Raw genomic sequence first — 72,089 nt, 5'->3', positions numbered from 1 at the left:
CTCAGGAGAGGTCCCGGCAGATTGGAAAACTGCTAATGTAACACCGTTATTTAAAAAGGGTAGTAGGCAGAAGGCTGGAAATTATAGGCCAGTTAGCTTAACATCTGTGGTGGGTAAAATTTTGGAGTCTATTATTAAGGAGACAGTAACGGAACATTTAGATAAGCATAATTTAATAGGACAAAGTCAGCATGGCTTTATGAAGGGGAAGTCATGTCTGACAAATTTGCTTGAGTTCTTCGAGGATATAACGTATAGGGTGGATAAAGGGGAACCAGTGGACGTAGTGTATTTAGACTTCCAGAAGGCATTCGACAAGGTGCCACATAAAAGATTATTACTTAAGATAAAAAATCACGGGATTGGGGGTAATATTCTGGCATGGGTGGAGGATTGGTTATCGAACAGGAAGCAGAGAGTTGGGATAAATGGTTCATTTTCGGACTGGCAACCAGTAACCAGTGGTGTTCCACAGGGGTCGGTGCTGGGTCCCCAACTCTTTACAATCTATATTAACGATTTGGAGGAGGGGACCGAGTGCAACATATCAAAATTTGCAGATGATACAAAGATGGGAGGGAAAGTAGAGAGTGAGGAGGACATAAAAAACCTGCAAGGGGATATAGACAGGCTGGGTGAGTGGGCGGAGATTTGGCAGATGCAATATAATATTGGAAAATGTGAGGTTATGCACTTTGGCAGGAAAAATCAGAGAGCAAGTTATTTTCTTAATGGCGAGAGACTGGAAAGTACTGCAGTACAAAGGGATCTGGGGGTCCTAGTGCAAGAAAATCAAAAAGTTGGTATGCAGGTGCAGCAGGTGATCAAGAAAGCCAACGGAATGTTGGCTTTTATTGCTAGGGGGATAGAATATAAAAACAAGGAGGTATTGCTGCAGTTATATAAGGTATTGGTGAGACCGCACCTGGAATACTGCATACAGTTTTGGTCTCCATACTTAAGAAAAGACATACTTGCTCTCGAGGCAGTACAAAGAAGGTTCACTCGGTTAATCCCGGGGATGAGGGGGCGGACATATGAGGAGAGGTTGAGTAGATTGGGACTCTACTCATTGGAGTTCAGAAGAATGAGAGGCGATCTTATTGAAACATATAAGATTGTGAAGGGTCTTGATCGGGTGGATGCGGTAAGGATGTTCCCAAAGATGGGTGAAACTAGAACTAGGGGGCATAATCTTAGAATAAGGGGCTGCTCTTTCAAAACTGAGATGAGGAGAAACTTCTTCACTCAGAGGGTGGTAGGTCTGTGGAATTTGCTGCCCCAGGAAGCTGTGGAAGCTACATCATTAGATAAATTTAAAACAGAAATAGACAGTTTCCTAGAAGTAAAGGGAATTAGGGGTTATGGGGAGCGGGCAGGAAATTGGACATGAAGCTGAGTTCGGATCGGTCAATGCCCTGTGGGTGGCGGAGAGGGCCCAGGGGCTATGTGGCCGGGTCCTGCTCCGACTTCTTGTGTTCTTTAGATTTGTGGTTGGGATCAGATCAGCCATGATCTTATTGAATGGCGGAGCAGGCTCGAGGGGCCGATTGGCCTACTCCTGCTCCAATTTCTTATGTTCTTATGTTCTTAGTACAGACAGCACTGCTGCATCTCCTCCAGGCACTCTCCCCAGCAGCGGTATCCTTGTGGTGGGCAGAAGTCCTACTCCGCCACATTTTCACCAGCGTTGCAGCCAAGCAGAAGATCAGTACAACAGGCCTCTGCCTAATGAGTGATCTGAATGATGGCCCTTTCCACAATGCAGCACTCCTCCAGTCCCAGACTGAAGTGTCAGGCTAGATTATGTGCTTAAGTCCTGTGCTGGGGCTTGAACCCACAATATTCTGACTCTAATCTACCATCTGAACCAAGCCGACTCATTGAGAACTAACAAAGCATTTAAAAATTCTTTTTGATCACAGTTTTGAAAAACAATTATTTTTTATGAGTCAATTATCTAATCTAAAGTAGGAAAGCATTATGATTTAAAATGCAGCATTAAAGTATCTGATCATGAATATTTGTTTGTACTTTGAACAGTAAACAAATCTTGGCAACCAGAATTTACAGTAGCGCAAAATGTTTTCCATAACAGCATTAAATAGAACCGCACTCTGCAATAAGTAAATAAATCTGTCAACACTAATGCATTGTTTATACAGAATCCGGGTGTTGTAATCTGAGCTCACTGTGTGAATTCATTACACATTGAAAGGTCACATTCATAATCGATGCATTCATATCATCAGAAGTTAATCTGAAACCTTGCCAATGGCTAAACATTGGACAAAATACCCATCCCCGTGTTGGGGGAGGGGGAAGAAAGAGGGGTCGGATGGCAGATCAAACATCCAAAGGATTACACAGCTTGAAAGAACATAAAAACATAAGAAATAGGAGCAGCAGTTGGCCATGGGGCCCCTCGAGCCTGCTCAGCCATTCAGTCAGATCAAGGCAGATCTTCAACCTCATCTCCACTTTCCTGCCAGATCCCTTGATTCCCCTAGAGTCCAAAAATCTACCTATCTCAGCCTTGAATATAATCAACCACTCAGCATCCACAGCCCTCTGGGGTAGAGAATTCCAAAAATTCACAAAGCTTTGAGTGAAGAAATTCCTCCTCGCCTCAGTCTTAAATGGCCGACTCCTTATCCTGCGACAATTGTAAGCATCAGTGCAGGCCTCAGGGATTTACAAACAGACATTTTGTGGACGTTTGTGTTTTAAGACTTTTCTGCTGAAAAAAACAGCAGCCCGTTTGAAAAGTGAGTGTGGCCCAGGTGTGTGTAATGGACAAGGGATTCTGACCAGACCCCTAAGCCAATTAAAGGAACTGTCTGAGCGGACAGAGTTTCTCTGGGAACACAATGAGCCAAGGGCAATGCATACGGTAATTGGCAGGAGATGGAGACACCATTGTGAATCAATGTTAAACCAAATGTAAGGAATCTTACAACACCAGGTTTTTAAAATCACAAGCTTTCGGAGATTATCCCCTTTCTCAGGTGAGTTTCAGGTGATTATCCCCTTCGTCACTCACCTGACGAAGGGGATAATCTCCGAAAGCTTGTGATTTTAAAATAAAATTGTTGGACTATAACCTGGTGTTGTAAGATTCCTTACATTTGTCCACCCCAGTCCATCACCGGCATCTCCACATCAATAAGAAGGGAGAGATCACGTTGATAGGATTGTACTACAGACCCCCAAATAGTCAACGGGAAATTGAGGAGCAAATATGTAAGGAGATTACAGACAGCTGCAAGAAAAATAGGGTGGTAATAGTAGGGGACTTTAACTTTCCCAACATTGACTGGTACAGCCATAGCATTAGGGGCTTGGATGGAGAGAAATTTGTTGAGTGTATTCAGGAGGAATTTCTCATTCAGTATGTGGATGGCCCGACTAGAGAGGGGGCAAAACTTGACCTCCTCTTGGGAAATAAGGAAGGGCAGGTGGCAGAAGTGTTAGTGAGGGATCACTTTGGGACCAGTGATCATAATTCCATTAGTTTTAAGATAGCTATGGAGAAGGATAGGTCTGGCCCAAAAGTTAAAATTCTAAATTGGGGAAAGGCCAATTTTGATGGTATTAGACAGGAACTTTCAGAAGTTGATTGGGAGAGTCTGTTGGCAGGCAAAGGGACGTCTGGTAAGTGGGAGGCTTTCAAAAGTGTGTTAACCAGGGTTCAGGGTAAGCACATTCCTCATAAAGTGAAGGGCAAGGCTGGTAGAAGTAGGGAACCTTGGATGACTCGGGAGATTGAGGCCCTAGTCAGAAAGAAGAAGGAGGCATATGACATGCATAGGCAGCTGGGATCAAGTGGATCCCTTAAAGAGTATAGTGTTTGCCGGAGTAGAGTTAAGAGAGAAATCAGGAGGGCAAAAAGGGGACATGAGATTGCTTTGGCAGATAAGGCAAAGGAGAATCCAAAGAGTTTCTACAAATACATAAAGGGCAAAAGAGTAACTAGGGAGAGAGTAGGGCCTCTTAAGGATCAACAAGGTCATCTATGTGCGGAACCACAAGAGATGGGTGAGATCCTAAATGAATATTTTGCATCGGTATTTACGGTTGAGAAAGGCATGGATGTTAGGGAACTTGGGGAAATAAATAGTGATGTCTTGAGGAGTGTACATATTACAGAGAGGGAGGTGCTGGAAGTCTTAACGCACATCAAGGTAGATAAATCTCCGGGACCTGATGAAATATATCCCAGGACGTTATGGGAGGTTAGGGAGGAAATTGCGGGTCCCCTAGCAGAGATATTTGAATCATCGACAGCTACAGGTGAGGTGCCTGAAGATTGGAGGGTAGCAAGTGTTGTGCCTTTGTTTAAGAAGGGTGGCAGGGAAAAGCCCGGGAAGAACAGACCGGTGAGCCTGACATCTGTAGTGGGTAAGTTGTTAGAGGGTATTCTGAGAGACAGGATCTACAGGCATTTGGAGAGGCAGGGACTGATTAGGAACAGTCAGCATGGTTTTGTGAGTGGAAAATCATGTCTCACGAATTTGATTGAGTTTTTTGAAGGGGTAACCAAGAAGATAGATGAGGGCTGTGCAGTAGACGTGGTTTACATGGACTTTAGCAAAGCCTTTGACAAGGTATCGCATGGTAGGTTGTTACATAAGGTTAAATCTCACAGGATCCAAGGTGAGGTAGCCAATTGGATACAAAATTGGATTGACGGCAGAAGACAGAGGGTGGTTGTAGAGGGTTGTTTTTCAAACTGGAGGCCTGTGACCAGCGGTGTGCCTCATGGATCGGTGCTGGGTCCGCTGTTATTTGTTATTTATATTAATGATTTGGATGAGAATTTAGGAGGCATGGTTAGTAAGTTTGCAGATGACACCAAGATTGGTGGCATTGTGGACAGTGAAGAAGGTTATCTAGGATTGCAACGGGATCTTGATAAATTGGGCCAGTGGGCCGATGAATGGCAGATGGAGTTTAATTTAGATAAATGTGAGGTGATGCATTTTGGTAGATCGAATCGGGCCAGGACCTACTCCGTTAATGGTCGGGTGTTGGGGAGAGTTATAGAACAAAGAGATCTAGGAGTACAGGTTCATAGCTCCTTGAAAGTGGAGTCACAGGTGGATAGGGTGGTGAAGAAGGCATTCAGCATGCTTGGTTTCATTGGTCAGAACATTGAATACAGGAGTTGGGATGTCTTGTTGAAGTTGTACAAGACATTAGTAAGGCCACACTTGGAATACTGTGTACAGTTCTGGTCACCCTATTATAGAAAGGATATTATTAAACTAGAAAGAGTGCAGAAAAGATTTACTAGGATGCTACCGGGACTTGATGGTTTGACTTATAGGGAGAGGTTGGATAGACTGAGACTTTTTTCCCTGGAGAGTAGGAGGTTGAGGGGTGATCTTATAGAAGTCTATAAAATAATGAGGGGCATAGATAAGGTAGATAGTCAAAATCTTTTCCCAAAGGTAGGGGAGTCTATAACGAGGGGGCATAGATTTAAGGTGAGAGGGGAGAGATACAAAAGGGTCCAGGGGGGGAATTTTTTCACTCAAAGGGTGGTGAGTGTCTGGAACGAGCTGCCAGAGGCAGTAGTAGAGGCGGGTACAATATTGTCTTTTAAAAAGCATTTGGACAGTTACATGGGTAAGATGGGTATAGAGGGATATGGGCCAAGTGCAGGCAATTGGGACTAGCTTAGTGGTATAAACTGGGCGACATGGACATGTTGGGCCGAAGGGCCTGTTTCCATGTTGTAAACTTCTATGATTCTAATGTTAAACCACTTAACCCAGGACTGGGTGCGAAGTGAAACCCAGTATCAGCCATTACCACCATTGCCTAGATGAGGTTACCTCAAAGGGCGGGAAACTAAACAAAGGAGGCCCATCAAAATCCCAGACTGGTTGGAAGCAAAAGGACATCACTATAAGATTACTGACTACACAAAAACAGCAGGCTGCGAAAACAGCACCGCAGGAAAAGGAACGTTTCATTTTTTTGGCGCGAAGAAGTTTGGAACTTTTGGGGGGTATAAGAGGAGGCAGGTTTGGGACTTTTCTCTCTCTCGCTTCCTCGCCTGCTCTTGTCTTCATTTGTCCTCACCTTTACAACATGAACCGAGCACTCCGCCTGGGGCGGAGAGAAGAAACCACCACGAGAAGCAGAGCCTCGCTCTTCAACTGTATGGACAAACCTCAAACTGAGACTTGAATACTGTGCGGCAGTACAGAATCAGGAGACACGCTTTCTACAAAGGGGAAGCAGCGAGAAAGTCAAGGGACAATCGGGGTGAGCATTGTCCAAGTCCACATCCTAAAGACCACCAGTATTGTGTGAAGGGGTGTTGTGCGTTCCCAACCAAGCCATAGGGGTTTAATGGGTGGGGTATAGCGTATATTCTACTCTGGGTAGTGACGTAGTGCACTGTATTGTCTTACGCCACCATTTTATTTTATTGAAGACGACGGTGTGTGTTAACCTTAATAAACACTGTACGACTGAGTCCGAAAAACTTGTCCGTGAGTCAATTCTGTTCACCGTAATTCCCGTCGTCTAGAACTGTGTCGGGTGGGGGGGGGTGATTCGAACCACCAAAGCAAACCACTTACAGGTCTGGTGACTGCGGCAGGACGACGGTTGTGTGAACAGAATCATGGAAAGTTTAGAGGACAAGAGATCTGCAATGGGGGACAGAATTTCCTCCTCCGTGTTTAACAAGGTTAATGTATCTCAGCAGTGGGTGCTGGAGATGTTGCGTTCTGACAGTCCTCAGTTTAGGGCTGCGGAGTGGACAGGGAGCAAGGAGCACAAAAGGTCTAAGGAAAAGGCGATTTGGCTCCTGTGCCTGCAAAAACAGGTCCAGCTGCTCAGGGAGCAGGTTGGAAAGCTGCAGGCCGAGCTCAAGGAATCAGAAGAGAAGTCAGACGAAAGGGGGATAGTTGGTAACAGGTTGGGAGAGGAATTACGTGAGGAAAGGCAGGAAAGACGAGCGCAAGAAGAAACCTCCTGTAACACCAGGGAGCATCTTCAGTGCCAGGTCACCAAGGCCGAGCACAATGAGCAGGCTGTAAGGGAAGAAAACTCACGTTTAACGGGTGAAGTTGAAAGGTTAGAGGGTCGGCTGAAAGATATGAAAATAGCCTACGGGTGGCCAAAAGCAGGGGGTACGAGGATTTAGACCATGGACCCTGCGAGGAAAAGATCCACAGTTTAAAACAGACCCTGTCCAAAGCCAGAGGGATGGTTTGCTTAGTTACCCCGGGGGAAGCTCAGGTGGACTGGGAAGACGAGGGACTGGAGACTGAGGATTGGGTCCGGGATAGGGAGGCCTGACTGGCGTCAGAAGCGCCACCGGGACCGATGTGTCCTCTGCGGCAGCAAAAGTACGGTCCGCCCGTACCAGACGGTGTGCAGGGCCCTCTGCAGAGCGATTGCGTGGTCCCATTCACCATCCCACAACTGCAGGCTATGATAGCGAGCACACCGAAGCCCAAGAAGGAAGGGGACCCCTCCGTTCACTTCATCGAAATAGAGCAAGTCGGGGGGATCAATGGGTGTAGTGAGGGAGAGGTTCACAAGCAGTTACTGTTTTCCCTGGACGGAAAGTTGTGCCAGGCCCTGTCCGCACCACTAGGCTGGGACAGGGAACCACGGAAGGTTTAAAGGAAGAAATCCTGGGAGCCGTGGGGCATACCCAGGGTAGTCCGTTCTCTCGAGTGGAAAGAACGCTGCAGCTGGCGGGCGAAACACCACAGGCATTCACAGACAGGCTATGGCCTGTATAGGAGAAGGCCACGGGTAGGGTGCTGGACAGACTACAGTTGCAATGGGAGCCCAGGAATCACTGGCTCAGAACCCTCGTGGCAAAGAGTTTGCCAAAAATAAGGACTAAGGCAGAAGCCTGGTTTGACTCCGATGATCTCGCACATACGGAGGCCAGCGTGCTCCGTAAGATGAAGCTGGCCTTTAAAACCAGTGCAGAGGAGGAGGTCAAACCGAATAAGGCCAAAGTGCATGAGACGAAGGCCAGTGGGAGTAGCAACAAGGAATGGCGTCAGGAAGAAGCTAGTGCAGAAAAGGCAGGGACATGTTTCGGGTGTGGGAAGGCAGGACACTGGAGGCGAGAGTGCCCGGCCCAGAAGAAAGGGCCAGGCCGAGGGGAACCTCCAGTGCAAAAGCCACAAGCCATCGAAGCGAAGGGGGTGACCGGGGAACCGTTTGACGTTCTGGTGGCCGCCCTCGCACGGTTTTTGTGCAGGAGAACGGGAGGGTAGACGCTGCCGTGAGCAGTGTGATCCCGACTGCTCCCGTACGCCCATCACCCTGACTAGAGCGGGTCCAGCCTGAGGACCTGTGTCCGCTCACGTCCGATGAGTGGGGCAGACCTTGTGTGACGATGGGGGTGGAAACGGTACAAGGGAAGTACTTGATGGACACCGGAGCTTCGAGCATGGTGATCCATGCAAACGACCCGATCAGTTCACCCCTGGTCTAACAGGGCCCCATTCAGTCTCGTGGGGTTCACAGGGAATGAGCAGGCGGGAGCGATGTCCAGACCCTTGGCCATAGAGTTAGGATCCCTCCACACCAGGTAGAAATGCATCCTAATGAAATGGGAACAGCCAGGGTCAGGAGTCCTCGGGGCTGACTTCATGTTAGCCCACCGGTTAATAATGAATTTGAGGAATGCCTTTGGGGAGCAGTGGGTTCCGATAAGGAAAGGGAAGTCATAGTAATCCCAAAGGAAGGGGAAGGAAGGGGTAGCGTGTGCATGGTGAAGCCTGAGGGGAGTTACGACCTGGAACTTTTGGTCAGTAATACCCCAGCCCAGTATCAGGTGAACGTACGGGACAACCTCGCCTCATTCGTCACCCACAAACTCGACTGTGGCAGGGTGACAGGGGTAGAAGTCAGGGTACAAGGGGACCCCATGTCACGGCCACAGAAACAGTACAGTTTCCCCAGAGAGGCAGAAGCCGACTTAGAGACAGCACTGGGATCCCTCGTAGAACAGGGGGTGCTGAGGCCGAAGGCCACCCATGTAAACTCACCACTTCGGCCTGTTAAGAAGCCCAACCAGTCGTGGAGAGCCACCGTGGACTATCGTGTGCTCAATAAAAACATCCCGGCCTGCGCGCCCACAGCCGCGGCTGTTGCTGACCTCATAGGGAGCATTCCAGCGACCGCAACCACTTTCACAGTGCTGGATATCTCCACTGGGTTCTGGTCGATTCCCTTAAACGGGAAGACCAGTACAAATTTGCATTTCCATTTAAAGGGCAACAGTACATCTGGACATGCCTTCCCCAGGATTTCATAACAGCCCTTCTATATTCCACCAGTGTCTGGCAGACACTTTAAAAGCTTTCAGCAGACCCCAGCAGCTAGTCCAATATGTGGACGACTTGCTTTTGTTCTCCGCCGAGGGGGAGGAGCATGGACCATTGCTGGCCAAACTGCTCGAGCTGCTGCATGAGACAGGGTTTAAAGTGAACCCAAAGACAGCTCAGGTCGGCCGGGAGGAAGTCAAATTCCTCGGGCTGAGTGTAAGGGCTGGGGAGCGGGCCATAGATGAAGCAAAAAGAAAGGCAGTGCAGGAGTTACCGGCCCCCAAAAGTGTGACGGGGTAAGGTCTTTTCTGGGACTCACGGCATACTGCAGAGACTTTATTGAGGGTTACGCAGCCACAGCAGCCCCTCTGCTTCGCCTCCTCCGCAAGGGAGTGGGACCAGAGCTGCGAGGAAGCGTTTATTCACCTTAAAGAGGATCTGCAGACGGCACCAGCACAGGGAGCCATAAATGGAGGGGAGGAATTCTTTTTGGAGGTAGCAGCCAGCGGGGAAAGTCTGAGTGCAGTGCTGCTCAAGGGGATACTCCAACTGAGAACGGCATCTCCTGGCCACGCACTGGGCCGTAAAACGCTCCCAGCTCTTTTCGGGATCATCCCTGATAATTTTACTAACTCACCACACCCCCACTCAGATGTTGTTAGACGGGAGGATGAAGGACGGAACAGTGAGCAGTGCCCGCATTGCTCGCTGGACTTTATTGCTCTCGCAGATAAATCTGAGAGTACAGGTTTGACTGAGCCCACGTTGACCACAATCATGAACCACCCAGGGACGGCCCACAGGTGTACGGTGGAAGGGGTGTGGGACGTAGACGTGGGATTCCAGGCCAGGATACTCCCGACGGGCCAGGAGATTTACGTAGACGGGTCCAGTTCGGTAGTAGACGTGGAGCGTCTCACCGGATGTGGGATTTATGACCCTATGGCTAGTATAGCGAAGGCCATTAAACTCCCCGGCACCCTGAGCGTTCAGCACGCCGAACTGTCGGTGGTGGCGTACCTGGTTACCCACCCCGACGAGTTCCCCACCCCGTATACCATCTGCTTGGATTCCATGTTTACATATTATTCGTGCACCGAGTACCTGGCCATCTGGGCCTGGCGCGGTTTTAAATCCGCAGATGGGAAGCCCTTAGCAACAGCACTGTTGCTAGGGAGAATCCTAGAGATCACGGGCACGAAGGGGGATCATTACATCCACAAGGTCAAGGCCCATTCTAAGACAGAGCCCAGGGGGGAATGTAACCAAAGGGCAGACGAGTTGGCCAAGCAGGGGACCAGGGAAGGAGAGTTCTGGGATCCTTACGTAGCAGGCCCAGTAGCAGCAATCTGGGACAAGGGAGGAACACAGGGGGTAGCTTTGGCCCCGGACTTAAAACAAGTTCAAAAACAGGACCCAGTCCTTAGGGCCATCATACGGAAGAAAGGCAAGGGCGAGCAGGTGGAGGGTCCGTTCGGGGCAAGGGACATTACCGTTAAAGAAGGGATGCCGGTTAAAGGGGATCGGTGGATCATTCCCGAGCTGTACCGGAGGGAATTCCTCCAGTTGGCCCACAGGGCCCCAGAAGCGGGAAACCCAGGGCCGGAAACTACCTGGCAGAGGGTAGAGCAGGCAGGGTGGTGGCCGCAAGTCAGGGAGGATGTCCGCGACATCCTCCCTGACTTGCGGACTGCCTGGTATGCGCAGCCAACCACCCCGATCCCCAGCATAGGAAAGTCCCCATGGGACACACCAGGAGGGTAGAGGGACCATGGCAGTCCCTGCAGGACGATTACATCGGACCACTACCTACGACTAAGGGAGGCAACAAATCCTGCCTGGTCCTGGTGGACGTGGTCTCAAAGTGGGTGGAAGCCTTCCCTTGCCGAGCAGCCACAGTATTGGCAACGGCAAGAATTTTGGTAAAGGAAGTGTTATCCCGGTGGGGACTGCCCCAGTTCGTGGAGTCCGACCAAGGGAGTCATGTTACGAGGCAGGTGATGCAGGCCACCTTAAAACTGTTGGGAATACACGGGAAGTGGCATGTGGCCCACAACCCCCAGTCATCGGGAATTGTGGAGCGTATGAACCGGACAATGAAGGAATGACTGAGGAAGGAGATAAGCCCGTTCCCGCAGAGATAGGACGAGGTCTTGCCTCTAGTCTTAATGGGCGTCTAGGCCGGCCTCTCCAGAAGCACAGGATATTCCCCGCATGGACACACGACCGGGAGGGTCATGCGCACCCCCACCCATGTTTTGGCTCCGGTCCTCACTGAAGCCCAAGTCAGGGAAGTGAACCGGGACAAGTTTGTGCAGAATCTATACGAGCGGTTTAAACAAATTCATTGGCAGGCAGCCAGTAACATGGGGAGTCAGCACAGGAAAAAACGATTGCTGCTCGAGCCCCAGAGAACCTACGAGTGGAAGGTGGGAGACCAAGTAATGGTATGGAATTGTGCCCAGGTAGGGGATTACGAGCCACTATACATGGGGCCGTATAGTATAGTGGACAAGGTAAGCCCCGTGGTGTACGCGGTTAAACTCCCAAAACGCACAAAGTGGTTCCATATCAACCAGTGCCAGCTGTTTAACCCCGGGGAGAGAGTAACGAAAGTAACAAGACGCCAAGGCACAGTCATGAGCACGGTGGACACGGGTCTTCCTCCCATGATTTGGGACGACGATGACCCAATGGCCGGGGTAGTAAGGAGGAGCAGTAGGGTCCCATGGCCAAGGGCACCGTGGACGCCTCCTTACACGCCAGCCGTGAACCAAAGAGGGCCCCGGCGAGAGGAACCTTAGCGGAGGCACCCGGCAGCACGGATGGTACTGTACGTAGTTTTACTGTTGTATATAATGAAGCCGGACCTGTGGAGATAAGACCCTCTCACAGCAAAGGATTGTCGCTTTTGTTTCATAGGAGGCCGAGGATGGAATGGAGACGGCCCTGAGACTGAGCGTGATCTTGATGTTGGCCGGGACAGGGCACAGTAGGAGAGGGGACACCGAGTTGTCCCTCCTCTACAGCTGTACGGGAGGGGGAGCAGACCCACTGTGACTAAGGGGGGTAGAAGGGGGGACACGGGCGGGAGGACAGCCTATTTCCACAAGGGAAGGTGGCCAGGGTGGCTGGGGTCGAATTCAATGAGATACTCCAGTCACGGCGGGTTCACGTACGGGGAGGCTTCCATCCCCTGTCCCCAGATGGAGATTACGGCCACACGGATTGGGGTGACCGGGGGCGAGCGCGTGTGCTTGAGATGTAAGGGACACATTCCCTTGGGACGGTGGTGGTGGTTGAGGAAGTTGGACCAGGCCAAGGGTAACACATCCACGGACTGGGAGAGACTGGGCGACGATACGTACCGACAGATTACGGGGATAAAGGGGGCGTGGAAGTGTGCTGGGACAAGTGGTGGAAGGAGGAGCAGGGCATTTACGTGTGGGTGTGGGGGTCGGAACGGATCTGCCCCACGGGTGTGTCGATTGCCTTTTAGCGACGATGGCAGGATTCCGGGGCCGGGATCGAATGGGATCGGAGCATGGCCTCCTGCGTGATCCCAGACCCTCCCAACACAATAAACGCCACAGAACTTGTAGCACAGGAGAGGAAGCCCCTGCCCACAGCCCCATGGGTACAGGGAACAGAGGCTAGGTGTCCTGCCACCAGGGAATGGTTTAGTTTTAGTCCCCACCGGGAAGGTTGTATTCCAGGATGTGCATTACGTGGTCATGTCGGTCATTTTAAATTTAACCCGGGTGCAGCTGCCCAAGTGGTGTCCGAAGGGGAATGAGCAGTTTTACGAAGCCCTTATTAGAGAGATGTTCCATCAATTTTTCGAGCTCAGCCACGGGGATGTGAATCGGGAAGAACTGTATAATGGATGCGTACGATAGGATTAATCCGAGTAGACAGAGGCGAGGGACGTTTAATGACATGACCACAGCTTTTAACATCCCTCGTCAACAGCATGGATAACTCACAGCTACAGACCCAGGTTAATATTTTAAGGGACCAGCTGCGAAAGATACTGGGGGAAGGGAACGAGGTGGAAGGTTCGGAGTTAAAGGAAGACCAGGCAATGACCATTCACTTAAAAGAGATCATTGCTGAGCTGGAAACACACGCCCAAATGATTAACAGTTTAATACGGGAGGATAGGAATGCCTCGGCGCAGGCAGCTAGAAATGGTGCGTGTGTGTTGTATGGTGCGTGGTTGCTGATGAGGGACGCAGTAATTTGGAGGACAAGGTCGTGTCCCGTCGTGGGTTCACAACCGGCACCTCACAGCGCTCAGCCCGTGTGATAATTCGATGAGCCCGGGGTCAGCTCCGATTAGCTTCCGAAGCCTACCCAGTCCCAGTTGATTGGGGCCGGTCCAACCACACGGTCATGGGGATTGTACTGCGTATGCCGGTAATGGGCAGGTCACCGCGGCCAGCGCCGGTGTGCTGGGTAGAGAACATTGGCGTTTTAAGGGACGGGGTGCATGTGCGGCATCATGGGACGCCACCGTTTGTTGTAAAGGGGGTGTATTACGCCGTGGCCAGCACTGACCTAAAGGGGTCCCAGAGCAGGGGCGCACACGTGATATTGTGAACCCAGCACCTGAACGCATTCGATCGGCCGGAGTGCGGGTTTGAATCTGAGAGTGCAGAGCCCATTAATTGCACCATGGAGGTGATGGCCCAGAGCCATGTTCCACCTCAGGTAGCATACGTGGGACGTACTGCGTCATGACAAGCGTGGACCAGTACCGGGTACACAATGACATTTGGTGCCCAGTCACCGACACGAATTTCTGCTTCAAACCCCACATAGAGGTTCAGGTGGGGCGGGAGCGCATCATTCCCATTCCGGAGCCATCTACAGTGCACCTCACAGTAAACAACACGGTACAGAACCTGCAGCAGAATGTTACATGGTTCAGGTACGAGATACCTCCTCTGCCTGTACACCTGTAAGGAATCTTACAACACCAGGTTATAGTCCAACAAATTTATTTTAAAATCACAGGCTTTCGGAGATTATCCCCTTCGTCAGGTGAATGAGTGAAAAGGTTCTCAAATCGCATATCTTATACTAGGCTGGGACAGCATCACACCAATCAAAAGGTGTCGTTGTTATTCAAACAGGCCAGTCATGGAGAACAGCACGTCCCAGTACACTGGATATACATTGTGTCAATTACACAGACAGGCAGAAAGAAACCCAAAATGGCAGAGAGAGAGAGAGAGAGAGAATATTAAAAAACATAATTTTTTTCCCTTTTTTGCTGGTGGGGTTACGTGTAGCGTGACATGAACCCAAGATCCCGGTTGAGGCCGTCCTCATGGGTGCGGAACTTGGCTATCAACTTCTGCTCGACGATTTTGCGTTGTCGTGTGTCTCGAAGGCCGCCTTGGAGAACGCTTACCCGAAGATCGGTGGCTGAATGTCCTTGACTGCTAAAGTGTTCCCCGACTGGGAGGGAACCCTCCTGTCTGGCGATTGTTGCGCGGTGTCCGTTCATCCGTTGTCGCCAATGTACCATGCTCCGGGGCATCCTGCAACGTATGAGGTAGACAACGTTGGCCGAGTCACAGGAGTAGGAACCATGTACCTGGTGGGTGGTGTCCTCTTGTGTGATGGTGGTATCTATGTCGATGATCTGGCATGTCTTGCAGAGGTTGCCGTGGCAGGGTTGTGTGGTGTCGTGGACGCTGTTCTCCTGAAAACTGGGTAACTTGCTGCGAACGATGGTCTGTTTGAGGTTGGGTGGCTGTTTAAAGGCGAGTAGTGGAGGCGTGGGGATGGCCTTAGCGAGGTGTTCGTCGTCATCGATGACATGTTGAAGGCTGCAGAGAACATGGCGTAGTTTCTCCGCTCCAGGGAAGTACTGGACGACGAAGGGTACTCTGTTGGTTGTGTCCCGTGTTTGTCTTCTGAGGAGGTCTATGCGATTCTTCGCTGTGGCCCGTCGGAACTGTCGATCGACAAGTCGAGCGTCATATCCCGTTCTTACGAGGGCGTCTTTCAGCGTCTGTAGGTGTCCATCGCGTTCCTCCTCGTCTGAGCAGATCCTGTGTATTCGTAGGGCCTGTCCATAGGGGATGTACACCTAACAGAGTTACTAAAAACCATCGAGCTCTCGCAAAATCATTTTTACACACTCAAACAGTGAAACCGGGAGGCGGGGAGGGAGATAAGGGAATTGGTTTCCCCGCCCTGGTGGGACATCGGATTAAGTGTTGAGGTCCCTCCGTGGATCCCTATACTTTGGCACGCTCTGCTAATTATACAGGGTTTGATTGTATTGTATTTGTTATGGCTGTCCTGTAAAAAGCGAAACAAAACACTCCGAAGTCGTCGGGAGGCCCTGATTAAAGGGGAACCAGCAGTTTTGTTCTTTGTAAATATGTTGGAAGTGTGATCCCATTTTCCCTCATACCCTTTCAGAGTTTAAAATCTGAATCTCTTGAGGTTTGGACATTGCAAGCATACTGACTGCGGGGGCAGGGAGATCAGTTCTTACTTCTACCTATGCATTTTGTACCATAACCATAAATCAGCGTTCGGGGGCAACTTCTCCTTGGGTTTTAAAATCAAATCATAATTGGTGCCTCTTACAGATGTTTCATTTTTCCAGAATTATGGTGACTATAGATTTCTTATCCTTCTCCCTGGGAATTTCCAAGCCTTGTGAATCACATTATTAAGTAGGGATTGTGGAGTGTGCATTTATGGTAATAAATTGCTTCCAGTTCATCCTGAAGTACAGGTGAGAAGCCTTCAACTGCTCTGGCCTAAAGCTTCCTACAGGCATCAATTCATCATTAAGATTTGGTTCAATCAGCATCATTTGACCTTTGATACTTCGTCTAAGTGGGCATTTTTCACGCCTGACCTTTGACCGTAAGTGTAGGCAGACTACTTGACCATAGATGGCATGACAGCCAAACCTAATCCTGTACTCACCCAACATCCACTTCCAGCAAGGGTTTGTGGATAGTGGTCAGGAGCAGGGACGCTGGCTCACTTCTCCCTCTCCTTAAAATGGGACATTGATACTAAATTTTCTCATGTCAACTGAGATCAGCCAACTCAGCACAGACCAGAAATTGAACCTGATTCTTATCTAGTCTGTATGGCTCAGCTGCTGACTAGTTATTTCATGCTCAGAGGACCTACCAGAAACTGTTGAGTCAAAGGAGTTTGATATCTGTACACGCTAATTTGAATGAGAACACTGGGTTGTCTGATACATAAATTGTCTAGACAAACCTCCCATTCAAAAGAAAGGAATCTTACAACACCAGGTTATAGTCCAACAGTTTTATTTGAAAATCACAAGCTTTCAGAGGCTTTCTCCTTCGTCGGGTGAGTGTGGGATTCCTTGAAGGTTACCGCATATATAGTCAGAGAACAATGCCTGGTGATTACAGATAATCTTTCCAACTGCCCGTTGTCAAGGCAATCAGACAGAGAGACAGTACATACAGGACTACTGAATATACAAATGGTTGTATTAAAAACAGATAACTCTTTTTTCGCTGGTGGGGTTACGCTACAAGTTTCAGGAGGGTATTCATGGAGCTGAAAGCTTTTCCAATAATGGCGGGGTGAAGGAAGGGGGACTCCATAAAATGTCAGGAAGAACAGGGTGCTCGGGGTGGGGGGGATGTAGAGCTGGAGGAGATTTAAGAGATTGGGTGGGGAATAGCAATGGAGGGATTTAAAGAAGAAGATTTTTAAATGTAATATATTGGGGGAGGTAGGCAATATAGATCAGTAAGGACGGGAGTGATGAACAAGCGAGGCTGTGCACAGGGCAGGATACATGCAATAGAGTTTTGGACAAAGTGGAGTTTATGGGGATGGGTGGAAGATTGAAGGCCAATAAAGAGAGCTGAAACAAAAAAACAGAAAATGCTGTAAACACTCAGCAGGTCAGGCAGCATATGTGGAGAGAACAGAAAAGTTAATGACCCAGAATTTACTGTTAAAATAACGGTGAAGCTAACAACCTTATTTATGCACAAATCGGACAGCAACTTCTGGCGAGCGCACATGTGCAGTTAAACACAAAAATCCAGAAGTTGCTGTCCGAGATGCTCTGCCCCTCCATCAGCTTCGTGAAAACGGCATCTCGCCATCTGACTCACCATTCAAATACTTTGAACGGCGTGAAGTTCCCGTACTTACGTGGTGGATACGGACTAAACTCACCACAAAAAGTTAGGGCTTATCCATTCACATACCCTTTTAACGACATGATAAGTCTTAATTACTGCCAAACAATCTCTCTGGCACTGAAAATTAACTTACACACGTGTGGAGTCTCATTCCTTCAGCTTTTAATTATTGTTGGAGATTTTTTTAAAAAGTAAATAAATGCTTTTTAAAATTTTTCTTTTCTGACTCTTCCATCTCTCTCTCTTAATCCAATCTTTCCCTCTCTTTATTTTTCTTTCTGTACCTGATTTTATGTTGAATTCACTACTCTAACTTAAACTTCCTGGTTCAGACTGCGCTGCTCATTAACAATTCTTCCATCTGATTGGTTAAGGAGATACACAGTTGCTTGCCCTGTTCACACAGGTCCCAGATGCCCTGTAGAGGGCACTGAGCTATTTGGCCCTCAAACTTATGTTAACTTTCAGCGCAAAAGCTCATGGAACGCCAATGGGCACAAGTCCGACGAACGGCGGGCACCGTTTGTTCGCCAATCAGTAAATTCTGGCCCAATGTTTCAGGTACGGTCCCTTTGTCGGAATAATAAGAGGAGCAGCCGAGCTTGGAAGTGACAAAGCCATGAAGGAGGGTTTAAGATAGGGGCGGAGATGGTAATAAGAGAATTTCATTCACCAGTCACTCCAGATTGTTCACACGGGGTGGGGGAGGGGATAATTGGATAATGGCCGTTTTCGGGTGGGGGTAGCGAGATGTGCTAGTATCCTGCACCTGATGGACCCTATACAGGCAGCACGTGAACTTCGTGCTGCCTGCTACTTACCATGATATCTCCGTGCAGCCAGCGTTACCTGCACTGCTGAGAGGCTGCACAGAGAATGAGGAAGTTGGAAATGGGGCGTGCACAGCGCATGTCATCAGCAGCCTGCACATTTCAAATGGCAGGTGCACAGTTCACCAGGAGGAGGGCAAGATGGCCATGAGGATAGCAGGACCGGTGCGAGAGAGGGCTCCACGCTTCTCTGATGATGAACTGGAGGCCCTGGTGGAAGGGGTGGATGAAAGGAGGGTCAACATGCACCCGCAAGGTAGCAGGAGACCCTCCAGACTGCAGTTCCGCAGGCATTGGCAGGCTGTGGCGCAGGAAGTCAACGCCAGGAACATTGCACCACACACGTGGATGCAGTGCCGAAAGAAGTTCAATGATTTGACACGAGTGGTCAAGGTGAGTGAATGCAAGTGTCAAGTGGCACATCCAACCAATCGCACCACTGCTCCACACATCACACCTCCCATCACCCACCCACCAACAAACATTGCCCATCCATCCGCAATGCTGCTCTCGGCATGCTGCATCTCACCCGCACATAGTACCACACTTGCAGGCCTCACAACCACCACTCACAGGTCACACAAACTGGCAGATAATCGACCACGACAGGCACATCACCCACACACCTTGCAGGACACTCACTGACACACTGTCCTCTGTCTTGCAGGAGAAGGTGTCGTATAACACCTGCCAGCAGGAGGGACTTGAGGGTGGACGGGCACGTTTACACGTCCTCATCCCCCTAGAGGAGACGGTGCTGCGGATCATTGGGCAGTCCTTTGTTGCAGCCGTGACAACATGCCGCGCTGGAGGTCCCAGTGAAGGGGTCTCTGCATATCTAATGCTCCTTCTCCTTTTTCACATCTCCCTCCTCCCATAATCTTTTCTGATTCACGTGCTGCACATGCTGTCAGCTCACACGTCTTACTTGCTCCTCTCCCCACTCCACAACTCAACCTGTTTCCCTTTGTCATTGCAGATACCCACGAACACGTGGCGGCACCGTCCAAGGAGGAGGAGGAGGAGGACACTGAAACCACACCTCACTCGATCTGACACTTGCTTCCACCAGCTCAGAGACTGACACTGCGCGTCCTTTAGAGGTCAGGTTAGGGGAGGGATCTGCACGTGGTGAGACACCGAGCACAAGTACGCAGGAGCCGGGGCGGAGGGAACGGATACAACAGGTGCCAGCTCGCCGGAGGGTGAGGTCACTCACTAGTTCTGCTGCAGAGGAGTCAGATGAGGACTTCGATGGGCCAGGCTACAGAAGACACCTGATGGGCGTACACCAACAAATGCTTGGGGCACTGGACAACCTGCCAGAAAGCCTGTGCACAATGAGAAGGGGCATGGAGGAGTCCAGCTCCAACTTGGCACAGGACTTTGCGCAGAGCTTGGAGCCCGTCCTTTCCAATATGGAACGGGTGGTCACCTCCATCAGCACACCTGTGGAACCCACCATGACGCAGTGTCTGATAACTGATGTCACAGCTTCCATTGCAACACAAACATCTGCCATCCAAGGGCTGACTGCTGCATTTGGTGCTCAGACTGCTGCTATCGTGGGTCTGGTGACCACTGTGGAACGGGGCTTCCAGGGCATCACAGCACTCCAGCAATCCGTTCTCCAGCTGATCACCAGGACTGCTGAGGCGCCTCCCCGGGAGGGTGGCATTGGCGCCAAGGCAGTCGGACCTTCTGTCCTCTCTTAGTTTGACAGCCTTCCTGCTCCCACCCCTGCCACTCTGCCAGTGCCCCTGTTGCTGCTTATCGGCCAGCCAGGCCAGACTGCTTCAGCACATGCTGCGATGGTGTAGTCTGAAGCTCTCCCAGCCCAGAGCTGGTCGTGGTCATCCTCAAGGCCATCTACACGCTCCTCCATTGAAGGCCAGCAGTCTCCAACCACCCATGTTCCAGCCACAAGGGAAGCACCTCGTAGGAGCACTAGGATAGGTAAAAGCACATGAACAACAGGCACTAAGGGAATGCACAAGGGTGAATAGTTCTGTTCTGTTTGCACAATTTCATTTATTCATTGATAAATGAGACTTTGAATTTGCATTTGGTGGTGGTTTTTATTTGTGCGATGAAATGTGCAATCAGATGGAGGGCGATTTGATTGTCTTGTGGGAGCGGAAAGGTGAGGAGTGTAGGACTGTTGATGAGTTTGGAGGATGTGGTTCAAATTATTGATAGCGGGCACGGATCAGGCGAGCCGCAGAGCCCTTGCAGACAAGGTGTGTGGTTCCTGTTATACCCTTGCGTCTTCCTCCTGCTCCTCAGCCTCTTCCTCCTCCTCCTCAGCCTCTTCCTCCTCAGCCTCCTCTCCTCCACCTCTGGCTCAGGATCTTCTCCAATCATTGGTGGCAAAGGCTGGTCCCTCATGATGGCGAGGTTGAGCAGCATGCAGCAGACCACCACGAATCTGCCCACCCACTCAGGGGAGTACTGCAGGGTTATTCCAGACCGGTCCACCTAATGGAAACATTGTTTGAGGAAACCTATGTTGTGCTCCATGGTGTTGCATGTGGCACCATGGCTCTCATTATAGGCCTGCTGTGCACGTGTGCGTGGGTTCCTCACCGGTGTCATGAGCCACGGCGTGAGGGGATAGCCCTTGTCACCAAATAGCCAGCTTTTGACCTGTCGAGTCAGGTGAAATATAGCTGGCACGTGGGACTGTCGCATGACGAAGGTGTTGTGACTGCTCCCAGGGTAGCGGGCATCGACCTCCATGATTCAATGCGTGTGGTCGCGCACCAGCTGCACGTTGAGGGAGTGGAAGCCCTTTCGGTTGACGAAGACGGCCGAGTTGATGTGCAGGGCACACAGGGCAATATGCATGCAGTCAATGGCACCCTGCACCATGGGGAAGCCAGCAATGCGAGACAGCCCCAGTGCTCCCTCTTTCTGCTTGTCTCTGTGGAGAGGGAACGTAATGAACCTGTTCCTCATCTGATACGGTGCGTCTGTGACCTCCCTTATGCAGCAGTGCACTGCATACTGCGAGATGTTGCGCATGTCACCAACAGAGGCCTGAAATGATCTTGAGCCGTAGAAATTCAGCGCCATGGTGACCTTCACAGCCACAGGCAATGCTGTCCTCGCCCTGCTCTGAAGCTGCAGTTGTGGCCACACCAGTTGACAGATGTCGGTCATGGCTTCCTTGGTGAACCTCAGGCGTCGGATGCAATCCTCCTCGGTCATGTTGAGGTAAAACAATTGGTCCCGGAAGGCCCTCATTGGGCAGGGCCTCCTGCTCAGTGCCCTGTGCCTCCTCGTCCTCCGTCTCCTCGCAGCTTGACCTGCTATGCGCGGCCTCTCTGCATGCTCCCAGTCGTGCAGAGCCCTAGCAGACCACCCATGGTTGCCAGGAATGTTGTTCAACCACGATCGTAACTTTCCAAACCATAGGGCAGTACCTGCCAAACCTGTAGCAACTCTCAGTAAGAATAGGGAGCTTCAAAAAACACTTCCTACTCTACCAGCAGCCAGAAGCTATAATCCAGCAACTAAGCTTCAACACCTTGGCCCCTGTAAATAGTGCTGGTGGGGGGTCCTCCAGGCACTGTAAGACACGTTCAGATGGTCAGGTTTAAGACTGTCCGTTGAGTTGAACATTAAGATCCAAAATGGTGTCTATCACTTTAAATCAGTGCTGCACACTGATTGCACTCATTTCCTCCCTACTTTATATGCGTCCAGTGTTCGGTATTTGCGAATGTGCTAACTCCTATACCAAGATGGCATCCGGCGCACGTCACGCTGGAAACGTGTTGCGCAGCTAAGACGCCACCTTGGATGTCGGAGAGGCCGTGTCGCGCCGAAACAACAGGCGCTACACGGCCCAATTTAGCGCCCACGATGTATAACTGTGCTGCAATCACAAAACATTTCACTTAAGCTTCCAGAGCACAGAAGCAGACAGAAACATATAAAGTTAAATGTAACAAGAGAAACAAAAAGCTACTTTCATTTACAGCAAAATAGGAATTAGGATAGTACAGTGAATTTGAAGTATGTTTTCCCTGCTAACAATTTTGCACAGTTTTCCTCATTTGCACACTGGCCTCTCTTGATTACATACTGTGAGGTGAGGAAAAGATTTCCTCTGTTTATATTTGCAGCAAAATCATAAAAATGTTTTTTGTACTCATTTGTATGGTTTCACCACAAATAACTGAGAGGGATGTGTCTTAATTGCTGGCTTTACAATATTTCCTCTCCAAACTCAACGCTAAAACCTGCAACCTTCAAAGTGACTGAACAGGATTACAAATGTTCAGCAAACCTCTCCGAGCAGTACAATATCTTGGTCACTTTTCTTTTTATAAAATATAAAGGAAATTTTCATTTCAGTTCCCATGCAGGTTTTGTCATGTTCTAAGCCAGCAGCCTGGTGCTAACTTGACGATACTCTTCTACATTCATGATGTGGAGATGCCGGTGATGGACTGGGGTTGACAATTGTAAACAATTTTACAACACCAAGTTATAGTCCAGCAATTTTATTTTAAATTCACAAGCTTTCGGAGACTTCCTCCTTCCTCAGGTAAATGAATTTAAAATAAAATTGCTGGACTATAACTTGGTGTTTTAAAATTGTTTACAACTTCTACATTCAGTTCACATAGTCAAGTGAAAAGAGAAAGAATGCCAGTTAGTTTCACTGGTGTAAAAAAAAACAGGGAGGCCAGGATTGGCAGCGAATGGGGGAAGTCAGCCAGCATTCCATGTTTTGCAAGAGGAAATGATGGTAACCATAATACGGGCTGATGACATCAGTACTGGCTCAGAGCATATAAAAATGAATACATTAGAAAATCCTTCACAGACGCTGAAAACTCACTGTTATGAAACAATGGATCACCTTAACAACCTGTGTGAAACATGTTCTCAGAAACAGAAATTGTAAGTGTTTATTGCTTTCTCTTTCCATCAGTATTGTGTTAGCTCTGATTTTTCAGTTTGTCTCGACTCCTTTTAAGTCCAAAATTTGTTTTGCAACAGCTTTCCAATTATCACAGACTTAGTTAGCAATAGTTTTAAATTGAAATAACATTGTATTATATTTTAATCACAGAAAATTCAACGTCATTTTGCCAACAGCCCAAAGTGGGTAATATCCATCATCAGCTCACTGAAGTTCTTAAAGTGAAGACTGATCTCTAATGAACTGGAGTTTGCTGTCAGCTCGTGAAGTAGTCTCAATGATACAGAAAGTGAATTACACGACATATGCTTTTGTTATGGTGAAGTTTGCAAGGTTTCTCACCAATCATTCAGGAGTATATCTGTGCGAAAGAGTGAGTGTGTGTTTGTTTATGTGCGTGTGTGAGTGAGAGTGTGTGAATGAGTGAGACTGTGTCAGTTAGTGTGTGTGAGTGTGTGAGACTGAGAGTGTGTGTCTGACAGTGTGTGTCTGAGAATGTATGTGTGACAGTGTGTGCGAGAGTGTGAAAGATTGTGCGTGTGAGTGTGTGTGAAAGAGAGATTGTGTGAGAGAGTGTGCATGAGAGAGAGTGTGTGAGAGAGTGTGCGTGAGAAAGTGTGTGAGAGAGTATATGTGAGAGAGAGTGTGTGAGAGAGTATGTGTGAGAGAGAGAGACTATGTGAGTGCATGTGAGAGAGTTTTGAGAGAGAGAGTATGTGTGTGAGAGAGTGTGTGAGTGAAGACATGTGTGTGAGTGTGTGTGAGATAGAGAGTGTGTGAGAGAGTATGTGTGAAAGAGTGTGTGTGAGAGTGTGTGTGAGATAGAGTGTGTGAGAGAGTATGTGTGAAAGAGTGTGTGTGAGAGTGTGTGTGAGATAGAGTGTGTGAGAAAGGTGTGAGAGAGAGAGTATGTGTGAGAGATTGTGTGTGTGACAGAGTGTGTGTGTGAGTGAGAGTGTGTCAGAGTGAGTGTATGTGTCAGAGTGAGTGAGTCTATGTGTGTGGCAGTATGCGTGTGAGAATGAGTGAGGGTATGTGAGTGTGTGCACGTGAGTGTGAGGCATGGGAGCAGTAGGTTGGTCTAGAACTGAGATGAATGTACAGCTTGTACTAACGGGCAGTAACATACCACATTCTCAAAGCAGAGTGGCATTCCTGCAGCAAGCGCAGGAACCAACACCTCATTCATTTTACTGACACAAGACACAAATATTGGGGAATGCATTTAAAACTAGTAATATTCAAAGAAACCGTTGCAGTGTAAAATTGTACCATTGGTTTGCTTCAATGCCATTAGTGTTTGAAAAGCTTTACAGCTGATTTCTTTGGCACCCGTCCAAATAAATAGGAAACTGCACACTAATATTATCCCGTTTCTGTCTTCTCACCAACTTAACTGCTCCTTAAGTTACTCTGTAAATATCACTGTACCAACTTGTGCAATTATTACATTGGCTTATCCACAAACAGTGCCAGAGTCACACACACACACACACACACACACACGACTAAAGAGGAGAATAATGGTGTCAGTGTTTCGTTGGGAGTTGGTGCAGTTGAAGCTGACAGTCTGGAATTGTTAGCATCACACCCATGATGAGACACCGCACTTTGACAAAGGCATCCATCACACTTAGCCAGAAACGTGGTGATATGGGAGCACCAGTCAGAAGTTACACCCAAGAAAACCAGGCAGTTTAACCATTACATTACCAGGCAGATTATAAACCACTCCATGCTGTAACTTCATCCGAATTTAAGCACAAACCCAGTCTACGCACGCAAACAGAGTTTCCTCCAATGTTACAGAGGCAGACGGGGAGCAGCCCCAATCTTATAACTATTCAAACATGCTTATTTTGATTATTAAGTGAAACACTTTTTGTACTGTTCATATTCACTCCCTACCTTACTAAATTAAATACATGACTGTGTTCCAATTGGCTATAACTATAAGGTAATAATTTTAATTAAATTACTAAAAAGTTGATTAATTCAAATGATTGGATAATTCAAATCTCTTATCTTTTAGTAGACTGTATTCTTTTTCTTCACTTTGATTTGCAGCAGAAAGTGGAGTGAATAACTTTCCTCATTACAGTTCCAAATAACATGCTTGAGCCTGATTATTAAAGAAAGTTATTTCTGATCAAACTCCAATGAAAACAGAGTTGATCAGTTATGGTATTCTGACTCCTGCACAGCTAGTGAAAAAAAAAGCAGAAGACTGTCAAAGTGTTAATTTCCAACACTGGGATTACAATCCACCATTGTACCACCAGATTATCTCTACAGCATTGGGAGCTCTATTTCCTTCTTGCACTGTTAGCATTATTAGAAGCTCAAAAAAGGGTACTCACATGAACCCTATCAACTTATTGAAACTTTGCTCTTGCTAACTTTACAGAACTTAGATCTATTAATAACTAACAGGGATATTAGTGTGATGGGCCATGTTTGTAAAGAGAAGGTGATACTGAATTTTATTTTCCTTCATTCTGCTCTGGTCTTTACTTTCTGCAGATGGGAACTGTGTTACCCAACCACACCTCCCTTCTTAACACACCCTCCCAAAATGGAGCTGTAACTTTTGCAAGAGTTGTGAAACGTGGGTTGAGTTTGTATTACCCGAGGACTCTCGGCCTCCATTGGGCTCGAACTGATCAGCTCACATCTGGAAAGTGAAAATCATTTTCAACCACTTGAATATAATAGTTACACATTTAACTCCATGTTTTTTCAGTACGAGAGAGCATTTCTTACACTTTTACTGGAATGGCTTGAGTTTGTAATATTGAAATATTTATAAATAAATTTCAATGCTTACATATTATTTCAAGACTGAAAAGAGGCACAAGTGGATTGGAACCCCTCCCCCCCCCTCCACCCCAGATACATTGTACAAAGTCCCATGGACCCTTAGAATCAGCTCTATCTAAAAACAGACTTGAACTTTGCAAGTTATGCCCAGCAGGAACCCTACAGAGTATAGAGGTGTGCCTCAAGAACACTCTCTTGGATTCATCCTTTACTGCTGGACAATGAATGCCCCTTACTATCAAGTGAGAGAGACATTTTAAACTTGAGAGGTTTATCATCTGAACCCTAGGGTTGGAATGGATGTTTCCTGGTGCTGGCTGAGAAAGAAAAGAAAGAAAGATTTGCATTTATATAGCGACACTCACAAGCTCAGGACATCCCAAAGCGCTATACAACCAATGAAGTACTTTTGAAGTGTAGTTACTGTTGTGACGTAGGAAACGTGGCAGCCAATTTGCGCACAGCAAGGTCTCACAAACAGAAATGTGATAACGACCAGATTATCTGTTTTAGTGATGTTGGTTGAGGAATAAATATTGGCTAGAACACTGAGGAGAACTCCCCAGCTCCTCTTAGAAATAGTGACATGGAATCTTTTACATCCAACTGAGAGGTCACACTGGGCCTTGGTTTAACGTCTCATCTGAAAGACGGCACCTCCGACACTGAAGCACTTCCTCAGTACTGCACTGGAGTGTCAGCCTAGATTTTGTGCTCAGGTTTCTGGAGTGGGACTTGAACCCACAACTTTCAAATTCGAAGGAAGTGACTAGTGGTGTCCCACAAGGATCAGTGCTGGGGCCTCAACTATTAACTATATTTATTAATGACTTAGATAACACAGTAGACAGCCAAATAACTAAGTTTTCTGATGACACAAAGGTTGGTGACATAGTAAGTAGTGTAGACAGAAGCATAAAATTACAAAGAGACATTGAGAGATTAGGTGAGTGGGGAAAACTGTGGCAGATGGATTTCATCCCAGGGAAGTGTGAGGTCATCCATTTTGGACCAAAAAAGGACAGATCCGAGTATTTTTTAAATGTTGAAAAGCTAGGAACGGTGGAAGTCCAAAGAGATTGAGGGGTCCATGTACACAGATCACTAAAATGTAGTAGTCAGGTACAAAAAATAATCAAAAAGGCTAATGGAATGTTAGCCTTTATAACTAAAGGGTAGAATACAAAGGGGACAAAGTTTTGCTACAGCCATACAAAGCCCTGGTTAGACCACATCTGGAGTACTGTGTACAGTTCAGGGCACCACACCAAGGATGCATTGGCCTTGGAAGGAGTGCAGCACAGGTTCATCAGAATGTTACCAGGGCTCCAAGGGTTAGATTATGAGGAGAGATTACATAAACTAGGCTTGTATTCCCTTTAATATACCATCTTAAGGGGTGATTTGATTGAGGTTTTTAGGATTTTGAAAGGAATTGATAGGGTAGATAGAGAGAAGCTTTTTCCACTGATAGGGGATTCTAGGATAAGGGGACATAACTTTAAAATCAGAGCCAGGCCATTAGGAAACACTTCTTCATGCAAAAGAAGTGTGGAACTCTCTCCCACAAAAAGCATTAGATGCTAGCTCAATTAATCATTTTAAATCTGAGATCGATAGATTTTTTTCTAGCCAAGGGTATTGAGGGATATGGTGCCAAGACTAAATGGAGTTAGTGTACAGATAAGCCATGACCTCATTGAATGGCGGAGCATGCTTGAGGGCCTTGTCCTGCTCATATGTTCCTGTGTTCTGACTCAGAGGCGAGTGCTACCACTGAGCCACAGCTGACACCAGGAACACAACACTGCAGGGTCTAAGACAGAAGGGATTAAATGGTTTGATGACATAGGACTTGATGGCTTCATGGATGATGTAACAAAACCTGCAGGTCTAATTTCTTTGTCAAAATACAGGCAATTTCACTGACTTGAGTACATTACATAAATCTCCTGGTCTCTTCATAAACTTGGAGAAATCTTTTGGCGCAATAGCCCTGAAAAGCTGTTGCGAATTCTATAATGTGAGGTGATGTCATGATTGATCTCTTCGTAGCCTCTTCTGCCTAGGGCTGCAGAACAACAGGGGATGTGATGTTCTTGGGAAAAATTGCTATCGAGTTTAGAGCTGATAAACATTGTCATCTTAAATCTAAAATCGCTTTGAGAAGAAATTAACTTCTTTTCTCTCTCACAGAACCTCAATACGGCCAAAGGGTCCCCAGGACACGGATTACCTGCCTGTCCTGAAGAGGTACCTGATTCTGAAATACTTTCAGTACTTGATCCTGCCTTCTACAAATGTTGTGGTATTGGCTGCGGGAGCCTATGGAACATTCTACGTCTCAGTCTTGCTCTTGTCTCAGGCTGTGTCCAGGAAGTGCACTTCAGTCTTCATTTCTCACCTGGCAGCAGCAGATGCGATGCTTGTGCCTGCCATCTTGGTCAAGGTTTGTCATCAAGTGACTGATGTCAAACTCACATCCGACGATTTCGTCAGTGGCCTTATTCACAATTTCCTGGCAGCAAATGCCCATGTCAGTTCTCTAATGTTAAGCTGCATCAGCCTGGAAGCTTTTCTCATAACTCAATTCCCTGTGCAGTCACGTTACATGAGGACCGTAAGACATGCTAGAATGACTTGCACGCTTGTCTGGATTGCCGTGCTCACAGAATGTATTATTTTACAAACTGAATACGTCACTAGTTATGACATTGTTGCTTTAGGCTTTGAGAAAACTCCTCTCTCAGGGTTCTTCCGTTATTTTCTGCTGATAGCTCCTGTTGTTAGAATACTGTTTGACACTCTAGTCATCTGCTTCAGGTTTATTAATGTATTCTTTTACTACAAAGTTTACATCACCAAGTCCTATTCTAGGCATTTCTCAAATAGACTAGGCCCCTGTACTTAACATGCAAGACTACCTTGCTGTATTAATTTAAAAGATTGTAATTTATTCAGTATTTTATTTTGAAATACAGCTAATGAAATATTTATAATTATATATTTATTACTTGACGACGTACATCTGAAAATTGAACGGATGAAACCCATGACTGCAGATACTTTGTCAATGTCTAATGTTTCCGTGATGCATTCCCCAATGACTTCACTGCTGAATCAGCCTGGAAGGAATGTGAGCAAGATCTCGCCAACAGTGATTCAGAGCAGGACCAACCTTTAGAAGTCAGTTGGAATGAATTAGTGCTTCCAAGCATAAAAAACGTCACTGTATTCTTAGTCTAGACTGGCAGGTCAAAAGGAGTATTGCAGGTTTTGGACAAATTCCAGACAGTCATCAGTCACATAATATTTTTTTAACTGAAGTGGAAGACTGGAGGTTTTGCATACTGCTATGGATTGTGGAATCAGTTAAAGCTGCATCAATATCTGACGCAGTCGATTTAGGAGTTTCAAAGCCTCTTCAGAAGTTAAAAACTTTTTTTTAGTCCCTTTATTGTGATGATAAACAGATCACATTTATTGATGCATCAAAATGTTATTGTATATATTCATATTAAACATGGCATAAAATCTCATGGATCAGTTTCACCCTCACATGGACTTTTAATCCTCTGCCAGCATTAGGTGTGCAGGAAATCCACGCGATTTATTGATTTTACCAGCTAGGTGATACCGAAATCACAGGCATAACTTTTACATTAGTACAATAAATACACTAGATTCTATTATGATAGCTGAAAGAAATTAATTCCTGTGGCACAGAGTTCTGGCTTGTGCTCACTATTACATGTGCCGTACATTCTCAATCGCAGCCAAGCCTTCGAGCAGCCTGCTGCCACTTGTTAATGAGCTTTCACTGTTCCCTTGGGAGAATTAATTAGACAGCAGAGCAGCTAAAATCTTTGGTAGAGTATGTGTTCCAGTACATGTTCCAGTGTTGATTTTGCTGCAATTATTTCATAACTGGTTCTCCACAGATAGGGATGGAAAGCTAGAAAACAAGTCAATTCCAGTCACTCCTGTGTACCTTCGCAGATCGCTAACAAAGAGGCACCTGGGAGGGGGGTCATTTGTCTCCCCGTTCTCTCAACTAGAAAATGATATCATGTAAAAGGAACAAAATAAAACAGAAGAACTAAAACAAAATCCATTTAGGCCTTGTGAGTAAAATGTGAAACAAAATCATTCAATAAAATTAAAGTAACAATTGAATGTACTGCACAAGTAATTCAGAGGCCTGGACTAATTATCCAGGGATGGTGAGATCAAATCCCACCATAGCACCTTGAGAATTTGAACTAAGTTTGAAAGAAATCTGGAAATAAAATGCTGGTATCGGTATAATTGACCAAGAAACTGTCCGGTTGTTGTAAAAACCCAACTGGTTCATTAGGGAAGGAAGCCTGCTGTCCTTAGCCGGTCCGGCCTATATGTGACTCCAACCCACACCAACATGGTTGACTCTTAACTGTCATCTGAAGTGGCCTAACAAGCCAATTGGTTGTATCAACTTGGAATGGGCAATAAATGCTGGGCTTACCGGCGATGCCCACATCCTGCGAATGAATTAAAAAATTGTCATGCTTAGAAAAATAAATGTATTAAATGTATTGGTTTTAAGTCATTGGGCGACAATCACTCTTGGTTGGATAGTGACCTAAAGCTGAGAGCACAAAGGTTTACAAATGACATTAAATAGCTGAATAAATGTGATTTGCCCCTTTATAATTAGCTAGATTCATATTTTTATTTGTGTTTACAGTAGTATTTTGTTATCGTGAACAATCCCTGCACCTCTTCCTATCCAGCCACCTCTCTCACCATAGCCCTTGACTAAAGGTAGTTGGGGGATTCCCAATGTGTGATGCCTTCCAAATCAATACAATTTAATGGATTCTATGTATTCTATCCCTGCAAAGTACTGTGAAAACTGTGCAGGCCCAACCAGTTCTGACCTAAAATGGCAATAAGGAGCCATTTACATCATAGGATCCAGGTTTCCGTATTAGAAGGGGTCTATCGCCTGAAACAGGCCGAGCGCTTTGGACAACCGGCAGTAGGCTCTTTTCAAAATGGAGCCAACCGCACCGCCGGTGTTAAGGGGGTTGTAAGGCTATCGACCCCATTTTGAGGTCATTAACAACCTGTTAACACCAGGTGAAGGCAGTCAAAATCGAAAGTAACCTGGGACGTGTGTCCTGAGCAAACGATGGACCTGCTTATCGCCTCTGGACAACACATATGATTTGGGCTACATATTCAGCCCATGCCACAAGGTGAAAATTAGTCACACCAGATATTTTCGTAATAGGCTAAGCTCCAAACAGATTTATTCACAGATGGAACCACTAAAAGAAGGAAACAGTTACAGGCCATTTGTTGAAGTCGGTTCAACTAACACAGCAGCTTTAAAGCAATGTATAAAAAGGCTTAACAGACACAGATAACTGAGCTTACTTTGATTAGTTTTTGTTGCAGATCTGTACTGCCTAATCTTTCTCAGAATCCTGTAAGCTTTTCTAGTAATAGGCCTGTGCCTTGTCTCAGGGCGTTGCAGCGAAATCAAAACTATAACTAATTGGTACATCAAAAGTGTCCTGATTCTTAAATCCACAACACCCTTTGAAATACAGCCCATCCTGTGAAAAGTCAATCCATGCGAGAAAGGTAGCTTGCTTTGACAATGAGCAGCAAACCCTATAATACAAAAGCATGTCAATGGCCATTTATGTTGTCTATACTAGAGCTACCCTGAGTACTTTGCCGGGTGATGGAGTGACACATTCGGGTGTGCCGTAGATACCTTCTCAGGTTTAGTGGTGTCAGTCGCTCCCATAAGTGTTCTGAGCATCTTATTTTCAAGGGAGTTGACTTACACTGTCTTATATCTATTTCTGTGACACAGTCCGTAGCAAGTAGATCCCTTGTGAGTGAGACTGGATATTAATGTCTTTCGCACATATACTTTAATCTCTCAAACATTTACTGGGGTGAGGCTTGAAATGAATCATTAAGCTGTTTTATTTCACAATTAATGAAAATACAGAAAATCAGTTATAAACAGATTCACTTAGGTTAAACAGTACTTCTTATCTTCACAAAATAAAGAACATGCAACACTTCCCCGCATCAGAGGGTCATCTTGCTTGATTTAATGGATCCTTTTACATTTCTGATTTCCTAAGCCTGCCTAAATCCTTCTAAATGTTTAAAGGCCTAAATGCCCTTTGCAGCCCATTTCAAACAGTTTATCTGCCTCTTTATAGCCAATCATCTCAGTCTGGGGCTGAGATGATTGGCCTCCAACAACCACTGCCATCATTCTTTGTGCTAGGTATGATTCCAGTCACTGGAGAGTTTTCCCCCTGATTCCCATTGACTTCATTTCTACTAGGGCTCCTTGGTGCTACACTCGGTCAAATGCTGCCTTGATGTCAAGGGCAGTCACCCTCACCTTACCTCTGGAATTCAGCTCTTTTGTCCATGTTTGGACCAAGGCTGTAATGAGGTCTGGAGCCGAGTGGTTCTGGCGGAACCCAAACTGAGCATCGGTGAGCAGGTTATTGGTGAGTAAGTGCTGCTTGACAGTGCTGTCGATGACACCTTCCATCACTTTGCTGATGATTGGATTTGTCCTGCTTTTTGTGGACAGGACATACCTGGGCAATTTTCCACATTGTCGGGTAGATGCCAGTGTTGTAGCTGTACTAGAACAGTTTGGCTAGAGGTGTGGCTAATTCTGGAGCACAAGACTTCAGCACTACAGCTGGGATGTTGTCGGGGACCATAGCCTTTGCTGTATCCAGTGCACTCAGCCATTTCTTGATATCACATGGAGTGAATCGAATTGGCTGAAGACTGGCTCCTGTGATGGTGGGGATATCGGGAGGAGGCCGAGATGGATCATCCACTCGGCACTTCTGGCTGACGATGGTTGCAAATGCTTCAGCCCTGTCTTTTGCACTCACGCGCTGGAGTCTGCCATCATTGAGGATGGGGATGTTCAAAGAGCCTCCTCCTCCCGTTAGTTGTTTAATTGTCCACCACCATTCACAACTGGATATGGCAGGACTGCAGAGCTTTGATCTGATCCGTTGGTGTGGAATCGCTTAGCTCTGTCTATAGCATGCTGCTTCTGCTGTTTAGCATGCTTGTAGTCCTGTGTTGTAGCTTCACCTCATTTTTAGGTACGCCTGGTGCTGCTCCTGGCATGCTCTTCTACAGTCCTCATTGAGCCAGGGTTGATCCCCTGGCTTGTTGGTAATGGTAGAGTGGGGAATATTCCGGGCCATGAGGTTACAGATTGTGCTGGAATACAGTTCTGCTGCTGCTGATGGCCCACAGCGCCTCATGGATGCCCAGTTTTGAGCTGCTAGATCTGTTCTGAATCTATCCCATTTAGCACGGTGATAGTGCCACACAACAGTTTGGATGGTATCCTCAGTGTGAAGACGGGACTTCGTCTCCACAAGGACTGTGCGGTGGTCACTCCTACCAATACTGTCATGGACAGATGCATCTGTGACTGGTAGAATGGTGAGGACGAGGTCAAGTACGTATCTCCCTTGTGTTGGTTCACTCACCACCTGTTGCAGGCCCAGTCTGGCAGCTATGTCCTTCAGGACTCGGCCAGCTCGGTCAGTAGTGGTGCTACCGAGCCACTCTTGGCGATGGACATTGAAGTCCCCACCCAGAGTACATTCTGTGCCCTTCCTACTCTCAGTACTTCCTCCAAGTGGTGCTCAACATGGAGGAGGACTGATTCATCAGCTGAAGGAGGGCAGTAGGTGGTAAGCAGCAGGAGATTTCCTTGCCCATGTTTGACCTGATGTCATGAGATTTCATGGAATCCGGAGTCAATGTTGAGGACTCCCAGAGCCACTCCCTCATGACTGTATATCATTGCATTGCCACCTCTGGTGGGTCTGTCCTGCTGGTGGGACAGGACATACCCAGGGATGGTGATGGAAGAGTCTGGGACATTGGCTGAAAGGTATGATTCTATGAGTATGGCTATGTCAGGCTGTTGCTTGACTAGTCTGTGGGACAGCTCTCCCAATTTTGGCACAAGTCCCAAGATGTTAGTGAGGAGGACTTTTCAGGGTCGACTGGGCTTGGTTTGCCTTTGTTGTGTCTGGTGCCTAGTGGTCCGATGCTAGGTGGCCCATCCAGTTTTATTCTTATTATGACTTTCTGTAGCGAGATTGTACAACTGAGTGGCTTGCTCGGCTATTTCAGAGGGCGATTAAGAATCAACCACATTCTTGTGTGTCGGGAGTCACATATAGGCCAGACCGGGTAAGGACGGCAGGTTTCCTTCCCTAAAAGGGCATTAGCGAACCAGATGGGTTTATACGACAATCCGGTAGTTTCATTTTATTTAATTAATTGAATTTAAATTCCCCAGCTGCCGTGGCGGGATTTTAACTCATGACTCTTGGATTATTAGTCCAGCATCTAGGATTACTAGTCCAGTAACAGAACCACAATCCTACCGTACCCTAAGGCACAGGTAGTAAGTTTCCTGCCCTGCATAGATTATCCAGCTCTGCTCACACATGCAATGAGCTATTACGACCTGTACAAGAACATTTAGGAACAGGAAAAGGTCATTAGGACCAGCAAGTTTGTTCCTTTTAAATCAAACTAAGTGCCACTTCTCATCATACCCCCCCCCCAATCTTTTCATACATTTAGTTCCCTCTTGAACCCAGCAACCAGCCAAAAAAATTGGTTACTACCAGGCGTGTTGTTCCAGCTCCAACTGATAGCTGAGGCTACACAGACGAAAATCCATTTCAGGAAGAAACAGAAAATATGACAGAAGCCTCTCATTTCAGAGCCATGTCTTCAATAACACACCAAGTACAGATAATTAATTGATAGATAGATTAAAACTAAGCTGCATTCATGGATCCGATTCCATTTCGAGACCCATTTTCTCCTAGATTTCCGTATTACAAGCAGAGATGTGAAAGGCCTTGTAAAGGTAACTATTTAACAAGAAACACAAAACAATCTTTGTACAGCACATTTTTTTAATATATGCATGCTGGATTTATTAGCACCTCTGTCTCTTAGCTACCATTTACCAAGGTAAATGTTCCTCCTTTCACTGAAGTAGAGTATGGAACTTAACTTTAAAGCACCTCATATAGAAAGACCCTTTCCAGACCAAATCCCCTCAACTCAAGTTAATTTTCAGGCTAATGATAGAGGCAAAAGGTCCCGAGAGCTGAGCCATCAGCTAGCATTACTCTCGCAGCTCAGCAGACGGCTCACAGCTATGTCTAGTCTCTGTAATCAAACAAGATTCAGACAGAAGTTGGGTATGGAGGCATCATGCATGCTTTGACAAGGTGGGGAATGATTTTTACATCTGTCCTGCTTTAGTAAATAAAGGGCTTTACAAATATTTTCCAAATGCGTTACCTGGAGTCATTTCTCTTTATTGGAAAATATGAATTACTATACTCCAATTTATTCTGGCATCTGACTCATAAGGTCTTCAAGGAAGCTATACAAGGGGGACAGTAGGAGACTTTTGTCATCACAATACCAATACATCACAATGCTCCCTGTATGTGATTACTCACAGTCAGAGGATGAGCTGTCATAGTGTTTTGGATCATTCCTGTAAGCAAATTTAACCACTAAATATTTAGTTGAATGATGGTGTGACTCGAGGATCATACCTAGAACCCTTGTTGCCTATACTGTTTACTGTATTCTTGCAAGTGCTGCCTTTGCAGAAGGCAGACTAAAAAGCACTCTAGCGAGATGAGGCACCATTGTAAACCAACAAAGTGGTTTATTTTACATAAAATACATGAATGAGCATAATACCATTTTCACAACGAGATCCATCAATTTCCTATCTCTTCTTATTCCATGAAAATAAAGAAGCACACTCTATAAATGCTCTAGGTAAAACCCATTTTAAAGCTAGCTATGCTCAAGCTAACTGATGCTGTATTTTTGTTACAAGTTGCTGGGTTCACTCTACCATTCTGGTGTTTCTTTGAGGGAGAGATAGACACACAGAGAGAAGTCATCCCCTAAAGAGTGTGAAATCAGGTGGAAGGGGTCGGCCCAATGAACTATCGAAGTTGCTATTGTGATTGAAATGCCACTTCTTTGATTTGGGAGCCCAGGACACTGGAGTCATTGAGTGGACCAACATCTGGACAATTAAGTTTTCTTAAGAAACCATTTCATATTAAACTTGAGACAGCATCCAACGATCCCCTTTGTTTACTAATCAATATTAAGTTAGTAGGGCAGTCTGGATTCTGGTAGGATATAATGTGGCATGGTCTTGGGAGTTAGCCTTTTATAAGCTGAATTTAATTGTAACAGTAATATCAGACATTAAAGGATCCAATGCAGAAATACAGATAAAACCTAAAATACTTTAACTGTTTTATAACAAGAGCGGCATTAGAAGCAAAGCGTGGTGGGTAAAGTGTGGCATGAATTAAGTGTAACACCTAGAGGAAGTGCACACTGTAAGTAAGGACATACACACACACATTTTACACTATGAATGATGAAATGTGTTTAGCCAATAGTTCCAGAATGATGAAGTCCACCAATGATTTACTTCTCTTTGAGCATTGCTTACTGTTAGCATATGGGTAAGAAAGGCACTAGCTGCTTATCTTCCTTCCTCTAATCAGAGGCAACTGTATTTAACTGTGTTTGCTGCTACGGCTCTTTGTACAATATAGTAATATGTATCAACTATAGATATTACAGCCAAGAATATAAAAATAAATGTGATTCGCATAGCTGGATTTTTAGCCACAGACTGTGGTGCAATTATCAAATGACACTCCCAATAAAGCACAGAAGGAGGCCATTCGACCCATCATGCTTATGCCGGCTCTTTGGTAGAGCTATCCAATTAGTCCCACTCCCCTGCTCTTTCCCCATAGCCCTGTAAATTTTTACCCTTCAAGTATTTATCCAATTCCCACTTGAAAGTTACTATTGATTCAGCTTCCACCACCCTTTCAGGCAGTGTATTCTAGATCATAACAACTCACTGTGTAAAAAAAGTTTCCTTATGTCGTCCCTGGTTCTTTTGTCATTCACTTTAAATCTGTGTCCTCTGGCTACCGGCCCTTCTGCCACTGGAAACAGTTTCTCCTTATTTACTCTATCAAAACCGTTCATGATTTTGAACACCTCTATTAAATCTCCTCTTAACTTTCTCTGTTCTAAGAAGAACAACCCCAGCTTCTCCAGTTTCTCCATATAACTGAAGTCCCCCATCTCTGGTACCATTCTGGTAAATCTCTTCTGCACTCTCTCTAAGGCCTTGACATCTTTCCTAATGTGTGGTGCCCAGAATTGAACACAATACTCCAGCTGAGGCCTAACCAGTGTTTTATAAACTTCCTTGCTTTTGAACTATATCTCTATTAATACGTCTAATTATATGTTTTTTTAACAGCCTTCTCAACTTGTCCTGCCACCTTCAAAGATTTGTGTACATACATCCCCAGGTCTCTCTGTTCCTGTACCTCCTTTAAAATTGTACCATTTAGTTTATATTGCCTCTCCTCATTCTTCCTACCAAAATGTATCACTTCACATTGCATTAAATTTCATCTGTCATGTGCCTGCCCACTTCACCAGTCTGTCTATGTCCTCCTGAAGTCTGTTACTATCTTCCACATAGATTACTACATTTCTGAGTTTCGTATCATCTGCAAACTTTGAAATTATACCCTGGATACCCAAGTCCAGGTCATTAATATATACCAAACACTTAATCATAGTATCTCTTTCCAGCTCAAATTGGGAGGCAAAGGGAGACTTAGATTTCTTATGCACATAAATGTAAAAGTGATATCCAAATCTCATATATATTGCCTACAAAGGCACACATGAAACCTCCTTTATAAGGCTGTGTTCAGAGCTACACTAAAAATGGATATAGAAAGAACCTTGTAAAGAATATTTGGGTAGGCTCTTGATTAATAAGGGAGACAAACAATGTTTGCTAAGTCAGAGATCACAGAACATTAATGATCTCTCTTTTGGCATATGTTTATCGTAAACATGATTTCATTATATAGGCACTGAATGCCAGGAAAGTTAGCAATGTTCTCAAAAGGACCAAGTCTCAAAAGAGATGTAGCTAAGAACCGAATCATAAAATACCTGTGTCAAAATTGCCTACATAATGATACAAATGACAAATTTCTTGGTGTTACGAGCATCAGTTTCCAACACTTGTTCTTTAGTTCTCTAATGCTGACTTTTTCTTTATTCGTTCATGGGATGTGGGCATCGCTGGCAAGGCCAGCATTTATTGCCCATCCTAATTGCCCTTGAGAAGGTGGTGGTGAGCCGCCTTCTTGAACCGCTGCAGTCCGTGTGGTGAAGGTTCTCCCACAGTGCTGTTAGGAAGGGAGTTCCAGGATTTTGATCCAGCGACGATGAAGAAATGGCGATATATTTCCAAGTCGGGATGGTGTGTGATTTTGAGAGGAACGTGCAGGTGGTGGTGTTCCCATGTTCCTGCTACTCTTGTCCTTCTAGATGGTAGAGGTCGTGGGTTTGGGAGGTGCTGTCGAAGAAGCCTTGGCGAATTGCTGCAGTGCATCCTGTAGTTGGTACACACTGAAGCCATGGTGCACCGGTGGTGGAGGGAGTGAATGTTTAAGGTAGTGGATGGGGTGCTAATTAAGCAGGCTGCTTTGTCCTGGATGGTGTCGAGCTTCTTGAGTGTTGTTGGAGCAACACTCATCCAGGCAGGAGGAGAGTATTCCATCACACTTCTGACTTGTGCCTTGTAGATGGTGGAAAGGCTTTGGGGAGTCAGCAGGTGAGTCACTCACCACAGAATACCCAGCCTCTGACCTGCTCTTGTAGCCACAGTATTTATATGGCTGGTCCAGTTAAGTTTCTCATCAATGGTGACCCCCAGGATGTTAATGGTGGGGGATTCGGTGATGTTAATGCTACTGAATGTCAACGGAAGTTGGTTAGACTCCCTCTTGTTGGAGATGGTCATTGCCTGGCACTTGTCTAGCGCAAATGTTACTTGCCCCTTATCAGTCCAAGCCTGGATGTTGTCCAGGTCTTGCTGCATGCGGGCTCAGACTGCTTCATTATCTGAGGGGTTGCGAATGGAACTGAACACTGTTCAATCATCAGCGAACATCCCCACTTTTGACTTTATGATGGAGGGAAGGTCATTGATGAAGCAGCTGAAGATGGTTGGGCCTAGGACACCGCCCTGAGGAACTCCTGCAGCAATGTCCTGGGGCTGAGATCATTGGCCTCCAACAACCACTACCATCTTCCTTTGTGCTAGGTATGATTCGAGCCACTGGAGGGTTTTCCCCCATTTTCCCATTGACTTCAATTTTACGAGGGCTCCTTGGTGCCACACTCGGTCAAATGCTGCCGTGATGTCAAGAGCAGTCACTCTCACCTCACGTCTGGAATTCAGCTCTTTTATCCATGTTTGGATCAGGGCTGTAATAAGGTCTGGAGCGGAGTGGTCCTGGCGGAAGCAAAACTGACAATCGGTGAGCAGGTTATTGGTGAGTAAGTGCCGCTTGATAGCACTGTCGACGACACCTTCCGTCACTTTGCTGATGATTGAGAGTAGGCTGATGGGGCGGTAGTTGGCCAGATTGGATTTGTCCTGCTTTTTGTGGACAGGACATACCTGGGCAATTTTCCACTTTGTCGGGTAGATGCCAGTGTTGTAGCTGTACTGGAACAGCTTGGCTAGAGGCGCGGTTAGTTCTGGAGCACAAGTCTTCAGCACTACAGCCGGGCTGTTGTTGAGGCCCTTCGTCTTTGCTGTATTCAGTGCACTCTGCCGTTTCTGTGGCTTCGGTGATGGTGGGGATCTCAGGAGGAGGCCGAGGTGGATCATCCACTCGGCACTTCTGGCTTCCTGTGCGTCCTCCTGCTCCACCCCACTCCCCCCTCAAGGTTCTCCCTCTACGTGACCATCAATAGCAGAGCATTTAGTTGCCTCAGAACTCTGTTCTTAAGTCTTTCTGCCTTGGCACTTCAGATTTTGGCCATTCTCCTGCCCAAGCTTCTACGTTTATATGTGCGGAACCTCCATCGACAGGGGAGTTAAAGCAATGGACACAAAAATGATGAGACAAAATAAGTATTCCATTTTTCAAAAAATGTAGACTGTGTGCACACCAATTTGTGTAGGGCCGTGGAGGAGTTAATGTACCAACAATGGTAAGTAAAACTGCTACATTACCCATTGAGAGAGAGTAAAATGGAAGGACTTGGGGAGCTCAAGTTGCTAGTGGTCTCACTTCGTTAGTTGCTGTTGGCTTTGCCTTGCCTGCTTTCCCAGCATGAACCATGTGGTGACACAGTCTTGTGTGGCTTTGGACTTTTAGACACTCCCCATAAAAGGTAGTTTTCCAAAAAGTTGGCCTTTTAGAACTTGTAATATTCATAGCAGGAATCGAGAGCCAAACAATGCTTTCATTATGGGTCTCATTTGTTACTATAAATAACGTTGAACCTGAATTGCTAATTTGTCTTTCTGGAACCAGAGCCCTTTTAACACCAGGGCACCACCTAGTGGTTGGCTGAACTTATCACTCAAACAATTCAGCTCGGCTGCAGAACTATTTCTTAAAAGAAACAACTGAACGGATAGATTACTGCTCAGGCACGGCATTTTGTTTAAATCTGGGAAGTGGCACGATTCATTGCAGTCGGTGCCCGCATGCAGCAAGACCTGGACAACATCCAGGCTTGGGCTGATAAGTGGCAAGTAACATTCGTACCAGACAAGTGCCAGGCAATGACCATCTCCAACAAGAGAGAGTTTAACCACCTCTCCTTGGTAAAAAAAGGGTACGGTAGCATTGTGGTTATGTTACTGGGCTAGTAATCCAGAGACCAGGACTAATAATCCAGAGTCATGAGTTCAAATCCCGTCAAGGCAGCTGGGGAATTTAAATTCAATTAATTAAATAAAATCTGGAATTAACAATACTAGTATCAGTAATGGTGACCATGAAACTACCGGATTGTTGTAAAAACCCATCTGGTTCACTAATGCCCATTGGGGAAGGAAACCTGCCGTCCTTACCCGGTCTGGCCTTTATGTAACTCCTGACCCACAGCAATGTGGTAGATTCTGAAATGGCCTAGCAAGCCACTCACTTAAAAAAAGTCACAATAAGAATAAATACTGGACAGACGACTAGGCACCGGACACGACAAAGGCAAACCAAGCCCAGTCAACCCTGCAAAGTCCTCCTCACTAACATCTGGGGACTTGTGCCAAAATTGGGAGAGCTGTCCCACAGACTAGTCAAGCAACAGCCTGAGGTAGCCATACACACAGAATCATAGGTTTTAGCCAACGTCCCAGACTCTTCCATCACCATCCCTGGGTATGTCCTGTCCCACCAGCAGGACAGACCAACCAGAGGTGGCGGTACAGTGATATACAGTCAGGAGGTAGTGGCCCAGGGAGTCCTCAACATTGACTCTGGACCCCATGAAATCTCATGGCATCAGGTCAAACATGGGCAAGGAAACCTCCTGCTGATTACCACCATACCGCCCTCCCTCAGTTGATGAATCAGCCCTCCTCCATGTTGAACACCATTGGAGGAAGCACTGAGGGTAGCAAGGGCACAGAATGTACTCTGGATGGGGGACTTCAATGTCCATCACCAAGAGTGGCTCAGTAGCACCACTACTGACTGAGCTGGCCGAGTCCTGAAGGACATACCTGTCAGACTGGGCCTGCGGCAGGTGCTGAGGGAAAAACCTACTTGAACTCGTCCTCACCAATCTATCTGTCTGTGACAGTATTGGTAGGAGTGACCACCGCACAGTCCTCGTGGAGACCAAGTCCTGTCTTCACACTGAGGACATCATCCAACTTTTTGGGTGGCACTACCACCGTGCTAAATGGGATAGATTCAGAACGGATCTAGCAGCTCAAAACTGGGCATCCATGAGGTGCTGTGGGCCATCAGCAGCAGCAGAATTGTATTCCAGCACAATCTGTAACCCCCGGCATATTCCTCACTCTACCATTACCAACAAGCCAGGAGATCAACCCTGATTCAATGAAGAGTGTCCACATCCATCAAGATAATCACAGCAATGGGGTCTACTCTTCAATCTGCAGTGTGTTGAAAAGGTGGAATTTAGGTTGGTGGTTTTCGATTTAACCACTGAATCAGTTGATTTACCAGTATGTTACCACTATCACTTGCACTAACCCTCTCCTCCAAGAATTCCAATGAGAATCAATGCAAGTGATGGAGATAACATTGTACACACCTTCTCAATATGTACACAACTTTCACACTCCTCTCTTGAAGTCACAGTTTATTAAAACAGCCTCACTGTGCTGTCAAGCCAACAAACCTGTACCTTACGTACAACCTTCCTTCATTTTCTCTTCACTATTGCTGCCCTCACAGTGTGGGTGCTGCTGTCTGTGCTAAAGCAGTGTGGCAACATTTAACAGTTATGGTGATGGCTTCCTGTACTTATGCAAGCCTTTTAATGCTATTGCGTAATACTCTTTTCACACACAAGAGACTTTCCTGGGAGCTATCCCAATGCCTCAATCAGCCTTAGTGAGTAAATGCACCAGCCATGTAGACAAGGGACGTCCCAGGTCTATGCTGTGTTAACTGCCCTCAGGTAGAGCAGCAGTTGGTCTGCTACAATTGAGCTCAAGATGCCTAGGATGAATTCCAATTATCTATTTGTCCTGTTGATTCAACAGTATGCCTTTAAAAAGGTATTCCCTTTGTTGTTGAAAAATCTTTCCTGTTAGTTTACTTAACTCTTCCCTCTTTACAATTACCTACCTGGCTTTTGGTCCTCAGTATTACTGAATCCCAGATCACGTTGAACTTGATCATTCTGTGATTGCCAACGCACAAAGATGCCACGACTTTTATTCCCTGTTTGTTTTCTGCATTATTGACAATTACAAGTCAAGATGTGCACTGCCTCTTGTGGCCAACAAGACACTGTGGGGGTAATTTTAACCTAACTGGCTGGGTGGGAATCCCATGGGATCGGGTGGGACACTGGTTTTATATTCCATTTGGAGAGTAAAATTGGGTGGGGTGTAAAACTAGCGTTGCACCCAAACCTGTCAGTTTCCTGTCCGGCAGGTTAGGTTAAAATTGCCCCCCTTAAGTCATGAAGCGATCAAGGATTTCATTTACTAACCTGGGGGTTGAATTTCTGTGGGAGCTCTCTTAAATCGTCTGCTATAATTTCGAAGAAAGATCCGCACAAACCCTGGCGAAACGGCATTTCCGCGGATCTTCTGAAGTTACAGTGCAACGGAAAGTGATATTGTCAGTCTCTAAATCACTTGGGGGGGCATCCCCAATTCATTTCCCATTAATTAACCTTTCTGTTTTGCATGCCCTTCTTATTTCTTCATAGACCAACTATTTTGCTTCTTATTCTGCCTTGGCAACCTGTAACATAATTCTCATGACCCCTTTTGATGTTAAACATGTCCAACCAAAGTAATTTGTTCTGTAGATTTTTGCTTACACAGGATCAACTTCTTTAACTTCTCAGATATCAGTGAACGTAGGGCTACACCCCCTCGGGTCTGGTCTACTTTATTTTCTGTAAACTCGATGTCCCTACTACAACAACAGCCTCAAGCTCGGGCATCTTAATTCTAATGTTTCTGATATACACCGTATGGTAAATTTGCCTTATCTTTTAGCCCTTGCTGTTAGCTGGATCCAAGATTACTCCAGGTTACTGCATTCATGCATGATGGCTGTTGTCTAACATCCACTTGACTAACATCTACTCTTTCATCATTCTTGGTTGGGGCCCAATTTACTCCCTGCCGTCTCTCCATCCTGTCCAGTTTAAATAATTCTCAATAGACACAGACACAGTAGGTAAATGCCAGATGAGAAGTGAGAGTCACTGCCCTAGATATCAAGGCAGCATTTGATTGAGTATCGCACCAAGAACCCGAGTGAAAACTGAAGTCAGTGTTGGGGAAAGGGAAATCCCTCCAGTGGTGGATGTAACAGATTCGGACGTGACAACAATTGGCAATCAATGCCTCATTTATTAATAATCAAATCAAACATGTAAAGGTATCAAATATTTAGGCAACAAAAATCCAAACAATATTACCCCATCTGATCTAAGGGCCGAGGAGGTAATTAAGTTGTAGACGTGGTCATTTCAAGTTTTCCGACAGTGAGGTAGTCTTCTGATAGTTAGGTGTTCTTCTGATAGCGGTCTCGTCTTTAGACAACTAAGTGTTCTCTGGACAGTTGGGTGGTCTTCGCTGATTCCTCTGTCCTGAGCTCAAAAGACGTTGGGTTTTTATGTCCCCCCTGGCAGGAAACTCACACCATATATGAATATCACACATAAAACCCTTATAGATTAATGAAGTTGTTTTTCAAAGAATTCAAGATGGTCAGCTTGTTTTAACATTACTCTTTTAACCACAAGGCCCTTTGCAAGGTTGTTTTGCAAGGTGGCCAGTTAGTTTGACCTCACCCGTCAAGCTAGTTCATCATGGTCATGGTCTTATCGCTATCTTTGGATTATTGTTCCGTTTTTTGGGTCATTGTTCCTCTTTTATCACGTAGCTCCTTTGCCTCACAATGAGGATGACGAGGGTTAGTCATTAGTCAAAGGATAACAGTTTACAATTACGCAAATTAAGCCGCACATTCAGCAAAATATGCAGCACAGCCTGCAGAGCATGATGGTTAGTAGAGTTAAGAAAACAATGCCAATTTTGCCCTATTTCCAATATTCTTATAGATTCACCAGCTTGAAAGTGAGAGAACACTAAGTCTTTCGATCTCTCATCTATCCTTCAATAAGCCTGTCAGTTCTAAATGGCCCTTCCTCCATCTAGTGTTCCTGATAGCACGTTTAAGTACGCTTAATGCTTTTGTGGCTAAAATATAGAACCGCTCGTAAGCTTTCTATCTGGAGGGTGATGTTCACTTGCATTTTTGTATCGCTGTGGTCCATAACAGGCACCAATATCTTAGAATCATAGAGTCATAGAAAGGTTACAGCACAGAAGGAGGCCATTCGGCCCATTGAGTCCACGCTGGCTCTATGCACGAGCAATCCAGCTAGTCCCACTACCCCCCCTATCCCCATAGCCCTGCACAGCTTTTCGTTTCAAGTACTTATCCAGTTCCCTTTTGAAGGCCACGATTGAATCTGCCTCCACCACCCCCTTGGGCACTGCATTCCAGATCCTAACCACTCGCTGCATAAAAAAGTCTTTCCTCTTGTCACCTTTGGTTCTTTTGCCAATCATTTTAAATCTTGACCTTTCTGCCAATGGAACAGTTTCTCTCTATCTACTCTGTCTGGACCCTTCATGATTTTGAATACCTCCATCAAATTTCCTCTCAACCTTCTCTGTTCCAAGGAGAACAATCCCAGCTTCTCCAGTCTATCCACGTAATTTAAGTCCCTCATCCCTGGGATCATTCTAGTAAATCTCCTTTGCACCCTCTCTAAGGCCTTCACATCCTTCCTAAAGTGCGGTGCCCAGAAGTGGACAGAATACTCCAGTTGTGGCCGAATCAGTGTTTTATAAAGGTTCATCATGACTTCCTTGCTTTTGTACTCTTATTCCTCTATTTATAAAGCCCAGAACCCCGTATGCATTTTTAACCGTTATTGTCAACCTGCCCTGCCACCTTCAATGATTTGTGCACATATACCCCCAGATCTCTCTGTTCCTCTGTCCCTTTTAGAATTGTGCCCTCTAGTTTATATTGCCTCTCCTCATTTTTCCTACCGAAATGCATCACCTCGCATTTTTCCGCGTTAAACTTCATCTGCCACGTGTCCGCCCATGCCACCAGTATGTCGATATCCTCTTGAAGTTTATCCCTATCCTCCTCACTGTTTACCACCCTTCCAAGTTTTGTGTCATCTGCAAATTTTGAAATTGTGCCCTGTACACCCAAGTCCAAATCATTAATATATATCAAGAAAAGCAGTGGTCCCAGCACCGACCCCTGGGGAACACCACTGCACACCTCCCTCCAGTCCGAAAAACAACCACTCACCACTACTCTCTGTTTCCTGTCATTTAGGCAATTCTGTATCCACGTTGCAATTTCCCCCTTTATTCCATGGGCCGCAATCTTAATAGCAAGCCTACTATGTGGCACTTTATCAAACGCTTTTTGAAAATCCATATACATCACATCAACAGCATTGCCCTCATCTACCTTCTCTTTACATTATCAAAAAACTCTATCAAGTTGGTTAAACACGATTTGCCTTTAACAAATCCATGCTGGCTTTCCCTAATCAATCCACACTTGTCCAAGTGACTGTTAATTCTGTCCCGGATTATCGTTTCTAAAAGTTTCCCCACCAACGAGGTTAAACTGACTGGCCTGGGTTTCTGGGTTTATCCTTACACCTTTTTTGAACAAAGGTTTAACATTTGCAATTCTCCAGTCCTCTGACACCACTCCCGTATCTAAGCAAGATTGGAAGATTATGGCCAGTACCTCCGCAATTTCCCCCCTTACTTCCCTCAGCAACCTAGGATGTATCCCATCCGGACCAGGTGACTTACCTATTTTAAGTACAGCTAGCCTTTCTAGTACCTCTTCTTTCTCAACTTTTAGCCCATCCAGTATCTTAACTATATTTTCCTTTACTGAGACTCTGGCAGCATCTTCTTCCTTGGTAAAGACAGATGCAAAGTATTCATTTAATACCTCAGCCATGCCCACTGCCTCCATGAGTAGATCTCCTTTATGGTCCCTAATCGGCCCCAGCCCTCCTCTTACTACCCGTTTACTGTTAACATGTCTGTAGAAGACTTTTGGATTCCCTTTTATGTTGTCCGCTAGTCTATTCTCATACTCTCCCTTTGCCCCTCTTATTTCCTTTTGCACTTCCCCTCTGAACTTTCGATATTCTCTCTGATTGGCACTTGTGTTATCAACCTGACACCTGTCATTTGCCGCTTTTTTCTGCTTCATCTTACTCTCTATCTCCTTTGTTATCTTTGTTGGCTTTAGTTGCCCTACCTTTCTCCCTCGTTGGAATGTACCTCCTCTGTACCCGAATCATCTCCTCTTTAAAGGCCGCCCACTGTTCAATTATAGTTTTGCCTGCCAATCTATGATTCCAATTTACCCAGACCAGATCTGTTCTCATCCCACTGAAATTGGCCCTCCTCCAATTAAGTATTTTTACTTTAGAGTGGTCAGAGTCCTTTTCCATTGCAATTCTAAACCTTATGATACTATGATCGCTGCTCCCTAAATGCTCTGCCACTGACACTTGCTCCACTTGGCCCATCTCATTCCCTAGAACCAAGTCCAGCAATGCCTCCTTCCTCGTTGGGCTGGAAATGTATTGGTTGAGAAAGTTATTCTGAACACACTTCAAAAATTCCTCCCCTTCTTTGCCCCTTATTATTATTGTTATCCCAGTCTATATTAGGATAGTTGAAATCCCCTGTTATCACTACTCTATCGCTTTTGCACCTCGCTGTAAATTTGCTCCTCTATATCCTTCCCACTAGCTGGTGGCCTATAGAATACACCCAGTAGTGTAATGGCACCTCTATTGTTCCTTAACTCTAACCATATAGATTCTGTCCTTTACCCCTCCAGGACGCCCTCTCTCTCCGGTACTGCAATATTCTCCTTAATCAATATTGCTTTTCCCCTCCTTTCTTCCCTTCCCTATCTTTCCTAAACACCTTGCATCCAGGAATATTTAGTACCCAATCCTGCCCTTTTTTGAGCCAGGTCTCCGTTATTGCCACAACATCGTATTCCCATGTGACTACTTGCGCCAATGGCTCACCAACCTTGTTTACCACGCTTCATGTGTTCACACACATGCACCACAAACCAGTCCTAGACTTTTTTGTACTCTCTCTTGGTCTGACCCCACCTAATAATTTACTATTTCTTACTCTAGGGCTATCCTTCTCTCCTGATCCTTTGTGCCCCTTGTTTCCCCTCTCCAATGCTACATCCTGGTGCCCACCCCCCAGTGCCAGAGAACCTCCCTGCGAGGACATTGGTCTCAGCTCTGTTGAGGAGCAACCCATCCGGCCTGTACAGGTCCCACCTCCCTCACGCCCCAATTTAGTAATTCTGGTTGGTTTAAAGCAAGATGTTAACCACCAAACCGGACATAATGGGGTAAATTTTAACCTCAAGAACAGGTGGGTTGGGGACGGGAGGGAAGATAAAAATTATAAAAAAGTAAAACCCGACCCCAACTCACCTCCAACCCGCCCACTTCTGGTTTTAACTGAAGCGGGTCAAGTGGCAGGCAACCAATCTTCTCTCAGGAGGCGGGTCTGTCAGTAAAATCTTTTAAGGAGGCTGCGGGCCTCCATTTTAACAGCATTTTTATTTTTAACTCCTGGGGGCCGGGATTCCCTGGCCTCCTGCTTCACGTCACGTAAATGTGGATGAGAAGGCCCGGGATCAACAGGTAAGTGCCTTTATTGCACTGCTAGTGGGCCAGGAGGAGCAGGAGTGTTTCCTCCAGGCCCAACAAGCTCACCTGTTGCAACCCCACACGCGGGGGTAAATTTTAACATCATAACACACCAATTCAAGTCTTCGCACCTTACACCAATCCATATTCCCATCTGATTTCCAGATTTTCATTGTTTGTCCAATATATAATTTGGGATCCAATTGTTTTCTGTAGAATTTAACCCCCTTTTGAATCTGAACATTGTAAAAACCCGCCATACATAATTGCCTTTACGATCAGTTGTTTCTTCGGGGGTTAAATTGGATTAGGCCAATAATCGGGCGTGGGTAGCGCGATCTGCAACTAACCCATGCCCGGTGCTTCCTCCGCAGGCAGGACGAGACATTCGCCTGGCCTCAGTACTTACCTGAACGTTGCAATTCAGTGTTTCCGCAAGGATTCAAGGATATTCGCACTTTTCACCAGCAGGGGGACCCCAATCTCTTAAAGGGAGTTTGCCTCTCTGACAAGTAGCCAGCATCTCTTAAAGGTAGCCGGTACCTGTTATTTGCTAAAAATAAGTCTGCTGTCTGCACGGGATCTGACCGGAGTTCAGACATCGCACACGTAAAACACAGATGCAGGTCTCGTCCCGATGTTTGCACACTGATGAGTTATGTTAAATCATTGAATAAATGTTGCGCACTACTAAATCCCACATCTTCCAATCTGCATGCCTGACCTCATCAATCTGCCGATCTGAGTTCACACCAGGCCTGTGAGAGTGCATGCACCAAGGTTCTCTGCTGATGCACTAGAGGCTTTGGTGCAAGAGGTGGACAGAAGGAGGGACATCGTATATCCACAGGACGGGGCGGGGGGGGAGGGGGTGGAGGCAAAAGGCCCTCCAGACATATGCCCAAAAGGCAGTGGGAGGCAGCGTGGGACAAAGTCAATGCTAGGCACATAGCACCACCAACATGGATGCAGTGCAGGAAGAAGTTCAATGCTTTGACACGAGTGGTCAAGGTGAGTGAGGTCAACTGTCAAGTGGCGTCTCCTACCAACTGCACCATACACTACACCCCCATCCCCCACATACCAATAAACTCTTTCCATCAGTACTCAACTCTGCCAATCAGATGCCTCCTCTCACCCTTACACATTAACACTGTTGCAAGCCGCCCACCCATAGCTCACAGGCCACACACACTGGTAGCTATTCAACCATGACAGGCACATCACCCAGACATACGTCCCGCTTTCTTGTAGAAGGTGGCACATAACAGGAGGCAGCAAGTGGCAGTGGCATTTAGCCCCTCGATTCAATGAGATCATGGCTGATCTGTGACCTAACTCCATAAACCCACCTTAGCCCCATATCCCTTAATACCCTTGGTTCACAGAAATCTATAAAGCTCAGGTTTAAAATTCACAAGTGAGCTAGCATCAACTGCCATTTGCAGAAGAGCGTTCCCATCTTCTCCCACCCTTAGCGAAGCATTTCCTAACTTCACTCCTGCACGCCCTGGCTCTAAATGTTATTCTATGTCCCCTTGTTCTAGTATTCAATTATAGGAGACCTCCAAAAACAGTTATGAATGCATCAGCGGTCAGAAGCAATAATCCAGCAACTAACCTGTAAATCCTGCATGGTCCCTTTAAATAGCGCTGGTTGGGGGGGTCCTCCAGGCACTCTAAAACATGTTCAGATGGTCGTGGTTAAGACAGTGCGTTGAGTGGAGTGTTACGTCCCAAAATGGTGTCTATCACTTTAAATCAGCATTGCACACTGATTGTATACATTTACTTTACAGGCTGCCGGCATTCACTAATTGCGCATGTGCTAAAACCTTTACCAAGGTGGCGTCCGGCGCACATCACACTAGAAGTGAGCGTGCAGATCCAAGACACCATCTTGGATGTTCTGGAGGCTGCGTAGCGCTGAAACAATGGCCGCTGGATGGCCCAATTTAGCACCCTTTGCCTTTGTTATTCTGAATGATTGCCAATAACCCTCACCTGTCTCTCTGCCAGTCGTTTTATTAAAACCAGGGACCCCCTTGTTCAGGTATAACATCCCCCATCTGCCTATTCATTCCTTTAAGTAATCCTTCCATTTCCTTGTGAATTGTTTTATCATGTTCCCATTGCCTCTACGTGAGTTCACCTAAATCTCTTCCTGATTGTGCTTAGGAATACTGTGTACCATTTCTCTTCATGTGATAAAAAAATCTACATATATTCAATTACATAAATCAGAAGACAAAAGATACAGAAGGAAAAATTTAACAGAGCAGAAATAATCTCTAATTGCAAATTATAACAAGCTTCTTGTGTTTGTGTCACCACAAGTTCATTCACACGTCTTTTCCTGCACCTCCCATTTTAAAGTTTTAATTACATTAGTCTCAATTTTAGATCACATTTACACCGTCTGCACTCAGGCATCTGTGCAGGGAAATATCCATATCGGCCAAGGTGTCAGTTCCCTGGCTTGACACAACAATCCAAATTGGGCACCTTCTACGATGTAGTTTTCCTGTCACACACCGTTAATTTAGGCAAGTTTACCCTTTGCTTATGCACTTCTCCCTCTAAATATCCCACAGAATATGGTTCTGTCAACTCGGTTATTATTCAGATCATAACATCCATGATAGGTAAGGATAGGGTAAAAATCAAGGTTTATTCTCATCCCTAGCTTGGCCCATTGGGTGAATAGGAGCGTGCCCCAGATTGCAGATTGTTGATACAGGTGGAACTTTAACCCTTTCCTTCAGAATACCAACGGACGGTCGTAGTCCCTTAACATATCCCGCAATTCACCTCACATCAAAAACCTCCGTGTTTGATCAGTAAACAAAAGCATATATGCTCTGTATGCTGTACAAATGGTTGCCCATCCTATTCCCTTTGCTCACTTGTTTCCCTTGTATATCATTTCATTTATTTTATCCTGGATCTGAGTGAAAAGATTGGCAATGTTATGCATGTTATAGACGGTATATCGTTCTTCCTGTGCTAGCTCATTGATTGCGTTTAGGATTGGTGCATAGATCAATTTGGCCTGCGCCTGTTCGTAATAACGCGCATGCTTCTTTATTGTCTCAACATCTACACGATTCCAAATTGACATTCCTGTTCCGAATATCCCCATTATCACACCTACCTATCCCACAGCGTCCGACTGTAATTGTCTCCTGAAGATATCCTCCTCTGGTCTATGTTATCTATCACTTTCCAACTCTCGTTCTCATTTTATCTGCACATCTCTTGTGGGCACTTACCACAGTACCGTAAATTGGACATTATTCACTTATGGCACATTTTGCAGTTTCTAAGTCCCTGTCATATTATAGTTCCCAATAATAAATGTGATTAATATCAGTTTGTCCATTTCGCTTCATCTGCGGAGAAAGCACAAAGAATTATTTCTTTTGCCTCCAGTTTCTTTGGAGACTTGGAGTAGAACACCCTATACAATCTTGACCTGATGTCTCAACTGTGTGTTGTCTTGAACACTCTGTACTTTGCTAACGACTAACTTCCCCCGTTGGACGGCTGTTTACCCACATGGTCAAAGTCGACCCATATATGGAACTAACTCTGTGTAAGGCAACATGATTTCAAAACTTCTATGCAGTACTGACTGAAAAGAAGGCAGAGCCAGCTTCATCATCAGCTCCATTGTCAGGCAGATTTCAACTAAATTTAAAGAAACTTTGCCGAATTGAAAAGAAAACAATCGATTTCAATCTCAAATCTCACAGACATAAAATAGGACATAGTCCTGTAACTGTATAATAATTCTCCAAACTCTTTTGACTTCTTCTTGTACATTTAACGGTGGTACTATGCTTAGAAAACACAATGATTGAAATGCTTATATTAGATGACCAGGATTACAATGGGTGAACGATGCTTCAGTTTTACGAAAATAGAGGAAATGGAGCCAGCTGCCGCCTGCATGCTGCAGAGTGCAACACACTTAAAGAGACACTACACTAAACACTAAAGAAAAATCCAGCAGCTTGTAACAGTAGGAGAGACTGATTCTTCCCTTTTCCCCCTGTTTTAAATCATTTATCCTTTATCTCTCATCTGAATTTTCCATCTCTGATGTTTCCTACTTAACTCAATATTGTAACGATTTAAAATCTCATGTGGGAAAGACCATTTATCAGGCTTGTATCGACTCTCCTGTTTAAAAGATTTCTCCTTCTCCTCCTTTGCTGGAAGGGTGGGGTATAGTGGATGGAAAGGGAACCAGCCGGGAGCTCGGTTCACTTTCTAGAACCTCTAAGACTGCCTCTCTCCTTTCTGGTCTTTTACTCTGTAACACGCTTTCGGTTTGCTTAAATGATTCTTTGACTACTGCGACTTCCATTTTGCGGTCCCCATCTAAGCCTTCACAATCTACTTTATTCTCATCATCGGCTCATCATTGTGTTGTCTGGGGAGTGATAGTTCTCTGCCTCTTCTGCCAACCCTTCCCCGTCTACCTCATCTCCATCACCACCCGCTTGGGTCATTGTATGTATACTATCTCTCTTAACTCTCAACTGTTCTTGGAACGGTTGTATCTGTTTCAGTTGTTGGTTAGTCAGGAGCATTATTAATTTATCTAATTTTTGTTCCATCCCTCCTGGTTTTTGGAGACTCATAGTCCGATTTCCCTCATTGCTTGTCTGCCAGGGGGACACTACGTTACTCCGCCAGTCTAAGTTGTAATGACCCATTCTTTGACATCAGAAACACCTGTCGTTACGACCTTCTGTTCCTTCCATGACTCCTCGTGTTACAGCAGCCATCACAGCCCCTTGTTGACTCAGTTTGCTCTGTAGCTCCTGAATCATTAACTTACACCGTGTGTGGTCCACCGAATTCATGGGTGGACACATAGGGCATGATTTGAACCCCGAAGAACAGGTGGGTTAGAGGCGGGGGTGGGGGGGGGGGGCAGTAAAAATTTTAAAAGTTGGGAGCGGGATCAAGTCGTTGCTCCAAAGCGCTGAAAAATGAGTTTCACCCAGATCCACCTGGGTGCGTGCGCATTTCAGAATCCTGGACTTCCCGCCGGCAATTAAAACCGACAGGATGACATTTAAAGGGGGAATTAAGATCGTTGCAGTTCTTAAATTATTAAATTTGTGGGGATTGAGGCAGACAAACGGTTTTAACTCTGTCTGAACGTGTCTCCCGTGGCCTCTGAAAAACGCCATGGAAACGGAGGCGAGTTGCAGCCGGCAGCCGTTTGGAGATTTAAACCAGTGATTGACAAATGGGAATAAAAGGTGAGTTTTTGCAGTAGGGCAAGTGGTTCTCTCAGACAAACCTTTGACTGGGAGTTCTTAGTGTTCAAACTCAGATTTCTTTGTTCACACTCAGAATTCTTCTGTTCAGATATATTTACCTGCATTTTGGATCCCCTCAAACCAACACCATCAGGATGGGGGGCACAATGGATGTACTCAGCAGTACATCTGAGGGGGAGGCACATCAGCATCCATAGCAGGAAGGGCGTGCAATTCTGGAAGTTGCAGCTCCACAAGACATAGGTGCGCCACAGGGATCTGCAAAAGAGCAGAGAGGGGAATTACGGAGGTCAGTGGGTTTCCACTCTCTGGCTGGCTTCCCATGGGTACAGGGTATAATTGATTGCACACACTTAGCAATCCAAGGACCTGCACATGAACCAGGAATGTTCATCAACCGAAAGGGATATCACTCCATCAATGTGCAACTGCTTTGTGACCACTGGAGGAGGTTTCTGCAGGTGTGTGCCAAATTCCTGGGCAGCTGCCATGATTCCTTCATTCTGTGTGAATCCAACATCCCGGCCCTCTTCCATGCACAAGGCAGACTTAAGGGATGGTTCCTTGGAGACAAGGGATACCCCCTGCGGACGTGGCTCGTGACATCTGTGAGGAACCCCACCAGCAAGGCACAGAAGCGGTACAATGACAGTCACATTGACGATCCGGATTCTTTCCCCTCAGTCTGGTTCAGTAATAACTGAAGTCGAATACATTTTAAAGTTCACAACTTTAATAGCAGGGTTCTTAGTCTGCAGCATTGATTTGGACTCCTGATAGAGTCCCTCTATGCTGGCAGAGCAAGAACAAGAAACATACAGAAATCCACACGTTTTTATACAAATCAATAGGGTTGGAACATACTTAACGAGGGTCAACACCAATCATAAGCCGGGCATAGGTTGCCATGCGAGGTTACATTATTTCTGGCCAATCATAAATCGTCCATGTGCTGATCATGCTGCTGTTAGACATCAAAGGGGATACTTCCTCACCTTCCAACTTGGAATGTTCTTCCCTGTTCCTTCTGTTCCTTATCTCCCAACCTGGAATGTCTTTCAACTTTGGCTAAGCTCGTTACCTATATTGATCTGCCATAAACATGGAGACATTCAGACCAGTCCTTGAATCACATCAAAGACTCTACATTGCTAAGACCATGCAAACCTGCTGACTACGCAAACATATGGCCCAGCAGGAGGCCAGGCCACCTGTACCAATCTCAGTTACTAACTAATTAACCCTTTCTAACCATTTTGCATTCTGCTTCTTTGCCACGTAGACATTTTAATATTTTACTGAAAACTGACCACGTAGGGATTCTCAACATCACCACCAGGTCAGTCATTGAACAAGCCATAGGATTGCTGAAGACGTGCTTCCAGTGCCTGAATCGATCTGGAGGGGCCCTTCAGTACTCACTGGTGAGGGTGTGTAGAATAATAATTGTGTGCTGTGTCTTGCACAACATCACTCAACAGAGAGGATTACCGGTGGATGAGATATCCTGCGGTCCATAAACAGCCACACCTACCATCAACAATGAAGATGAAGACGAGGAGGAGGAGAAGAATGAGGAGGACGACGATGGGTGAATCATCGGCGAAGCAGCGTCTCATCTGGCTGCTCGTGATGCCAGGGAGTCACTTGATAGATTCTCATAGGGAGATCTGCAAAGTGACTACAGCCAAGTACTCAGACCACCTGTAATGACCACCCCAACCACAACAACGCCACCCCCCACCCCCCACCGCTCAGGTTGCACAAAACAGTCATACAACGACACATACACCCATTGCAAATGTACCCAATGGGTGGCATCAACTCAACTTTCATGAGCAACCACATGTAAGGGCGCTTTCACAAAAGGAACTCAAGAATGGGCAAGACATGGCAGTGGTGGTGAGAATCATAACATTTAATGTGATGTTAACTTAAACCAAATAGAAATGAAAAGCATGACAGTCTGTCAGACACCCTTGTACATACTCTTGGTGATCACTCCTGCCACTATGCTAGACAACAGTTTGGAGGACATGTGTGATGTCTTGTAAGGCCAGTGCTAATGTATCTGTCTGCTTGTCTAAGGCAGCAGAACATAGTTCGCCTTGAGTCTACACGGCCGATGCCAGGACCTGAATGGACTCATTTATGAGCTGTGCTTGAAGACAATGGAGGCTGCCATCTCTCCATCGCAGACATTCCCGCACTTACCTGCACCACCAACCCACCAGCGATGGAGTTGGACTCCTCCATCCTCTCCATTATTGTGGTGAGTGTGCATGGCACGTTTTCCACTCCCTCGCAAAGTTGCTCCTGTACCTTTATCAATCTCCTTCTCAAGGATGGCCCCCTGGGTTCAGCATCTGTACCAAGCTGAGCAGAGCCTGGAGAGGAGTGCTCCCACCGACGTGGACTCTCCACCGTTGCCTCTGTCACCAGTGTCTGCTCGTGCTCACTTGTGTGTGGTGATTCACCAGGTGACAACCCAACTGCCTGTCTAATAGGACCCACCGAGGTGTGAGTATCTGTGCTGGTGGATGGCTCACTGAGATGTGACGGTGTGTCCTCAGAGGCAGGGAGCTCCTTTGAAGAATCGCCCTTGACCATGTCTTCAGCCCGTGATGCCCCTGGAAGAGAACATACAGCAATATTAATAATTATCACAGAAGTAATGTTGCGATGAGCATACTGAGGAGTGCAATGGATCAATCATTGATAATGTCAATTCATGTTGTGTGTGAGGGATGTTAAAGTCCTGTCACCAGACGTTTGCGAGATGCCAGTCTCGGCATCCCCAATGGCCAGGCACTCCACTGTCCGGCTTATATTCAAGGTCTCCTCCTCTGACTCTGTGAGGGCCACGATTTGTGGATGCCCCCCTCCAGTCCTCACCCTTTCCCCTGCATTTTGCACTCTCTTCTCCTACAAGGGGAGAAAGTACAGACGTGTGAGTGAGTGAGGGTGATGTGGTCACCCGATGGATGCATTGCTTTGGGTCAGGACGACAATGAAGCAGATGCATCAGAGAGTGATTATCAGACAGATTGATCACATTGGATCAGGATTGGGGTGAGTGGGAGAGGTGGGTGCACAAATGGGGGGAGTGGTTGGGGGGGTGAAGAAGTGCACAGAAAGTGAAGGTGAGTCGAGAATGAGCCTTAAGTGGTATGAGGAGTGATGTGATGGAGTAGGCTTCACAGGGCAGTGTGAGGGGGGTGTAATGTTCACTACAGAATGCAGGTCAATCAGTAACTGTACTCACTTTTCCTGACCTGGTTAGGTCATTAAACCTCTTTCTGCATTGAAGCCACGACCAGGGCACTGTGCTCCTGCTGCTCACCTCGTCTGCCACCTCCAGCCACGCCTTCTTGGTGACATGACCAGGTTTCTTGCTGCAGTCTGCTGGGTACAGCACCTCCCTCTTGCTTCTTACTGCACCCAGCAATGTCCCCAGGGACGGCGTCAGTGAATCTGGGTGCTGGCTTCATTTTACGATGTTCCCCAATTATTTATTCCTCCTTTCTCCTTCAAAATGCATTGCTGGAGTGGCCCTTTAAATAGTGGGCATTAAATGTGATATACGGGTGCACAGTCCACCCGCTGCGCAGCTTGAGGACGTGAACCCGGAAACTGAGTTATTTGGCTCCAATTGAGTCGCGATCGCATAGGAAACAGCACGATTTTTTTCTCTAGGTTTCCCATCCGATTATTGACCGCCCTCTCCCCGTTGAGAACCCACCTCTTAGTTAAAATCATGCCCATAATCTCCCTTAAAGCCCTTTTACAGTCGACGAGTTCGGGCTCTGATCTCCCATTTTTCTCTGTATGTCTATCTCTCTCTTGTAATATTTTCGTGCTGTCGCAGTTTTAGCCACCAACTGCGAACTCTCCAGCATAGTCAAGACATCAGTCAGACGTTCTTTCAACCTCATGTTTTCATCTGACTGTCTCTTAATTCCCCTGACTTTTTTACCTGCCTGTCTCTTAGTTGCGTCTAATTGATTCCTATTTTACTCTTTTAACTGTTTAATACGTTCCTCGCTCTTAAATGCACACAAGTTGGCTGCCCGCATAAAGGTCCTTTTGCCAACTCTCACCTTCATCTTTTTATTTCGAATTTGATCCTCGACCCATTCTATGGCTGTCACCCTTCTCCATAATTTTGGAGATTAATTCTAAAGGTTCCTCGGACCTCTTTAGTTCATTTTTCAGTTTCTTTTCTAACATTTCGTGGACACTTGTCTTGATCACTTATACTAAGCCTCACTTCAGGAATTTGAACAATTCGCATCTTTTGTCATCAAATTATGTCTGTCAATTTTGAAACATTTTTTTCCTTTAGGTGTTTGATTTTATGTCAACACGAAACACTGATTAGTCACCTCCTGCCTGACTAGCCAAATTGTTACAGATTTGGAGGTGACACTGATTGATAATCAATATGTCATAAATTAATAGTCAAATCAAACATGTAAAGATAGCAAATATTTAGACAACAAAGATCAAAACAATATTACCCCGTTTGATCTCTGGGCAGAGGTCGTAATTAAGTTGTAGACGTGGTCGTTTTAAGTTTTCCGACAGCGAGGAAGTATTCTGATAGTTAGGTGTTCTTCTGACAGTGGTCTCGTCTTCAGACAACTAAGTGTTCTCTTGACAGTTGGGTGGTCTTCGCTGATTACTCTGCCCTGAGCTGAAAAGACGTTGTTTTTTTTTGTCCTCCCTGGCAGGAAACTCACACCGTATATGGAACAATATTCATAGGACCCTTAGAGATTAATGAAGTTGTTCTTCAAAGAATTCAAGATGGTCAGCTTGTTTTAACATTGATTATTTAACCACAAGAACCTTTGCAAGGTTGTTATGCAAGGTGGCCAGTTTGTTTGACCGCACTCTATCTTTGGACCACACGCTATCTTTGGATTATTGTTCTGCTTTTCGGGTCATTGTTCCTCTTTTATCACGTAGCTGTCTTGCCTCACAATGAGGATGATGAGGGTCAGTCATTAGTCAAAGGATAACAGTTTACAATTCAGCAAAATAAGCAGCACAGCCTGCAGAGCATGATGGTTAGCAGCTTTAAGAAAAAGATGCTAATTTTTCCCTATTCTTACAGATATACTTACAGCCAATATTCTTACAGATTCCCCAGCTTGAAAGTGAGAAAACACTAAGGCTTTCGATCGCTCATCTATCCTTCAATAAGCCTGTCAGTTCTAAATGGCCCTGCCTCCATCTAGTGTTCCTGATGGCACGTTTAAGTATGCTTAATGCTTTTGTGGTCAAAATTTACAGCCGCCCCTAAGCTTTCTATCTGGAGGGTAATGTTTACTTGCGTTTTTGTATCATTGTGGGCCATAACAGGCACCAATATCTTAGCCCCAGTTTAGCCCCAGTTAAACTATGACCTTTAAAAATATACACAAACATGACAGCACCAAAATGTGACATTCACACAATCTTGTGTTACCCTGTTAAATTCATTTATAAGTTAACCATTTTGATTGCAATCGATATTTACTTTGGTCATGCTATTCAGATTAGAGGCTGGACGCCCACTTTATTGTTATGCCCAAACTCCGATTTGAATCCTACGCTATATTTGAATTCTCCTCATGAACAGACCCTGGCTCCTGACCCACCCCACCCTCAAGCTGGTCTTAACCATATTAAAGCCACATCCAGGAATTTGTGGATAACGGAATACTATAGTTATTACCAGGCATGAAGTGAACAAGAAACTCATGCTAACGATACCTCGATTGCCTTGGAGAAGAAATATCTTGTAACACTGCACGGATACAGATTCCTGATCCGCCATGAGCCGTGAATCATAGGTTTTTCAATGCAGTTCTAGGTTTTTTTCCTCAAACCCTCGTTATGTCCCCACCCTGGGGTACGGTAGCATAGTAGTTATTTTACTAGACTAGTAATCCAGAGGTCTGGACTAATAACCTGGAGTCATGAGTTCAAATCCCGCCACGGCAGTTGGGGAATTTAAATTCAATTAATTAAATAAAATCTGGAATAAAAGAAACTAGTACCTGGATGGACCACCCAGCACCGGACATGACAAAGGCAAACCAAGCCCAGTCAACCCTGCGAATTCCTCCTCACTAAGATCTGGGGACTTCTGCCAAAATTGGGAGAGCTGTCCTATACACTAGTTGAGCAACAGCCTGATGTGGCCATACTCACAGAATCATACCTTTCAGCCAACGTCCCAGACTCTTCCATCACCATCCCTGGGTATGTCCTGTCCTACCGGCAGGACAGACTGACCAGAGGTGGTGGTACAGTGATATACAGTCAGGAGGGAGCAGCCTCAACATTGACTCTGTAGGGGGTGGTGGTGTGTGTCAGCTTCACCTCTGACTTCTGAGCGGTCCGAATCGCTCCCACTCCCTGGGTTCTAGACTTTGGACTTATTTGGGGGTTGTGACAAAGTGCAACAGACAACTGGTTTTGGTGCAAGAAACTTTGATCTTTATGCAAGAGAGAAAATACAACACAACAATCTTAACACTCTAATAAAATGGGGAACACTTCAGTACACACGAGGGAAATTACAGTAGAAAGATACCTCACCCCTCCCAATCCCACTATACTAGCTAAGTTGGACTCTAAAGGACCAGAGATAATGCTCACCAAACGAATCTTTGACAGTAATTCACCCAGAGGTAAGTCAGAAATAGATTGTAGAGTGGAAACTTTGCGGATCTTCGGTTTTCTCCCGAGTTGGTTTTCTTTGGTCGCGGTGGTCCAATATTACCCGGTTGGTTGGTGCTAATATTTGGTTGGTTGTTTTGTAAGGCCCTTGTTGCCGCGAGGTGTCTGATGGTCACTGGGGCTGTTGCTCTGGTTTCTTCTTGTGTGTCGGCCTGCTCCTAGAGCTGCTGACCTTCTCTCTGTTGCCCCCTCGCCTTGTTGCACTGTCACCTCCCGAGCTGTTGAACAATTCTTTGCCCTTGCAGGTCTGGCTGACCGATTCTCTCATGTAGGGTTCGTTGGTTTTGCCGGAAGCTGCTTTTCCTTCCAGAGACAGGCAGAACAAGAGAAGCAGAACACAAGCGCCAGCAAGAACGAGAGAGAGAGAGCAAGAGAGGTTTCGAGTTTCCACTTCTATATCCCTCTCTTACAATGGTCTTCATCACTTTATAAAAAAACACTTCATGTCTGTTTAAACAGTTCTTACAAAGTCCTTAAGAATCTTTGATGGCTTTTTGATGGTCCCTCATCATGTTGCAATTGCTTCTCTCGATGGGTCATTGTTAATTCCGATTTTTAGAGCTTGTCACACAAGGCTTCCTTTTGTATCCAAGTCCTAGGTGTTGATCGGTTTTGCTTTAAAACAAAGACATGGCCCCACCATGTCTGGAGCAGTTGCCTCTTTTAATGGCAGTGAGTGTTGACCACCTGCTGTAGGTTTTGCATTAAAACAGAGACATGTCTGAAGCAGTAATTCTCCCACATTCCACTGTGTGTGTTGTTGAATTCGTCTGGTGACCTCTCACCTATCCTTCCATCTTAGGATTTTAGTCAATGGCCAAAGTTTTCCATACTCAGGGAAAAGGTGAATTTCTTTAGGGTTTTTCTCCGAGTTTTGGGAGATCTGTGAATTTTGAGAATCTTAAACTCTGGACCCCATGAAATCTCATGGCATCAGGTCAAACATGGGCAAGGAAACTTTCTGCTAATTACCACCTACCGCCCTCCCTCAGCTGATGAATCAGTCCTCCTCCATGTTGAGCACTACTTGGAGGAAGCCCTTGGAGGGTAGCAAGGACACAGAATGTACTCTGGGTAGGGGACTTCAATGTCCATCACCAAGAGTGGCTTGCTAGCACCACAGCTGGCCGAGTCCTGAAAGACATAACTGCCAGATTGGGCTGGCGGCAGGTGGTGAGCGAACCAAGATGAGGGAAGAACATAAGAAATAGGAGCAGGAGTAGGCCATCCGGCCCCTGAAGCCTGATCTGCCATTCAACAAGATCATGGCTGATCTTCTACCTCAACATCATTTTCCTGTACCATTCCCATATCCCTTGATGCCTTTAATATGTAGAAATCTATCGCTCTCTGTTATGAATGTACTCACTGACTGAGTCTCCACAGCCCTCTGGGGTAGAGAATTCAAAAGATTCACCACCCTCTGAGTGAAGACATTTCTCCTCATCTCAGTCCTAAATGGCCTACCCCTTATTCTGAGACTGTGACCCCTGGTTCTAGACTCCCCAGCCAGGGGAAACATCCTCCCTGCATCTATCCTGTCGAGCTCTGTAAGAATTTTGTATGTTTCAATGAGATCTTCTAAACTCTAGAGAATACAGGCCTAGTCAACCCAACTCTCCTCATATGACAATCCCGCCATCCCAGGAATCAGTCTGGTGAACCTTCGTTGCACTCCCTCTTTGGCAAGTATATCCTTTCTTAGGTAAGGAGACCAGAATTGTACACAATACTCTAAGTGCGGTCTCACCAAGGCCCTATATAATTGCAGTACGACATCTTTACTCCTGTACTCAAATCCTCTTGAAATAAAGGCCAACATACCATTTGCCTTCCTCATTGCTTGCTGCACCTGCATGTCAGCTTTCAGTGACTCATGTACAAGGACACCCAGGTCCCTTTGAACATCAACATTTTCCAATCTAGCCCCATTTAAAAAATACTCTGCATTTCTGTTTTTCCTACAAAAACCTACTTGACCTCGATCTCGCCAATCTACCTGTCGCAGATGCATCTGTTCTTGACAGTATTGGTGGGAGTGACCACTGCACAGTCCACGTGGAGACGACGTCCCATCTTCACACTGAGGATACCATCCACGGCACTACCACCATGCTAAATGGGATGGATTCAAAACAGTTCTAGCAGCTCAAAACTGGGCATCCATGAGGCACTGTGGGCCATCAGCAGCAGCAGAAATGTATTCCAGCAAAATCTGTAACTTCATAGCCCAGCATATTCCTCACTCTACCATTACCAACAAGCCAGGGAATCAACCCTGGTTCAATGAGGAGTGTAGAAGAGCATGCCAGGAGCAGCACCAAGCATACCTAAAAATGAGGTGCCAACCTGGTGAAGCTACAACTCAGGACTACATACATGCTAAACAGCGGAAGCAACATGCTATAGACAGAGCTAAGCGATTCCACAACCAACGGATCAAATCAAAGCTCTGCAGTCCTGCCACATCCAGTCGTGAATGGTGGTGGACAATTAAACAACCAACGGGAGGAGGAGGCTCTGCAAACATCCCCATCCTCAATGATGGCGGAGTCCAGCACATGATTGCAAAAGACAAGGCTGAAGCGTTTGCAACCATCTTCAGCCAAAAGTGCCGAGTAGATGATTCATCTCGGCCTCCTCCCGATATCCCCGCCATCACAGAAGCCAGTCTTAAGCCAATTCGATTCATTCCATGTGATATCAAGAAACAGCTGACTGCACTGGAAACAGCAAAGGCTATGGGCCCCAATAACATCCCAGCTGTACTGCTGAAGACTTGTGCTCCAGAACAAGCCGCGTCTCTAGCCAAACTGTTCCAGCACAGCTATAACACTGGCATCTACCCGACAATGTGGAAAATTGCCCAGGTATGTCCTGTCCACAAAAAGCAGGACAAATCCAATCCGGCCAATTACCGCCCCATCAGTCTACTCTCAATCATCAGCAAAGTGATGGAAGGTGTCGTCGACAGTGCTATCAAGCGGCACTTACTCACCAATAATCTGCTCACCGATGCTCAGTTTGGATTCCACCAGGATCACTCGGCTCCAGACCTCATTACAGCCTTGGTCCAAATATGGACAAAAGAGCTGAATTCCAGAGGTGAGGTGAGAGTGACTGCCCTTGACATCAAGGCAGCATTTGACCGAGTGTGGCACCAAGGAGCCCGAGTAAAATTGAAGTCAATGGGAATCAGGGGGAAAACTCTCCAGTGGCTGGAGTCATACCTAGCACAAAGGAAGATGGATGTGGTTGTTGGAGGCCAATGATCTCAGCCCCAGGACATTGCTGCAGGAGCTCCTCGGGGCAGTTTCCTAGGCTCAACCATCTTCAGCTGCTTCATCAATGATCTTCCCTCCATCATAAGGTCAGAAATGGGGATGTTCGCTGATGATTGCACAGTGTTCAGTTCCATTCACAACCCTCAGATAATGAAGCAGTCCATGCCCGCATGCAGCAAGGCCTGGACAACATCGAGGCTTGGACTGTTAAGTGGCAAGTAACAAGTGGCAATAAATGCTGGCCTTGCCAGTGACACCCACATCGCATGAACGAATAAAAAAAAGCCTGTCCTCACCTAATTAACACACATCTATTTTCCAGCAGGGGTCAGGGGTCATGTTCACGAATGGGAACCCTGGTTCATTTTGTCGTCCCCTCAGTCCAAGGATACAGAGACAAATTCTGGTGCCTCAACCACATAATGATTGATTAGATCAATAGATGTAAATACTTTGAACAAAATTTGTTAATTTACGTGTCATTTTATAAACACAGTACAGTAACTCTGAGGAGTGATTAGGCTTTTTTTTATTATATTAATCATCAACAGGATGAAAGTTGTTGTCAATACTTCACACTCTTCCCTTGGAGAATGATGTGAAGTAGTGGAAGGATTCGCGGGCTGATTAACAGTCTGACAGGCTGCGATGTGAACGCTCCTTCCATGGCCGCAACCATCTTTACACCAGCTGATGGGGTGGTTAGTCCTATATGGTAGGAGGTTTTTACAGGCTCCCACAGCTTTACGATGAGGTGGGGGGGAGAAGTGCCCATACCTACTGGGTGCGAGTAACCCGCTGGATGTCAACCCAGAATCCAGAGCTCCAGTCCCCACTCACCAGGATACGAACCCTACACCTTCTGACCCAGAGACGGAAATGCTGCCACTAAGTTCTTATTGAAGGGACACTGGCCCAATTCTGCAAAATCCATTTTTGCACAACCATCTCCTATTGCTGCTGGAATGTCCAGTCTCTCATGAGGAATGACCTGCTTCAGGCAAACAATACAATATCCAATTTCCCTCTTAAAAAAAAATGGTATTTGTGGATGTTACACAGAAACAAGCACTGACAAAACTAAATCATCCTATTTTGTTCTCAGCAGAAACTCTGACTTTAACACATGTCCTTGAATTCCATCCCCCACTTCCTCGCCCCAGCTGCCCACTCAGACTAAACTCAACATTCTTGGTGTTCTGATTGACCCTGAGCACATCCAGTCCATCACCAAGACCACCTATTTCCACTTTGACGATATCGCCCACCTCCATTCCTACTTCACCCCACCACCACTCATCCATGCTGTTGTCACCTCCACGATCTATTTCTCCAATGCTCTCCTCGTCAGCCTCCTGAGTTTCCTCTTACACAAACTCCGACTTATCCTGAACTCTGCTGACTGCACCCTATCCTTTATTGCATTCGACTCACTTATCTCCCTCGCCCCCAATCCCTAAATGCATCATTTTCAAAATACTCATCCTCTCAGTAAACATGCAGTAAGTGACATAATATATCCTTTGGAAACCAGTTAGGACATAAAGCCTTTGTTAAGCAGCTGTCTGCTCTCTGCTTTAGTAAAGTAGGTATTAAGGCAGCTTCATTAGTCATGGATCAATGACCTCCGGTGTGGTTGATGGAGATCGCCCTGTATAAATCAACCACTGGAGCAGGGAATGCACCAGGATTATAGAAGTTATGACCTTCATAGTAACATGTAAAACAGGTGCAATTACAAAGAATGACTGACTGAGTCTGTATGCAATTGATAGCATACACCAGTGAGAATCTCTCCATTGAGCCAAAGAAAATCCATACTGTCACTACTTTTGGATTGTCTTTTTGTCAGCACAGGATATTCTTTGGATAGGACAATCCTCCACATTTTCCATGGATCCGTCAGTTATTCCTCCCCTGCTGTACAGCAACTGTTCCCAAAATTGCAATTCCACTAACATGAGGCACTAACATGAGTGCGTAAAAATTGTTTGCGAGTGCTATTAAACCTACATTCATTGTAATTTGTAACATGTGCGATACTAGTATTAAAGGTAGAAAATGGTTAGTGGGTTTAATGGATTTCTACAACTTAGTAATGAAGAAATAAAAGGAAGAACTTGCATTTATATAGCACCTTTCACGACCTTAGGACGTCCCAAAGTGCTTTATGGCCAATGAAGTACTTTTAAAGTGTGGTCACAGTTGTAATGTAGGAAATGTGGCAGGCAATTGTGAGTAATTGAACCCATTTTAAATAATCTATGGCATTAGTTATATCATTGCTGTTGTACTAAATATACTGCATGACTGCAATATTTTACAGCAGTTTTTAAACAAATATGGTATTGCGATAAAAGAACAACATTAAAACTATTACTTCTTAAATAATAGAATGGGATATATTAAATGCAGTAGTTGTGATGATTAGGGACTCAGTCTCAATTCTAATCGTAAGTTTAATATCTATATGTACAGAAAGGAAGAACATGCATTAATATAGCACCTTTCATGATCTCAGGGCCTCCCAAAGTGTTTTACAGCCAATGAAGTACCTTTGAAGTGTGATCACTGTTGGAATATAGAAAACTAGCGGTGATTTTAAATTTTGCTTTTTGCCTGTCAGTATTCAGTTTGAAATATAGAAATCATTGCAAATGAGAGCTATGGCTTTCATATTAAATTGAACATTTTGCTTGCAAAACTGGTTAAGAGTAGATGTCCTTCAATTGAGAACTATTTGGTGCAACAGCTTGCTTTGTTCCGTGAGTGGTCCATTAAGGTGGAAGGGGTTTTTACAATGAGGTGACAAATAAATTTGTATCAAGCAGCCAGTGGATGGAATCTGTCAAGACTTCAGGTGGAAGGCCTTGGTCTGCAGACATCCTCTTCTATTTGATAGGCACTTTTATTCGATTTTGAAAGACACATTTTATATTTCCTTTGTTCCTGGTCGAACTTTAAAGGGTACCAGGCACTAAACTCAGGGGCCATGCTCCCAGTTCCTCTCATATCATTGTACTACTATAATTGTCTGGAGGTGACACATCGAGATTCTATGGGACATCCGAATATAGATGTAAAGGATTACCAGGCAGCAGTCTGTTCAGGTTTAGTATCAGTAGGGTTAGTGAAACGTCATATTTATTATTTTTTGTATCCAAAAAGGAACAAATGTTAAAAGTTCAGTATATGTAGAATGTAGAACACTTAGATTTTCAAATACCATTTGATAAGGTGCCATACAAAAGGTTGTTACACAAGATTCGGGCTCATGAGATTGGGGGTAATATATTAGCATGGATTGAGGATTGGTTAATGGACAGAAAACAGAAAGTAGGAATAAACGGGTCATTTTCGTGTTGGCAGGTTGTAACTAGTGGGGTGCCGCAAGGATCAGAGTTTGGACCTCAGCTGTTTACAATCTATATCAATGACTTAGATGAGGGGACCGAGGGTAATGTATCCAAGTTTGCTGATGATACAAAGCTAGATTGGAAAGTAAGCTGTGAGGAGGATGCAAAGAGGCTGCAATGGGATATAAAAGGTTAAGTGAGCAGGCGAGAAGGTGGCAGATGGAGTATAATGTGGGGAAATGTGAAATTATCCACATTGGTAGGAAGATTAGAAAAGCAGAATATTTTTTAAAAGGTGAGGGACTATGAAATGTTGGTAGTCAGAGGGATTTGGGTATCCTTGTATAAGAATCACAGAAAGTTAACATGTATGTACATCAATTAGAAAGGCAAATGGTATGTTAGCCTTAATTGCAAGGGGGTTGGAGTATAAGAGTAAGGAGGTCTTTCTGCAAATATATAGGGCTCTGGTGAGACCACACCTGGAGTACTGTGTACAGTTTTTGTCTCCTTACCTAAGGAAGGATATACTTGCCTTCGAGATGGGGGAACAAAGGTTCGTTAGATTGATTCCTGCGATGAGAGGGTTGTCCTATGAGAGATTGAGTAGAATGGGCCTATATTCTCTGGAGTTTAGAAGAATGAGAGGTGATCTCATTGAAATATGTAAAATTCTTAGAGGGCTTGACAGGGTAGATGCTCAGAGGCTGTTTCCCATGGAGAGTCTAGAAATAGGGGTCATGGTGTCAAAATAAAACGTCAGCCATTTAGGATTGAGATGAGGAAAAATTTCTTCACTCAAAGTGTTGTGAATCTTTGGAATTCTCTACCCCAGAGGGCTGTGGATGCTCAGTCGTTGAATATATTCAAGACTGAGATTGATAGATTTTTGGACACTATGGGTGTCAAGGGATATGGGGATAGGGCGGGAAAGTGGAGTTGAGGTAGAAGATCAGCCATGATCTGATTGAATAGCGGAGCAGGCTTGAGGGGCCGTATGGCATACTCCTGCTCCAATTTCTTATGTTCTTACAAATAGTGAAAACTGCTGAATGGCCTTTGCTACTCGTTATCTAATTTTAATAGACCTGTTCTGTAGTTTATATCCTACGCCACTATCTGATAGAGTGTTCTTTGTGAAATCTAGAACTGTCTGCTTATGCTCCTGTGAAGTGCCTTGGGATGTTTTACTACATTAAAGGTGCTGTATAAATGCAAGTTGTTGTTTTAGGTGGAGGCAGGGACATATCCAGAGAGCTAACTACAGTGGTGAGGTCTTCTCTTCGGCCCCTGGGCTCTCTACATTACTGTATGTTGTACATACAAAAAATTACACTCCAGTTTATAGGAAGTGATGGTTTGCTTACTGGGGAAGTTGTTGGTGTTGAAAGAAATATCTCAGCAAAAGATCCTAACATTTAACAATTGTATGACTTTAAAAATACATTTGCAATCACTTAACAAGGTTTAGCTCAATTTCTGCTCATCACAGATTTTGGTTTGTGGAAGATAATTTGGAGCCAGGATCTATTTCAATTTTTCTTTTACTCCCAAATTATCTTTAAAAGGGTGGAGTGATAAGTGCAGTGAGCTACACCAGCGTTTCCCAAACTGCCCCCCCGGGAGGTTCCAAATTTGGGGGCGGGGGGGGGGAACGCGAAGAGGTCGGAAAGATAAAATATCTTCAGAAAAAACGATGTTGAGGTGTCCCACACACACAGCCCATTGATCATTTGCTGGAGCGACGTCATTGGCATTTTGTGGGACTTCTCCGGTCATATGAATGGATCATTGCAATCTAAGGCAGTGTCCCAAACCGCTCCACGTGTAGGGCATAGGGAGCACGGCAAAAACGTTCACTTTGGGACACATCCCAACATCATTTTTTCTGAAGACATTTTATTTTTCCGACCTCTTCGCGCTGGGGGGGGGCCGTGCCCCACAGTTTGGGAAACGCTGCTTCACAGTAAAGACCTGTAAGGTAGAAGCCAGTGCCATTAGGAAAACAGCAAGTTTTATTTTTATACTTGTGATTTATTGAACTTTGTTTTATGGTTTTGGAAGTTATCAACAAATATCTAATGTTTACGTTTAGAGTGCTCGTCTTTACTACTGTGGGGCAGGTGCCAAAATAGTTTGGGAAACGCGGGGGCTACGCCCATTTTCAATTAAAAGAAAGCCATGCTTGCAATGTTACAATCTGTCCTGAAGAGGGCAGCACAAGCATGGTGTCACTGTGACAATTGTGTCCTGTGGGAATTAGTATTGTCAAATATCAGTGGTTTTCTTATTCATTTGGTCAAGGTATTTGTTAAGGAAACTTATCCCCCCCCCCCCCAAAAAAGAAAAACTACATTGTATTACTGCTTCAATAACTTGCTTCCTCCCTTCTACTGTTTCCACTGTCAGGAGGGCCAGTAACCAAAGGACACAGATTTAAGATAATTGGCAAAAGATTCAGAGGGGAAATGAGCAGAGTATTTTTTACGCAGCTGGAACGCACAGCCTGAAAGGATGGTGGAAGCAGATTCAATAGTAACTTTCAAAAGGGAATTGGATAAATACTTGGAATGGAAAAAAAATTGCGGGGGAGTGGGATTAATTGGATAGCTCTTTCAAAGAGCCGGCACAGGCATGATAGGCCGAAAGGCCTGCTTCTGTGCTGTAAGATTGTATCATTCTACAATAATGCTATCACTGGTTCCTTACAAATGCTGTGATAAGGGTGTGGGATATTGACTAACATTGTCACGTTTCAATCAACACCAGAGATTGGTGACTGGACACAGGCCAACTGCCTGAGTTAACCGGTTGACATTCAGTATTTCCCAGTGCACGTTTGCTTTTCATGTTTGCTGTCAAAAATCGGCAGGAAATTTAAACCAAAGTCAGCAAGAAACATAGCTGCACAAAGTTCTTCTGCACACGTGTGACCATATCATCCGGTAGGTGCAGGGCCCACACGTGTGACCATATCATCCAGTAGGTGCAGGGCCCATACGTGTGACCATATCATCAGGTAGGTGCAGGGCCCATACGTGTGACCATATCATCAGGTAGGTGCAGGGCCCATACGTGTGACGATATCATCGGGTAGGTGCAGGGCCCACACGTGTGACCATATCATCAGGTAGGTGCAGGGCCCACACGTGTGATGATATCATCAGGTAGGTGCAGGGCCCACACGTGTGACGATATCATCGGGTAGGTGCAGGGCCCACACGTGTGATGATATCATCAGGTAGGTGCAGGGCCCACATGTATGACCATATCATCCGGTAGGTGCAGGGCCCACACGTGTGACGATATCATCAGGTAGGTGCAGGGCCCACACGTGTGATGATATCATCAGGTAGGTGCAGGGCCCACACGTGTGAGCATATAATCCAGTAGGTGCAGGGCCCACACGTGTGATGATATCATCAGGTAGGTGCAGGGCCCACACGTGTGACGATATCATCGGGTAGGTGCAGGGCCCACACGTGTGATGATATCATCAGGTAGGTGCAGGGCCCACATGTATGACCATATCATCCAGTAGGTGCAGGGCCCACACGTGTGACGATATCATCAGGTAGGTGCAGGGCCCACATATATGACCATATCATCCGGTAGGTGCAGGGCCCACACGTGTGACGATATCATCAGGTAGGTGCAGGGCCCACATGTATGACCATATCATCCGGTAGGTGCAGGGCCCACACGTGTGACGATATCATCCGGTAGGTGCAGGGCCCACATGTATGACCATATCATCCGGTAGGTGCAGGGCCCACACGTGTGACCATATCATCCAGTAGGTGCAGGGCCCACACGTGTGAGCATATGATCCGGTAGATGCAGGGCCCACATGTATGACCATATCATCCGGTAGGTGCAGGGCCCACACGTGTGACGATATCATCCAGTAGGTGCAGGGCCCACACGTGTGACCATATCATCCGGTAGGTGCAGGGCCCACACGTGTGACCATATCATCAGGTAGGTGCAGGGCCCACACGTGTGATGATATCATCGGGTAGGTGCAGGGCCCACACGTGTGATGATATCATCAGGTAGGTGCAGGGCCCACACGTGTGAGCATATAATCCAGTAGGTGCAGGGCCCACACGTGTGATGATATCATCAGGTAGGTGCAGGGCCCACATGTATGACCATATCATCAGGTATGTGCAGGGCCCACACGTGTGAGCATATAATCCAGTAGGTGCAGGGCCCACACGTGTGATGATATCATCAGGTAGGTGCAGGGCCCACATGGTAGACCATATCATCAGGTAGGTGCAGGGCCCACACGTGTGACAATATCATCAGGTAGGTGCAGGGCCCACACGTGTGAGCATATAATCCAGTAGGTGCAGGGCCCACACGTGTGATGATATCATCAGGTAGGTGCAGGGCCCACATGGTAGACCATATCATCAGGTAGGTGCAGGGCCCACACGTGTGACAATATCATCAGGTAGGTGCAGGGCCCACACGTGTGAGCATATAATCCAGTAGGTGCAGGGCCCACACGTGTGAGCATATCATCAGTTCGGTGCAGGGCCCACACGCGTGACCATGTCATCAGGTAGCTGCAGGGCTCTTGAAGGTCCGAGGCCTCTGTGGGTATCACCTTATCCAGTGCTTGCTAATGTGGAACAGCCCATCAGCCCGTGATACGCTGCCCACTTTATTGCTTCAGGTGTTCCTTTAATAGGCTGTTAAGAGCAATATGCATTTTGTTCTGAGCTGATGTGTTTTTGTTCTTGTATGCCAATATTTGCCAAACCGAGGATTGGGGTTGCATTAAAGTCACTCTCAGTAACTTCTATCATATTGGATGCCCTGGCTTGTGTGCTGGCAAAGAACAGCAGAGAAGAAAGAA

At 45.8% G+C, this 72,089-nt stretch overlaps 1 long non-coding RNA gene across 1 annotated transcript; it reads left to right on the top strand.

The window, feature by feature from the left end:
* Positions 1-23,148: 23,148 nt before the first annotated feature.
* LOC137332876 (uncharacterized) lies at positions 23,149-30,654 on the top strand. Its single transcript, XR_010965756.1, has 2 exons — positions 23,149-23,238; positions 28,277-30,654. It is a non-coding gene; the product is annotated as an uncharacterized lncRNA (long non-coding RNA).
* Positions 30,655-72,089: the final 41,435 nt, after the last annotated feature.

Source organism: Heptranchias perlo, chromosome 15, assembly GCF_035084215.1.
Source record: "Heptranchias perlo isolate sHepPer1 chromosome 15, sHepPer1.hap1, whole genome shotgun sequence".
NCBI lineage: Eukaryota > Metazoa > Chordata > Chondrichthyes > Hexanchiformes > Hexanchidae > Heptranchias > Heptranchias perlo.
The sequence above is the reverse complement of the archived record's forward strand: the minus strand, read 5'-3'. Positions and strand labels throughout refer to the sequence as shown.